Genomic DNA, 70,667 nt, shown 5'->3' on the forward strand with positions numbered 1-70,667 from the left:
TAGCTCTGGCCAATCCCAGTGGAGTTTGCTCAGCTGTCAGGGGAGAATCAGCATGTGAATGTAAAGACGCAGGAGACTGGATACCTTCCAGCCCATCTCGCTCTTTCTGTGTCTGGGCTACTGGGCTGTTTATCCAGCTTTCGGAGTAAACAGCAATTACGGGTCCTTCCCAAAAGGAAATGAAAATTCTCGGGCTCTAGGAATGAGTCAGAGAGGAAGTGGCTGCTCTGTGCAGTTGCCCATATTTAAAAATTGCAGTAGATTAGGAATAAAATGTATTGATCTCTGTAAGGCAGGACACCCTGGAAATGCATAGGAGGGCTAGGTAGCTAGTAGACAGGTGGTGTTACCTGTCAATCTAAACCTCTTGGTAACATTTACTCTCTGTGTGGGTGTGTCTACACTTGCCCCCTACTTTGGGGTCAGGAAGAAATTTTCCTCCAGGGTAGATTGGCAGAGGCCCTGGAGGTTTTTCGCCTTCCTCTGTAGCATGGGGCACAGATCACAGCTGGAGGATTCTCCGCATCTTGGGGTCTTCAAAGTATTTGAAGGCTTCAATATCTGAGGGTATGTCTACACTACAGAGTTAGTTCGAACTAACGGACGTTAGTTCAAACTAACTTTAATAGGCGCTACACTAGCGCTCCGCTAGTTCGAATTTGAATCGAACTAGCGGAGCGCCTAGTTCGAACTAGGTAAACCTCATTTTACGAGGATTAAGCCTAATTCGAACTGCCTAGTTCGAATGAAGGGGTGTGTAGCCCCTTAATTCGAACTAGTGGGAGGCTAGCCCTCCCCAGGTTTCCCTGGTGGCCACTCTGGCCAACACCAGGGAAACTCTATTGCCCCCCTCCCGGCCCTGGAGCCCTTAAAGGGGCACGGGCTGGCTACGGTGCCCGTGCCAGGTGCAAGCCTGCCAGCACCCAGCTAGCAGACCCTGCACCTGGCACGGCACAGAGCCACCCACCCGATGTCCCCCAGCCCACCCCCTCTTCCTGGGACCAGGCTGGCGGCTCCCGGGAGCTTGCCCTGGACCGCAAGAGGCGGGCACCTTCCTGGGCTAGTGCGGACATCGTGGACCTCGTCCATGACCTCCGCACTAGGCACAGGAAAGTGGCCGTCTAGGGCAGGAGAGCTGCCAGCCTGGCCACCCAGGAGCAGGTGTGCATGAAAATCAAGGGGGTCCACTGAGACCCCCGACCCTGAGCCCTGAGCTTACAATGGCCGTCCTGGGTCAGACCAAAGGTCCATCTAGCCCAGTAGCCTGTCTGCCGACAGCGGCCAACTCTAGGGACCCTGGAGGGGATGGACCGAAGACAGTGACCAAGCCATTTGTCTCGTGCCATCCCTCTCCAGCCTTCCACAAACTTTGGGCAGGGACACCACTCCTACCTCCTGGCTAAGACTACTCCATGGACCCAACCTCCATGACTTGATCTCACTTCCCTTTTAACTCTGTTCTAGTTGTAGCCTTCACAGCCTCCTGCAGCAAGGAGTTCCGCAGGTTAACTATTTGCTTTGTGAAGAAGAACAACTTTCTCTTACTAGTTTCAAGCCTGCTACCCATTCCTTTCCTTTGGTGTCTTCTAGTCCTTCTTTATGGGAACTCAGGAAGAACTTTTCTGAATGCACCCTCTCCACCCAACCCCTGCTTTTAGAGACCTCTATCCAGTCCCCCCTCCGTCTCCTCTTTTCTAAGCTGAACAGTCCCAGTCTCTGTAGCCTCTCTTCATATGGGACCTGTTCCCAACCCCTGATCATGCTAGTTGCCCTCCCCTCTCCCAGCCTTTCTCTTCCCCTCTCCCACCTCCTTTTCCCAGTCTCCCCCAGTTTTGTTCAATAAAGACAGAGTCAATGTTGGAAGAAACGTTATCTTTATTTTGTACATCAATAAGAAGGGGGGCTAGGGAAGGGTAAGTGGAAGGAGGTGAGGGAGGAATGGGGCACGAGCCCCCGATGGGGAGGACTGGGCTGGCTCTGCGGGCTTCTGGGGGTGGAAGCTCTCCTGCAGCCCCCCAATTACCCCCTCTCCCCAGATGGCAGCCTGCGGCAAGTGCAGCCGGGCTGATGGCCGAGTGGTGTGATGTGCCCAGTGTGGGTACTCCGGGCACTCCAAGCCAGGACTGCTTTGTAAGCGGGGCACCCCTGAGAACTGTCTGTCCGGGGTGGGGGTCGGGACCCTTTAAGCGCAGCTCACGGCTAGCCTGAGACAGCATCTCCACGCTCTAAGTCCTCCTCTGATGCCCTGCCGGCACTGCTTCCGGCCATCCTTAAGCCCTGTTCAGAGTCCACTCAATATGGACTTGCTAGTTCGAATTAGCAAAACGCTAATTCGAACTAGTTTTTAGTTCTAGACGCATTAGTTCGAATTAGCTTAGTTCGAATTAACTAATTCGAACTAAGTTAGTTCGAACTAGCGCTGTAGTGTAGACGTACCCTGAGATATAGGTGAGAGGATTATTCTAGAAGGGGGAGGGTAAGATTTTGTGGCCTGCACTGTGCAGGGGGTCAGACTAAATGATCATAATGGTCCCTTCTGACCTTAAAGTCTATGAGTCTATGAAGTAGGGAGGCAAAGGAAACATACCGAAGTTGCAAATCAAGCCCGGGATTTAAATATCCTGTGCTTGATTTGCATATTCCTGGCCAATCACCATTTTAGAAATTCACTAGCCTAGAGTAACTGCCCACAGCTACACGTGGCAGTGAAATGGGAGTCCGATTTAACGCCCCTAATTCGAATTAGCTGGTAAACCTCATTGCAGGAGAAATGCCAGCTAATTTTAGTTAGGGCTTTAAATCAGACTCCCGTTTCACTGCTACGTGTAGACATGGACAGTTACTCAGGGCTAGTGAATTTCTGAAATGGCAACCGGCCGGGAACATGCAAATCAAGCGCGGGATATTTAAATACCGGGCTTGATTTGCAACTTCGGTATGCTTCATTTGCCTCCCTACTTTGAAGTAGGGGGCAAGTGCAAATATACCCTGAGGTGGTATCAGGCAATACAGTAATTCCTCATTTAACACTATAGATGCATTTCTGAAAATGTTCGTACTAAGCCAAAACATGCTATGTGGGGTCAATTTTCCCATTAAAAATAATGGAAAAGGTGGGGGTTGCGTTTCAGGTGGTGGTGGCAAAATCAATTTTTTATTGGTGCTGAGTTGTCATCATCAACATTAGATATCTAGCAACACAAGATAACTAGCAACACAAATCCCCACGGTTTGTTAAAACACAACGATAAACATGAGTGAGTGGAGGAGCGCTGTGACCACGCGTATTCATCGGCTCATGCATATTACCACTGTTTTCACCAACTTACACTGCCACGCAAAGTAGTTCACCACTTGATTATTTTTGTGTTATTTCGGGGACGGTTGTGTTATTCGAAAAACGTTCCCTAAAAATAAAATCGTGCTATTGCGAAAACATGTTAAGTGGGCACGTGTTAAACGAGTAATTACTGTAATTCAGGAGAGACACAGTCGCTAGACTAATAAATAGATGGTACAAACAGGACAACACAAAAGTGATTTCACTTAAAGCTAAACTTTACTTAGTCTCAAACACTTACCACACATCTACAACAGGTTAGTAAAACACCCCCACACTCGATAATTACCGAAGTTGAGTGTGGCTCGCGAGTAACACCGGGCAGGCTTCCGATGGCCAGTTTTCTGTCTTCCCGTGGAGATGGAGATATGTCCAGACGTGAAGAGACCTCAAGAAGTCCTCAAGACGTCCCTCCAACTGTTCCCAAAATCGTCCCACTAATTCAAACTTTCCTTCCCTATTTATCCATTAGTATTACAATAACATGTCACTCAAACACTTGTTAGGAAAGCACTTTTTAAAGGTTAGGCAAGAGGTTTTCTTCTGATCATCACTTTCACCAGAGTGTTTTTTTCTTTTTCAGAGTCTCCGTGCTTGGTGGCCTTGCTAGATCTATGTTTTAGGGCATTTAGTTGGGCTTCCTGTTTTTCTAAATGTGTATCTCAGCAATTTCACTAGAGATTTGGGCCTCAGGTAGGATGCAAGGTCAAGCTGCCTTCTCTGTGGCACTCAAACCCCCTTTCATTCTCTCCCCCCCCCCCAAACTGTGGTCATGCGGAAGCTGCTGTCTAGGTCTCTTTTGGGCTTGTTAGCTTGGTTGCTAAAGTTAAAGCAGTAAGCAGTAGTGGTTAAGGCACATTACTGGATTTGCCGAAATCTCCTGGTACAGTAGATCTGAAGACAGATGACGGAAGAGGCACACTAGTCCTTTCGGAGGACACGTTGGGCTTTCAAGAAGGGATCAGAGCTCAGTCATTCTCATCGATAACTAACATCAGACTGGGCAGCACCTTTCATTGAGGGAACTTCAAGGGCACGTCTAGACTACCGCGTTTTGTCGACGGAAGTTTTGTCGACAGATACTGTCGACAAAACTTCTGTCGACAAAGAGCGTCCAGACACATTGAGTTCTGTCGACAAAGCAAGCTGCTTTGTCGACAGAACTCCGTAGTCTGGATGCAATGTTACAGGCAATAACACCTTCTGTCGACAGAGTTCTGTCGACAGAAGGCGTTATGCCTCGTAAGATGAGGTATACCAGCGTCGACAAAACTGCTGAGTTCTGTCGACGTTATGTCGACAGAACTCAGCGGTAGTGTAGACGCTGGTATAGTTTTGTCGACAAAAGTCCACTTTTGTTGACAAAACTGGGTAGTCTAGACACACCCCAAAAGACCTATGAAAGTGACTATGAAACTATTCCCATGAAACAGATAACTAAACTGAGGCACAGAGAGACATGAATTGGCCAAGGTCACACAGAGAATGATGGACAGAATCCAGGATCTCTGACTTCGATGCTATAACTATGGTCTTTCCATCACACTCATATACAGACACGGGCATAGCCAGCTGAGTCATAGTAGCCAGATCCCCCACACACCAGCTCTCCAGTGGTGGATTACAATCCCCTTAGCCAGTGGCCACAGGATGGCAGCCAGTGGCAGCCAGCTCTCCCCCGCCCAGTCCCCCAGCATCCAGGGCCCAGCCAAGGGCCGTAGACGGCGCACGCCCTCATGAATTAGTGTGGAGATCATGGACCTCATTGAGGTTTGGGGGAGGCCCCCAACTTCCATGATCTCCACACTAGGTGGAGGAACATGGCCGCCTACAGCCGCATGGCAGCCACCATAGCCAGGAAAGGCCACAGGCGCACCCAAGAGCAGGTGCACCTGAAGGTGAAAGAGCTGCGGCAGGAGTACACCAGGGGTGCCACCGCAGCAGGGGCTGATACCTGCCCCTACTTCCCCACCCTCGACCGACTCCTGGGGGGTGGGGCGGACCATGCCAGCCCGGAGGCAGTGAGCCAGGACTGGAGGGCCTTGACCCGGGCACACCAGAGGGCCCACCACCAGGTGTTCCGGAACCAGAGTCAGCAGGGTCGGCCGGGGGGGGCGGGGGGAGGCGGAGAGGGAGACCAGGGACCGCACGCATGGGCCATGCCTCCCATGGATCACGCAGCCACCTGTGCACGTATGAGCACGTGCCATGCCACCCTTGGGCAGGTGGCTCCAGCTGCGTGACACCCAGGGACTATGGCCCAATAGGTACATGCTTGAGTGAAGAGACCTGACACACTCCTGACCCCGGGGCATGACCCAGCAGGACCCCTTCCCTTCACACGCCCCCTCTACACAGAGGCAGGGGACATCTCCCCCCCCCCCCGCCACCCCTGCCACACTATACATGGCACAGGGACATGGGTGCAGTCTTGGGGCAGCTCCCAGTCCCGGGGAGAGCCAGACATGCTGACCATGGCCTCTGTGCAAGCACAGCAGCTCTGACGGTGCAGGGCACAGTTGCCCTCACGTCGCGGGGTGGGAGGGGGCTGGGCATCATCCACTGTGTCCCCAGGGAGAACTGACCACTTCTCTTCTTTCTCTACAGCTGCACTAGCTGCTCGTGCAGGGCGCACCACCCCGCCCGGGACATGCTCCCGCACCCACGGCCTGCTCTGGACCATCACCATGCAGCAGGAGTACCGGGACCAGCACCTGCGACCTCTGCACTGCACCATCCAGGCCTGGATGCAGGAGGACCTGCAGCTCCGCCGGGAGCAGCTTGCTGAGGACCGAGCCATGAACTCTAACCTGCAGGCCCTGCTGCAGAGCATGCTGCTCCGTGTCGGTCCTGTGCCTGCTCCCCCGCAACTACTGTTCCTCCTCCCACTCCTGCCCCCTCCCACCTCTTCTTCCTCAACCTCCACACCCTCCTCCTCAATGTCCACACTCCCCACCTCAACCTCCACAACCTCCTCCCCATCCCCCCAGGGATGCCGAGGCTCCCTCCCCCACCATGCTGGGAGGTGGTTGACCCGGCGAGACCCCCAGCCCTGAGTGCTGAGCTTCCCTTCCCCCTTTTTCCCCCTTCCAGCTCCTTCCTCCCAGGTTCCCCCTCCCCTCTCCCACCCTCTCTCCTGCCCTCTCCTGCGTCCTTTCCCCAGTCTCCCCGGAGTTTCATTCCCCTTCCCCAGCTGTGTTAAATAAAGACAGTTTCTAGTTTTGAAAATACGTGTATTTTATTTGACATCAGGGAGGGGGGGCTAGTGGAAGGAGAGGGAGGAATGGGGCACAAGCCCCCAGTGGGGCAGACTGGGGAGACTGTTAGAGCTCCTCAGAGTGCAAGCTCTCCCACTGAGCCCCCTGGATCCTGACGTCCCCTCAATGATCCTCCTGGATGGCAGCCTGCAGACAGTGCAGCCAGGCTGCCGGCAACGTGTCCATGAGATGCAGCAGAGTCCCCGGGGACAGGTCTGGTTCCATGTTGCAGAGTGCCATGGTACCCGGGTGAGGGCAAACAGAGCACTCCAAGACACAAATGCTTTGCTGTCCTTCAACAAGGTAGACCAGCAATCAGAGAAACCTGAGAACTGTCTGTCCAGGATGGGGGGTCGGGTCCCTTTAAGCACAGACCTCAGCTAGCCTGAGGCAGCAGCCCCGCACACTATGTCCGATCCTGATGCCCTTTTGGCCCTGGTTCCGGCCAGCCTTACCTTCGATTTAGGGTCCACTCAATGTGGATGTGCTATTTCAAATTAGAAAAATGCTATTTTGAATTAGTTTTTGTGTCCAGATGAGTTATTTCGATTTAGCGTATTTCGAATTAACTAATTCAAAATAAGTTAATTTGAAAAAGTGCTGTAGACATACCCTTAGTTTACTGCAGGAGTATGAGGGTATGTCTACACTAGTCTCCAAGTTCGAACTAGGGAGGTTAATGAGGGCGACCTAAATTGCATATGAAGCGCGGGATTTAAATATCCCGCGCTTCATTAGCATGTTCCCGGTAGGTCGCCATTTTGGAAACTGACTAGCCCAGAATAACTGCCCGCGTCTACACGCGGCAGAGAAGCGCGATTCCGAGATTAAACCCCTTAGTTTGAATTAACAGTTAAACCTCAGGTTTGAACTAGGGGGCTAGTGTAGATGTACCCTGAGTCTCTGAGTTAAGAGGAGACAGTTATGTCTTTAGAGTTTGACCATACAGCTCCCAAGTGTTGCAAACTGTTGTGTTACTCTAAGGTGTTCTTGCAAAGTGCTTTCTGTACCTCTGAATGGTTTGTAGGTCAGTCTGGTAATCTCCAAAGACAGGAAGTTGCCATCCCAGGGTCGCTTGCAAACTTCTCTTTGCATCATGGTGGCATTTTTAACACTTGTGCTTCTCCAGCTGTTGATAACTCAGTGCAGGTATCGATAAACGTACTAAAGCCAGTGCCTCATTTTCCTCTTCCACATGCAGCAGACCAGATGTCTTATGGTTTCCATGCTGGGATAAGTGGTGCGTCAGCCTACAGGGGTCAGGTAACTAATGACTGGTTTGAAATAATTAAACAAGGAAATGTTAGTTACCCCTTCACATCACACAAGCAGTAGGGGTCAGCCAATGAAATGAACAGACAGATTTAAATCAAACACAAGAAGTGATTTCTTTGCGGGAACGCCATGGAGCTCTTTGCCAGGGAATGTTGCGAAAGCCGCATTCCATAATCGAGTCGCAACAGGAACTCAGTAAGTTCACAGAAAACAGGTCCATCAATGGCCGTTGGCTAGGGTGAGCAGGGATCCCAAACCATGTTTGGCATTGTTCCTCACCTCTGTTTGGCAGACACTGGGACTGGACAACAAGGGAGGGATCACTCAGCTGTCGCAATTCTTTTTATTCCCTCTGAAGCACCTGGCATTGGGCAGTTAGAAAACAGGCTGGCCTTGGATCCTAGCCACTATGTCCATTCTGATGTCACTACAGAGACCCCAAATGTATTTGCCCCTTGACCCCACTCCTCTCCCAGAGCTAAGGGTGAGCCCAGGAGGACTGACGGGGGAAGGAGGGGTGTCTCTCTTTTTACAGAGTTGGTAACAAAGGAGGAATATACAGTTGCCTTTCAAACCTACCAATGTTCCCGTGAGAAGTCAGAGGATGTCCGACCATGGTAATATTACCGCAGAGTGGTTCTAATATTTATGATCTCAGTGGTTCTAATAGTTAGGGTGACCAGACTTGCCTCTGCCCAACATAGGACACCAAGGGGGGAGGGCTGCCAGTGCTCAGGGCTTTAGCGCCCCAGTGGGGTGGGGGGGAGGAAATGGGATGGGGGCCACCTAGGAATGGGGCTTCAGTCCTGAAGCAAGGGCCAGCCAGGAACATGGCAGAGTGCCAGAGCCAGAGCTGCCCTGGAACGGGGCTTCAGCCCCACGGTGAAGGCTGCCTGGGAAGAGGGCTGAGCCCTGTGGTGGTGGGGGACTGCCCAGGCACCGGGCTGCACCCCACATTGAGTTGAGGGGCCACTGGAAAACTAGGCTGTGCCCCACGGTAGGTGGGGGCCACCAGAGAACAGGGCTGAGCGCCACGGTGTGTGGGGGCTGCAAGGGAACCAGGCTGAGCCCCATGGCATGTGGGAGCCACCTTGGGACTGGCCGTGAGCCCCACGGCAGGTGGGAGCCATCGGGGAATAGGGCTGAGCCCCAGGGTGGGTGGGGGCTGCTGAGGAACTGGGCTGACCTCTGCGGCAGGAAGGGGCCACCAAGGAACCAAATTGAGGCGGGAAGCAGGTGGGGGCCACCAGGAAACTGGGCTGAGCCCCACGGTGGGGGAATGCCCAGCAATCGGGATTCGAGTCCTGTGGCAGGTGGGGGCTGCTGGGGAACTGGGCTTCAGCCCCACAGCACATGTGGCAGAGCCCCTGTGGTAGCAAAAACTTTCAGCCGTGCGGCAGGTGGCCGCGGCTGAGGAATGGGGCTGCAGCCAGCAGTGCTGACACTCCGACCTGGTTCCTTCCTTGGCTCCCTGCCTGAGAGCCTCATGCTGCTGCCTGCCGTACTGCCAGCCACAAATAGGAGGCTGCTGCAGCGGCAATGACCAGGGAACTCAAGTGCCATCAGGGGGCCTGCAAATATAAGATATTTTGCCCCTTATTAAAAAAAGTCAGGATGCAGACAGCTTAAATACGGGGCAGTCCCAATAACAAAGGCACGGATGTCACCTTTCTAATAGCTATTCATTTATTTTATAGATAGATAGATAGGGTCTGTCTACACTACCCCGCTAGTTCGAACTAGGAGGGTAATGTAGGCATACTGCACTTGCAAATGAAGCCCGGGATTTGAATTTCCCGGGCTTCATTTGCATAAACTGGGCGCCGCCATTTTTAAATCCCTGCTCGTTCAAACCCCCTACTCCTCATGGAATGAGGAGTAATGGTAGTTTGGAGTAGGAAGCCTAGTCCGAACTACCTAGTTCGTGTTGCATGGAGCAGCGCGGCACGGGGTTCGAACGAGCAGGGATTTAAAAACGGCGGCGCCCAGTTTATGCAAATGAAGCCCGGGAAATTCAAATCCCGGGCTTCATTTGCAAGTGCGGTATGCCTACATTACCCTCCTAGTTCGAACTAGCGGGGTAGTGTAGACATACCCATAGATAGATAGATATTTAGCAATTTGACGCATCGCTCCTGTTAGCTAATTGCTACATTATCTGTCAAAAGGAAAACCCATATAACTTTCTCATGTTGAAGCAGCCCCTGGAATACAGATAATATTCCCCTCCCCAAACAGCTTTCAGATGCTGAAGTAGCCTTTGGAATTACAGTTACTATCCCTCCTCCACCGAGCCACCAGACCAAAATCCAAAATGGCTTCCTTCCAGCTGTCTGTGCTGAGGTGGGGGAGAAGTCGTGATGATCCAGTGAGGCATTGAAGGAAAGGAGAAAAATGAGGAGTAGGGTCTTTGGGGACCAGGCACAAGAGATGGGCAGTGGGAATGACACCAAAGCCCTGTTCCACCAATTAGGAATGAGTTCTCCACGGACTGGTTGCACAGTGTGTCACCCTGAAAGAGTGCTGTAAGGTGGCAATGTGTATAATGTCCGCTTGACGGTCCAGTAAGTGAAAGGTCCCACAGTCCAGTAAGGCCCAACAGCCAGACCCTAGACGTCTTTGAATAGAGCTCAGTGGAAGAGCCAGAGAACCAGGAGAAAACCTCAAGTCTCTTTCTTACTAAACAGATGGAGCAGCTTGTTCCTGATCTGCCTGGTCCTCACCCCATAGATGATGGGGTTTAGCATGGCAGGCCCCAGGAGGTAGACGCTGGCAATGAGAACATGAAAATGTGGGGCCACGTTTTGGCCAAATCGATGCGTGAGGTAGGTGAAGAGACCTGGCATGTAGAAAGCTAAAATGGCAGAAAAGTGAGCACTACATGTCCCCAAAGACTTGAGCCAGGCATCTTTGGTGGGGAGGCTGAAGACAGCCCTGAGGATCTGGGTATAGGACACGATGATAAAAAGCACATCCAGACCTGTCACAAAAAATAACACAAAGAGGCCGTAGGAAGTACTGATGCGTGTGTCAGCACAGGCCAGCTTCAGCACAGACAAGTGCTCACAGTACGTGTGGGGGATGATGTTAGTTCTGCAGTACGGCCACTGCCTGGCCAGGAAGAAATTGGGAAGTATGGATAGGCTGCTGCGCAGCACCACGGCCAGGCTAATTTTGGCCACTACAGGGTTGGTCAGGATGGTGGAATGTCTCAGGGGATGGCAGATGGCCACGTAGCGATCCAACGCCATGGCCACAAAGATCCCAGACTCTACTGAAAAAAAGCAGTGAATGAAGAACATCTGGATGAGGCAGGCACTGAAATCGATCTCCCTGGAACCGAACCAGAAGATGCTCAGCATTTTGGGTTGAATGGAGGTGGACAGCACCAGGTCGGTGACAGCCAGCATGCAGAGGAAATAGTACATGGGCTCATGGAGACTGGGCTCCTTCTTCACAATGAACAGGATGGTGAAGTTCCCCAAGAGGGCTATGGCGTACATGACACAGAAGGGGATGGCGATCCAGACGTGGGCTGTCTCCAGGCCAGGAATGCCCAACAGGATGAAGGTGGAGGGGTTGGTGAAGTGGGTGGTGTTGGAATCTGACATGGAGGAGAGGAGAAGGTGGATTCGTCTGAGGCAGTTCCAGCTTCCTGTCTGCTATCTCCTATAAGTGCCGTTCGTTCTCCTGACTTCCTCTGTCTGTCCAGGGTCTCGGATGGTGCTCGATGCATAAATACCTGGAGTGAGAGACAATGTTAGTACTCGACTCAACATGCACTACTGGAAGCTGCTCTCCATGAAGCAGGTTAGTCACTCCTCACACACTTAAATACGCCATTCCCACTCTTCCAAAAAATCAGTTATGAACAACTGCCCCTATTAATGTGAATTCCATCTATGAGGGTGCTCTCGGTGTCTATGATTCCTAAAGTGACACGGTGTGGGAATCAAGGGCCTGACCAAAGTGATTCTATAGCCACCATGAACAGGTTGGATTATGAATTGGAGGGTTGCTAGGCAACTCTCCAACCCCACAACCCACAGGCCATTATACTCTCATCCCACTGAGGAGAGCCAAAAGAAATGACACCCTTTCCTCAAGTCTCTCCCTGGAGAAGCACAGGAACATATTTACACAGCCACATCCCTAGATTCTTGAGAAGGGTTATTCTTTCTGATGGCCAAGATCCATCAGTCTGGGAATCCTGGGCGGTGCCTCACTTCAGGCATTGGAATTTTTTCAGCAGAGTTGTCTGGCTATATAGACTCTCTCTTCAGGCTCTATGCCACCAGCACTCCCAGCTGTCTTTGAGACACCCTGGACATCCTGAGAAAATGACAATCCATTGGTAATGTCCTGAAAAACACCATCCTGGCCACTACAGCTGTAGAAGCTCACGGCACCTACATTCCACACAGAGATGGACTACATGCCGGCGGGAACAGTATCCCTGATGATGTCACCACTTGGTTGCTGAGATTGGCGACTTTGTCTTCATCCAAAACCATTGCAGACTTGTGGATGACGTACACCCGCGTGGCCCTCCAGAATGCCAACGTTGCTGTGGCTGACTTAGAACAATGCTGCTTCAGCTCTCATAGCATCATAGAATCATAGAGCTGGAAAAAGCCTCAGGATGTCATCAAGTCCAGCCTCGTGCCCAAAGCAGGACCAACCCCTACTCAATCATCCCAGCCAGGGCTTTGCTGAGTCGAGACTTAAAGATCTCTAGGGATGGAGATTCCACCACCTCACTAGGGAACCCATCATTTTGGTTGCCCTCCACTGGACCCTCTCCAATGCATCCACATTCTTTCTATAGTGGGGCAGAACTGGGCACAATACTCCAGATGTGGCCTCACCAAAGCCGAATAAAGGGGAATAATCACTTCTCTGGATCTGCTGGCAATGCTCCTCCCAATGAAACATAATATGCCATTAGCCTTCTTGGCTACAAGGGCACACTGTTGACTCATATCCAGCTTCTCATCCACTGTAATTCCCAGGTCCTTTTCTGCAGAACTGCTACTTATTCAGTCGGTCCATAGCCGTAACAATGCTTGGGATTTTTCTGTCCCAAGTGCAGGTCTCTACGTTTTTCCTTGTTGAACCTCATCAGATTTCTTTTGGTCCAATCCTCTAATCTGCTAGGTCACTCTGGACCCTATCCCTGCCCTCCAACATATCTACCCCTCCCCCTAGGTTAGTGTCATCTGGAAACTTGCTGAGGGTGCAATCCATCCCCTTATCCAGGTCATTAATAAAGATGTTGAACAAAACGGCCCTAGAATCTATCCTTGGGGAACTCTGCTAGAAACCAACCACCAACCTGACATTGAGCAGTTGATCACTACCCATTGGGCCTGACATTCTAGCCAGCTTTCTATCCATCTTACAGTCCATTTATCCAATCCATATTCCCTTTTAATTTACTGGCCAAAATATTTTGGGAGACTATCAAAAGCGTTGCTAAAATCAAGGAATTGGCAACATACAAAAACCTGTAGGGGAACACTTCAATCTCCCAGGAGCCATCCTACAGCAAAAAAACTTCAGGACCAGACTTCAAAGAGAAACTGCTGAGCTACAGTTCATCTTCAAGTTTGACACAATCAACTCTGGATTAAACAAAGACTGTGAATGGCTCGCTAACTACAAAAGCAGCTTCTCCTCTCTTGGAATTCACACCTCCAGATCAGCTGCTAGAAGTGGGCCTCATTCTCCTTGATTGGATCCACCTCATCATCTCCAGCCTGATCCTGGCCTGCATATTTATTCCTGCCTCTGGATATTTCCACTACATGCATCTGACGAAGTGGGTCTTTGCCCACGGAAGCTTACGCTCCTACACTTCAGTTAGTCTATACGGTGCCACAGGACTCCTCACTGCTTTTGCTAAAATCAAGGTATATCACATCCTCTGACTTTCCCACGTCCACAGAGCCAGTTTCCTCATCATAGAAGCTAATCAGATTGGTGAGGTATGCCCTTGGTGAATCCATGTTGACTTTTTGTTATCACTTTCCCCTCTTCCAAGTGCTTCAAAATGGATTCCTTGAGGATCGCCTCCATGATTTTTCTGGGGATTGAGGTAAGGCTGAGGGATCTGTAGTTCCCTGGATCGTCCTTCTTCCCTTTTTTGAAGATGGGCACTACATTTGCCTTTTTCCAATCATCTAAGAGCTCTCACAATCTCCACGAGTTTTCAAAGATAATGGCCAAAGGCCCTGCAGTGACATTTGCCAACTCCCTCAGTACCCTTGGATGCATTAAATCCGGACCTATGGATTTGTGTATGTTTAAATAGTTTTCTAAATAGTTCCTAATCTGTTCTTTCCCCACCAAGGACTGCCCACCTCCTTCCCATACAGTGTTGCCTAGTGCATTAGTTTGGGACCTGACCTTGTCTGTGAAGATAGAGGCAAAGAAAGCATTGTGTACAAATTGCACCTCTTTTACTTGTGCTACATTGGTGACATCTTTGTCATCTGGACCCATGGGAAGGAGGCACTTGAAGAATGCCACAGGGATTTCAACAACTTCCATCCCACCATCAAACTCAGCCTGGACCAGTCCACTCAAAAGATCTACGACCTGGACACTTCAGTTCAAATAAGTAATGATCACACAAACACCACCCTATACCAGAAACCCACTCTACTTACTTACATGCTTTCAGCTTTCTTCGAGAAGGTATCAAGATCCATTTTCTACAGCCAGACCCTAAGATACAACCACATTTGCTCCAATCCCTCGGACAGAAACAAACACCAATAGAATCTCTATCAAGCTTTCTTAAATCTAAGGCTATATCCCCACTGCTCCTTTGTTTTGGCAAAAGCTATGCAAAATGAGGAACGCATTTTGCATAGCTTTTTCCAATTTTATTTTTTTGGTCTACACCTGGCCAAATTTTGGAAAAGCCTCCTCTTTCAAAGGAGCCCTTATTCCTCACAGAACAAGGAATACAGGGCTCCGCAAAAGAGCACGTTTGCTCTTTTGCAAAAAAAAAAATATAAAAAAAAATAGAAAGAAACCCCTCAGTGTAGACATAGAGTAAATATATACTTCTAGGCTACGTCTAGACTGGCATGTTTTTCCAGAAATGCCTGCCTGGTATAGTGTAGACCAGACCGAAGAGAGGTAGACGGGTTACTCTGTAACTTCAAGAAAATGAGTAGTCCTGCTGTAAGTGAACTTGATCAGATACCTCAATACACTTGGGCTGTGTCTAGACTGGCCAGTTTTTCTGGAAAATCAGCCACTTTTCCGGAAAAACTTTCCAGCTGTCTACACTGGCCACTTGAATTTCTGCAAAAGCACTGACTTCCTACTGTAAGAAATCAGTGCTTTTTGCGGAAATACTATGCTGCTCCCATTTGGGCAAAAGTCCCTTTTGCGCAAAACTTTTGCACAAAAGGGCCAGTGTAGACAGCTGAGATTTGTTTTTCGCAAAAAAGCCCCGATCACGAAAATGGTGATTGGGGCTTTTTTTTGCGCAAATGCGCATCTAGATTGGCATGGACGCTTTTCCGCAAAAAGTGCTTTTGTGGAAAAGCGTCTATGCCAATCTAGACACTCTGTTCCGAAAATGCTTTTAACGGAAAACTTTTCCGTTAAAAGCATTTGCGGAAAATCATGCCAGTCTAGACGTAGCCTTGGTTCCCTAATGAAGAAAAAGTGAATCTTTGGCTTAAACCTGGTTCAGTCCCAGCAGCAATATGGGGAGGGAGCAGCAGTATATAATAAATAGTATAAAGCAAAGCAAAGATAGCAAGCCACACAAATTGAAAGCTATGAAAACTGATGTGTCGTTAAAGACATCAGGGAAAATCTTTGCTTTCCAGGGCCAAATATAAGGAAAAAGAGAAGTTATTAAGTACATTAAGAACAAAAGAAATCCTAGAAAAGGTTTAGAATAAATCATAGAGGTTGAAAGGAAATTTGTCAATTACATATGAATAAAATTACTGCTAGTGAACAACAGGGGCTTACAAAAAAAACCAACTATTTCATCCTTTTTCAGTAGGGCTATGTCTAGACTGCAGGCTTCTTTCAAAAGAGGCTCTTTCAAAAGCATCTTTCGAAAGAGCCTCTTTTGAAAGATCGCGTCTAGACTGCAGGCGGATCTTTTGAAAGAGCAATCCGCTTTTTCGAAAGAGAGCACTCAGCGAGTCTGGATGCTCTCTTTCGAGGAAGCCCTATTTACATTGAAGAACGCCTTCTTTCGAAAGAGGAACTTTCGAAAGAAGGCGTTCTTCCTCGTGAAATGAGGTTTAACGCCATCGAAAGAAAAGCCGCGTTCTTTTGAAATAATTTCGAAAGAACGCGGCTTGAGTCTGGACGCAGGGGAAGTTTTTTCGGGAAAAGGCTACTTTTCCCGAAAAAACCCCTGAGTCTGGACACAGCCTAGGGGAACACATTTCACTAAAAATTAACACTCTACAGTACATCTCAGAGGGGTAGCCCTGTTAGTCTGTTACTTTAAAAAACAACAAGTAATCCTGTGGCATCCTAAAAACAAACCAAAATATATAGAATCATGAGTTTTCATGGGCAAAATCTACATCATCAGATGAATTGGAGTGGGAACAACAGAAACCAAGAGATATATAGAAGAGCAGAAGAAGTACCGGTCAATGTTAGGATGCTAATTAAATGGGCTGTCTGTGTCCCCTGCATAGCATTTCATGTGGAAATGCAGATGCAAATGTCAGAATAAACTGTCTTTGTAATGCACAAACCGGTTAACGCATTTGTTCAAGCCCAGGGTAAGGGTATCAAATCGGTAGGTGAGAACATTTCCACACACTCTCTGGAACTGGCTGGTGAAATTCCTTTGGAGATGAATGGCTACTTTGCAATCCATGCTTGAATTCCCAGGCTTGTTAAAACGTTCCCCTGCAGATCTCTCTGTGTTACTATTTCTGAGGTCTGATTTCTGTCCATTTACCTTTCGTCGCAGAGACTGTTTGGCCAAGATACCTGGCAGAGGGGCCTTGCTGGAAAAGTACATGTAAAAGGGACTAAAACCTGGCTGACAGATCTAAGCAAGCAGTTTCTGTAGGCCATTGTCTGTGAAAGGACTCACTGACTCCGGAGGTCTTGTCCAGTCCTGTGATTCTATGATCCTATGGTGTCAGTACTAGGTGTAAGGCTATTCAATATTTTGATAATTAAGTGGAAGAAAATAGAAAATCACTGCAGAGAAAATCTGCGAATTACTCAAAGATCTGGAGAAAGATTCAATGAGTTGAACGGGGCAGGCACATTCACCGAGCTGGAGAGTTTTAATAATACAATGAAAATGTATCGTATCGGAACAGGGAACGCCAGCCCAAGCCACAGACTAGGGCACTGCATTATGGACCACAGGGACCTTGAAAAGGGTTTAGAGGTCACCATGGACACCCAACTCATCCTGACTGCTCAGTGTGATACTGTTGATGAATAATGTGGATGAGATTCTTGGATATACAAACCTGGGAGTGGGGAGCTGGAACAGGGAAGGATTTTCCCTCTGCACAGGACAATTGTGAAACTGACTCTCTCTAGTTCTGGGGTCCACATTTCAAAAAGGATGTTGAAATATTGGGAAGGGGGCAAAAAAGAGCCATCAAAATGATTGGAGGCTTGAAAAATACCGCACAGAATGAGACTTAAAGAGCTTCACCTACTTATCCAATAGACAGTCAAGTGAGAAGTTTATGGGGAGAGAACCATGGGTAAGAACGGGCTCTTTGATCTCGCAGAGAAAGGCAGAACAAGACCCATAGTCTGGAAGCAGATGCCAGACAAATTCCAGTTGGCTCTAAGGGACAAATATTTAGCACTGCAACATGTAACAGCCTAACCCCCTCAGCTCCAGTTACCGACCAAAGCCCTGAGAGGCCAAGGGAGCAGGTGACGGGCACTGTGCATTTACACACAGCTGGCTCTTCAGGCGTTTCCTCAGCTCTTTCTCCAAGGGACGTTTTGCCTCAGTGACGCCTGAGCTATGCACAGGCTACGGCCTCAGAGTCTGACCTGGTATCACACATTTACTAACCCCTTTCATCCTGAGGGATCCTGCATGCCTCTGAAATGCAGCCCCCTTGGGAACGGAGGGTGCAGAAAAGTGAGTTTTCACGAGTGATGCTGGAGCAAACTCATCATCACCACAGGATGTTTGATGTTTGCGAGGGGTGGGGAGGACGCCAGACTGACTCTACCTCATCCTGCTTACCTGGCACTGGGTCTGCGGAGCAGGCGAGTCATCAGCAAGAGCTGGTCCCTGGGAGTGCTGAGAGGGAAGCGTGTTCCCTGGGACTCCCCCTCAGGCAGCTGCATCCCACACCTCTCTCAGCCCAGCAGCAGCTGAAATATCCTACGCCACCAGCGGTCAGAGGGGTATTTATAACATAGCTCCGTGCAGTCGTAGTGGGGTTCGCTCTGCCTCTGGTGCAAAACCAGCATCTGAATGTAAACAGGTTGGAGCTCAGCCCCTGTGCTTCTGGGCTCTTTATCCAGCTGTGGGAGTAAACAGCAATTAAGGGCTCTTCCCAACAGGCAAGGAGAACTCCTGGGCTCAGGGCTGAGTCAGGGAGGAATTGGCTGCTATGTGTGTTTGTGTGTATTTCACAGTTATAGCTGGTTAGGAAGAAAAACTACTTCCCCATAGGGTCTCATATCTGCCTACCTATCTATTGACCTTTCTTTCTCCCTACACTCCATCTACCTGTCTATCTATCCCCTGCTCCCCCTCCATATATTCGAACTAGGACCTGCAACTAACGCCACCAGGCCTGAGGGCACTGCGGATGGGTGGTCCCACAGGCAGCTAAGTAGGCGTGAGACAGCTCCAATGCATCGCCCAGCTCTGTCTGTCGGAAGGATGCTCTGGGCCTTGATGACAAGACGCAGCTCAGGAGTGCAGCACCCGAGAAAGGGGGCATGCGGGTGTCTCCTGGGGCTTTACGAGGAGAGCGTGTGACTGGAGGAATAGGATATTGGGGTTCACCTGGATAAGCTATTGAGAGGTGGCTGCAGCAGACACTCAGCGGGTCACGCCCAGCTCTCCTTTCGCTTTGGTACCGCTGTGCCCCTCACCCTGCTCCTGGCCCCAGGCCGTGTGTCTTAACTGCAGCTCCCGCACCTGGAGCTCAGCTCTGACCAGTCCCAAATACAGGAGGCCGGCTGCAAGAACGACACTGGGAACACTCCTCCCAGCCCTGAGTGTAGGTCCCGATGGCAGGGCCTGTGCTGGACTCTACTCCCACCCCCAGCCTCAGCCCCCTTTCCCCTGTCTGACCCTCCTCCCACCTTCTGGAGCCACAGTGCTGTCCCGGAGGCAGGACTGGATACAGAGGCACAGCTGGAGTAAGGAGGGATGTGCCATATACAGTTCCAGCACCACTGGCTTTTAGCACCTCTGTGGTTAGAGCTGCTCAGAGTAGTCTTGTGTCACCTCAGAGCAGGGGTGGGGAACCTAAGGCCCAGAGACCGGATATGGCCCCCGGGGCCTGGATCTGGCCCCCAAAGTTTAGGGCCTTCTCCAGCATTGGGGAGCGCACGGTGGTACTCCCACTTCTCCTCCCGACCATCTTCCCACAACCTCCAACCCCAGACTGATTTTTCTATAAGAACATAAGAACGGCCGTTCTGGGTCAGACCAAAGGTCCATCTAGCCCAGTTTCTTTATCGGCCCTCTCCACACCACTCATGATTTTATAGACCTCTATCATATCCCCCCTCCTTCTCCTCTTTTCTAAACTGAAAAGTCCCAGTCGCTTTAACCTCTCTTCATATGGGACCTGTTCCAAACCCCTAATCATTTTAGTTGCCCTTTTCTGAACCCTTTCCAAGGCCAAAATATCTTTTTTGAGGTGAGGAGACCACATCTGTACACAGTATTCAAGATGTGGGCGTACCATAGTTTTATACAGGAGCAGTAAGATATTCTGGGTCTTATTTTCTATCCCTTTCCTAATAATTCCTAGCATCCTATTTGCCTTTTTGACCGCCGCTGCATACTATGGGTTAGGGGCCCCCAAAACAAAAAAGATTCCCCAGCCCTGTCCTAGAGACTAACAGAAATAAATAGTGCAAAACCCACTTCCGCAGATGAGTTGATCTTGGGCTCCAAAAAAAGGGGGGTCGACTCAGAATAAGAAGGGAGGGAGTAAAGGAAAAGAACCCCTCTATTGTAGTCCTGGGGCTAATGAGGCTGAGTGAGCTGGATGGGTCCCCAAATGTAGCTTTTTATGCTAAGGGGGTGTTGAATATAAGGAAAACTGGTGTACAATGGGTTAATCAGATCAAGTCCACATTCAGACCAAGTGAGGCAGTGCCACATTTGCATAGGAAGGTCCATTCCCCACTTGCACTCTGTAACTGACTGGTGACATTCCTTTGTAGAAAGTTGGCTGCTTTTCAATCCATTCACGAGTGATCAGGCAGGTTAAAACATCCCCTTGAGGGTTTCTGGGTGTTACCATTTCTGAGGTCGGACTTGTAACCAGTTCTCCTTCAGCGACGAGGAGTCCTGTGGCACCTTATAGACTAACTGAAGTGTAGGAGCATAAGCTTTCGTGGGCAAAGACCCACTTCGTCAGATGCAGCACTCCTGTGTTGACCTGCATCTGACGAAGTGGGTCTTTGCCCACGAAAGCTTATGCTCCAACACTTCAGTTAGTCTATAAGGTGCCACAGGACTCCTCGTCGCTTTTGCAGATTCAGACTAACACGGCTACCCCTCTGATACTTGACAGTTCTCCTTCGGCGCAGAGACTGTCCGGTTTGACCAATGCCCACGGCACAGGGGCATTGCTGGCATCTGACGGTGTACATCACATTAGGGGATGGGCAGTTGTATGAACATCTGGTGTGGTGGCTGATGTGCTTAGGGCCTGTGATGGTCTGGGATTCATAGATGTGGGGAGCGATTGTCGGTGGTGTTTGTGCATAGAACCATAGAAACTCAGATAGGGTCGGCGGGGAAACGGTCTTCAGCCCCACAGAACGTGTGAGATGCACAGGATGGAGGCGGGGCTGCTGGAGAACTGGTCTGAGCCCTGCAGCAGGTGGGGACCACCCGGGAACAGCGTTTCAGCCCTGCCGCAGCAAAAGGTTTCAGTTATGTGGTGGGTAGGGGTAGCCCAGGAATGGGGCTGCAGCCAGGTTTGCTGACACTCCTACCTGGTTTCTTCCTCGACACCCTGCCTGATAAACATGCGCTGGTGCCTGTTGTACTGCCAGCCATAACTAGGAGGTGGCAGTGGCTGCACTGACCAGGGAACTCTGGTGCCAGGAAGGGGCCCGCAATTATGGGATATTTTGCCCCTTCTTAAAAAAAAGTGAAAAATGCGAAAATACGGGGCAGTCCCAGTGACAACAGCACAGATACTCACCTGACTAATAGCTATTCATTTCATTTTATATACATATATATATTTATCAATTTGACGCAACACTCCTTTTAGCTAACTGCTACTATATGTGTCCAAAAAAAACCCATAACTTTCAAATTTTGAAGTAGCAGTTGGAATTACAGTTACTATTTCTCTCCCCACCCAGCCCCCAGAAAGAAATCCAAAATGGCTTCCTTCCAGTTGTGTGGGCTGAGGCAGGGGAGAAGTGGCGATGATCCAATAAGGTGCTGAGGTGCAGGAGAGAAACGAGGAGTAGGAGTTGGAATTTTGGGGACCAGACACAAAAATGGGCAGTGGATAGGGCACCAAAGCCCAGTTCCATCAATTAGGAATGAGTTCTCCACAGACTGGTTACACAGTGTGTCACCCTGAAAGAGCACCGTAAGGCGGGAATGTGTTTAATGTCTGCTTGACCGTCCAGTAAGTCAGTCAGGGATAAGGCCCAACAGCCAGACCCTAAACGTCTTTGAATGGAGCTCAGTGGAAGACCCGGAGAACCAGAAGGAAAACTCAGGTCTCTTTCTTAATAAATAAACAGAGTAGTCTGTCCCGGATCTGCCTGGTCCTCACCCCATAGATGATGGGGTTCAACATGGGAGGTACCAGGAGATAGATGCTGCCAATGAGAACGTGAAAGTGCAGGGCCACGTTGTGGCCAAACCGGTGCGTGAGAAATGAAAAGAGACCTGGGATGTAGAAAGCTAAAATGGCAGAAAAGTGAGCACTACATGTCCCAAAAGTCTTGAGCCAAGCATCTTTGGTGGGGAGGCTGAAGACGGCCCTGAGGATCTGGGTGTAGGACACGATGATAAAAAGCACATCCAGACCTGTCACAAAGAATACCACAAAAAGGCCGTAGGAACTACTGATGCTGATGTCGGCACAGGCCAGCTTCACCACTGCCATGTGCTCACAGTACGTGTGGGGGATGATGTTGGTTCTGCAGTATGGCCACTGCCTGGCCAGGAAGAAATTGGGCAGTATGAATATGCTGCTGCGCAGCACCACAGCCAGGCTAATTTTGGTCACGACAGGGTTTGTGAGGATGGTGGAATGTCTCAGGGGATGGCAAATGGCCACGTAGCGATCAAAGGCCATGGCCACGAAGATCCCAGACTCTATTGAAAAGAAACAGTGAATGAAGAACATCTGGGTGAGGCAGGCACTGAAATCGATCTCCCCGGAATTGAACCAGAAGATGCTCAGCATTTTGGGCAGGATGGAGGTGGTCAGGACCAGGTCGGTGACGGCCAGCATGCAGAGGAAATAATACATGGGCTCATGGAGACTGGACTCCTTCTTCACAATGAACAGGATGGTGGAGTTCCCCAAGAGGGCTATGGTGTACATGGCGCAGAAAGGGATGGAGATCCAGACGTGGGCCGTCTCCAGGCCAGGAATGCCCACCAGGATGAAGGTGGAGGGGTTGGTGAAGTGGGTGGCGTTGGTATCTGCCATGGAGGAAAGGCGAAGGTGGATTAGTCTGAGGCAGTTCCAGCTTCCTGTCTGCTATCTCCTGTAAGCGCCGTTTGTTCTCCTGACTTCTTCTATCTGTCCTTGGTGTAGGATGGTGCTCGATGCATAAATACCTGGAGTGAGAGACATTTATTTACACAACCTCTTTATTTAATATGTTGGAGGCGGCTTAACATTTTTTTTTAAAACACCATTTTAGTACTCAACACGATATGCACTACTGGAGGCAGCTCTCTTGAGCGAAGCAGGTTGGTCACTCCTCACGCATTTAAATACACCATTCCTGCTCTTCAAAGAAATGAGTTATGAACAACTGCCCCTATTAATGTGAATTCCATCTGTGAGGGTGCTCCCAGTGCCAATAATTCCTAAAATGACATGGTATGGGAATCAAAGAGACTGACAAAGGAGATTTGGTAGCCACCCAGAAAACGTTGGATTATGAATTGGAGGGTTGCAATGAGTTGGACCAGGCAGACACACTGACCAAGCTGGAAAATTATAATGAAGTCCATTGAAAATGTATCGTATCAGAAGAGGGAACGCTGGACCAAGCCACAGACTAGGTCACTGCGTTATGGAAAACAGGGACCTTGAAAAGGGCTTAGGGGTTGCCATGGACACCCAACTCATCCTGACTGCTCAGTGTGATACTGTTGATGAATAATGTGGATAAGATTCTTGGATATGCAAACCTGGGAGTGGGGAGCTAGAACAGGGAAGGATTTTCCCTCTGCACAGGACAATTGTGAAACTGACTCTCTCTAGTTCTGGGGTCCACATTTCAAAAAGGATGTTGAAATATTGGCAAGGGGGCAAAAAAGAGCCACCAAGATGATTGGAGGCTAGAAAAATACAGCACAGAATGAGACTTAAAGAGCTTCACCTACTTATTCAAAAGACAGTCAAGTGAGAAGTTCACGGGGAGGGAACCATGGGTAAGAACGGGCTCTTTGATCTCGCAGAGAAAGGCAGAACAAGACCCATAGTCTGGAAGCAGATACCAGACAAATTCCAGTTGGCTCTAAGGGCCAAATATTTAGCACTGAGGGGGATTAGCCATTGTGACACACTGCAAAGGGAAATGGTGGATCCTCCAACTCCCCATGTCTGTTGACCCAGTCTGGATGGTTTTCTGGGAGATCTGGTGAGAGATTGCCTGCAATTCAAACTTGAAAGCAGCCCGGCTAAACAGCGTTCCTGTAGATACTACCTACACCCCGTATAGCGGTCCTCCATCGGCCTAGTAGTCCTCTTACCTGAGAGCTGAGAGCCAGGTCAATGGATGGATTCATGTATTGGCCTCATGCCATCTATGCCATGGTTAGGTTGCTATAGTTACATCATCTAGGGCCATGGATTTTTTTATTTCTTGAAAAAAAAATACAATGCAATTTTGGGCTGCATTAACTGAGGCCTACCATGCACGTCATGGGAGGGGATCGAATGCCTCTCTCTCCACAGGCTAGGCCTCCACAGGGTATGGTGTCCAGTTTTGGTTGCCAATGTATTGAACAGAGGTAGAAACACTGGAAAGGATCCAGAGATGAGAGACAAAGATGATCCAAGGGATGGAACAAAAACCAGGTGGGGGAAAAAAAGGCTGAGGGAACTGTACAAATGTAATTTGAAAGAAGAAGAAACTGAGGGACGTCACTGCGGTTTTCAGATACTCACAAGATGAACATAAAAAGGTGGAGAATGGCCGTTGTCCACAACAGGCCGGAGAAGAGGCAAAACATTTAAGTGGCTCCAGTGAGGAGCCCTTCCATATCTATGCTTGTCAGTAGAAGTGAGTCGTGTAACAGCCTAATACCCCCTAAACTCCAATTACCAGCCAGAGCTCTGAGATGCCAGGGGAGCAGGTGACGGGCACCGTACAATAACACACAGCTGGCTCCTCAGCTCTTTCCTCAGCTCTTTCTCCAAGGGTGTGTCTAGACTGCAGGCTTCTTTCGAAAGAGCCTCTTTCGAAAGCATCTTTCGAAATAGCCTCTTTCGAAAGATCGCGTCTAGACTGCAGGCAGATCTTTCGATAGCGGAAATCCGCTTTTTCGAAAGAGAGCACCCAGCGAGTCTGGATGCTCTCTTTCGAAGACAGCCTCTTTACATTGAAGAACGCCTTCCTTCGAAAGAAGAACTTTCGAAGGAAGGCGTTCTTCCTTGTGAAACGAGGTTTACCGCCATCGAAAGAAAAGCCGCGTTCTTTCGAAATAATTTCGAAAGAACGCGGCTTGAGTCTGGATGCAGGGGAAGTTCTTTCAAAAAAGGCTACTTTTTTCGAAAGAACCCCTGAGTGTGGACACAGCCCAAGAGACGTTTTGCCTCAGTGACTCCTGAGCTATGCACAGGACACGGCCTCAGAGTCTGACCTGGTATCACACGTCTACTAACCCCTTTCATCCTGAGGGATCCTGCGTGCCACTGAAATGCAGCCCCCTTGGGAACGGAGGGTGCAGAAAAGTGAGTTTTCACGAGTGATGCTGGAGCAAACTCATCATCACCACAGGATGTTTGATGTCTGTGAGGGGTAAGGAGGATGCCAGATTGACTCTACCCCATCCCACTCACCTGGCACTGGATCTGTAGAGCAGGCAAGTCATCAGCAAGAGCTGGTCCCTGGGAGTGCTGAGAGGGAAACGTGTTCCCTGGGACTCCCCCTCAGGCAGCCGCGTCCCGCACCTCTCTCAGCCCAGCAGCTGCTGAAATATCCTACGCCACCAGCGGTCAGAGGGGTATTTATAACATAGCTCCGTGCAGTCGCCGTGGGGTTCGCTCTGCCTCTGGTGCAAAACCAGCATCTGGATGTAAACAGGTTGGAGCTCAGCCCCTGTGCTTCTGGGATCTTTATTCAGCTATGGGAGTAAACAGCAATTAAGGGCCCTTCCCAAGGGGAAGAGGAGAATTCCTGGGCTCTGGGCTGTGTCAGGGAGGAATTGGCTGCTCCCGGCCTTTGTTTGTATTTCACAATTATAGCTGGTTAGGAAGGAAAAATGAGTTCTCCATGGGGTCTGAAATCTGCCTATTTGTCTAATTATCTTTATGTCTGTCTTCATCCACTATGTCTCTCTGTCTTTGTGAATCTATCTAGCTCCATCTACTCTATCTATCTATTTATCTATCCCCATATATCCTCTCTCTCTCTCTCTCGCTCACTCTCTATCCTTATACACCTCTTCTATCTATCTCTCTGTTTATCTATCTATCTATCACCTCTCCAGCTCCATATATTTGAACTTAGCCCTACAACTAACCATGCCAGGCCTGACAGCACTGAGGATGGGTGGTCCCAGAGGCAGCTTGGTAGGTGTGAGACAGCTCCAATGTACCACCCTGACCTGGCTTTGAGAAGGAAGCCCTGGACCTTTAAGAGAAAACGCAGCTCAGGGTTGGAGCAGACGAGAAAGGGGTCATGTGGGTGTCTCCTGGGGCTTTACGAGGAGAGCGTGTATCGGGGGAATAAGATATCGGGGTTCACCTGGCTAAGCTATTGAGGGGTGGCTGCAGCAGACACTCAGCGGGTCACGCCCAGCTCTCCTTTCGCTTTGGTACCGCTGTGCCCCTGACTCTGCTCCTGGCCCCAGGCCGTGTGTCTTAACTGCAGCTCCCACACCTGGAGCTCAGCTCTGACCAGTCCCAAATACAGGAGGCCGGCTGCAAGAACTACGCTGGCAACACTCCTCCCAGCCCTGAGTGTAGGTCCTGACTGCAGGGCCTGGCCAGGACTCTGCTCCCACCCCCAGCCACAGCCCGCTTGGCCCTGTCTGCACCTCCTCTCACCTCCGTAGAGCTATGGAGATGTGCCGCAGCCAGGACTGGAGATAGAGGCACAGCTGGAGTAAGGAGGGATGTGCCATACACAGGTCCAGGACCATTGGCTTTTAGCATACCCTCGGTTAGAGCTGCTCAGAGTAGTCCTGTGTCACCTCAGAACAGGGGTGGGGAACCTAAGGCCCAGGGGCCGGATGTGGCCCCTGAGTGGCCTGGACCTGGCCATCAAAGCTTAGGGCTTCCTCCAGCATTGGGGACCCCAAGATCCAGAGAATCTGTGGGTATGTCTACACTACAGCACTAATTCGAACTAACTTAATTCGAATTAGTTAATTCGAACTAAGCTAATTTGAACTAGCGCATCTACACCAAAAAACTAGTTCGATTTAGCATTTTGTTAATTCGAACTACCATGTCCACATTGAGTGGACCCTGAACTGAGGTTAAGGCTGGCCGGAAGCAGAGCCGGCAGGGCATCAGAATAGGACTTAGAGCGTGGAGCTCCTGCCTCAGTCTAGCCGAGGGCTGTGCTTAAAGGGACCCGACCCCCACCCTGACCCCCACCCCGGACAGACAGTTCTCAGAGGTTCCCCATTCGCTTGTCTAACTCGATGAAGGACAGCAAAGCAGTCCTGTCTTGGGGTATGTCTACACTACCCTCCTAGTTCGAACTAGGAGGGTAATGTATGCATACCGCACTTGCTAATGAAGCCCGGGATTTGAATTTCCCGGGCTTCATTAGCATAAGCGGGGAGCCGCCATTTTTAAATCCCCGCTGCTTGGAACCCCGTGTAGCGCGGCTACACGGGGCTCGAACTAGGTAGTTCGGACTAGGGTGCCTATTCCGAACTACCGGTACACCTCGTTTCACGAGGAGTAACGGTAGTTCGGAATAGGACCCTAGTCCGAACTACCTAGTTCGAGCCCCGTGTAGCCGCGCTACACGGGGTTCGAAGCAGCGGGGATTTAAAAATGGCGGCTCCCCGCTTATGCTAATGAAGCCCGGGAAATTCAAATCCCGGGCTTCATTAGCAAGTGCGGTATGCATACATTACCCCGCTAGTTCGAACTAGCGGAGTAGGGTAGACATACCCTTGGAGTGCCCAGAATGCCCACACTCGGCACATCACAGCACTCGGCCATCAGCCCGGCTGCACTTGCCACAGGCTGCCATCCCAGGTGGGGGGGAGTCATTCGGGGGCCTGCAGGAGAGCTTCCACCCCGAGGAGCCCACAGAGCCAGCCCAGTCCTCTCCATCGGGGGCTCGTACCCCATTCCTCCCTCACCTCCTTCCACTTACCCCTCCCTAGCCCCCCTTCCTGATGTAAAAAATAAAGGACATGTGTGTTCAAAAATAGAAACTCTCTTTATTGAACAAAACTCGGGGAGACTGGGAAAAGGAGGTGGGATAGGGGAAGAGAGAGGGTGGGAGAGGGGAGGAGGAAACCTGGGAGGAGGGAGCTGGAAGGGGGAAGTCGGGGGAAGAAGGACGAGGGGTAGTATCAAACTATGGTACACATATCTTCAGTACTGTGTACACATGTGGTCTCCTCACCCCATAAAAGATATTTTGGCCTTGGAAAAGGTTCAGAAAAGGGCAACAAAAATGATCAGGGATTTGGAACAGGTCCCATATGAAGAGAGGCTAAAGAGACTGGGACTTTTCAGCTTAGAAAAGAGGAGACTGAGGGGGGATATGATAGAGGTCTATAGAAGCATGAGTGGTGTGGAGAGGGTGCATAAAGAAAAGTTCTTCATTAGTTCCCATAATAGAAGGACTAGAGGACACCAAATGAAATGAATGGGTAGCATGTTTAAAACTAATAAGCGAAAGTTCTTCTTCACACAGCACATAGTCAACCTGTGGAACTCCTTGCCTCAGGAGGCTGTGAAGGCTAGAACTATAACAGAGTTTAAAGAGAAGTTAGATACATTCATGGAGTTTGGGTCCATGGTGTACTATTAGCCAGGGGGTAGGAACGGTGTCCCTGGCCTCTGTTTGTGGAAGGCTGGAGAGGGATGGCACGAGACAAATGGCTTGGTCATTGTCATCGGTCCATACCCTCCAGGGTCCCTAGTGTTGGCCACTGTCGGCAGACAGGCTACTGGACTAGATGGACCTTTGGTCTGACCCAGTACGGCCATTCTTATGTTTTTATGTTCTAAGCTCAGGGCTCAGGATCGGGGGTCTCAGTGGACCACCTTGATTTTCATGCAAACCTGCTCCTGGGTGGCCAGGCTGGCAGCTATCCTGCCCTAGAGGGCCACTTTCCTGTGCCTAGTGCGGAGGTCGTGGATGAGGTCCTGGGAGCCGCCAGCTTGGTCCCGGGAAGAGGCGGAGGGCTGGGTGGCAGCCGGTGGATGGCTCGTGTAGTGCCAGTTGCAGGGTCTGCTGGCTGGGTGCTGGCAGGCTTGCACCTGGCACGGGCACTGTAGCCAGCCCGTGCCCCTTTAAGGGCTCCGGAGCCGGGAGGAGGGCAGACAAATTTCCCTGGTGGTGCCCTAACTCCTCCCTCCCCCCACCCCAATTATGTAAAATAAAAAGAGCTTTTGGTTGTTCAAATAGGTGTCTTTATTTGACATTAGGAAGGGGGGTTAAAAAGGGGAAGGGGGGGAGGGTGGAAGAAGACCCCAGTGGGGCATGCAGGGAGAGTTCAGTCCTCCTCCACCTGGAAGCTCTCCCTCAGGGCTTCCCGGATCCGGACGGCCCCCTGCTGGGCTTCCCGGACGGCGGCGGTGTGGGGCTGAGCGTAGTGGTCAGCGTAGTGGTCAGCCATGCGATCAGCCTCAGCCATCCAGGCTGGCAGGAAAGCCTCCCCTTTCGCTCACACAAATTGTGCAGCACGCAACATGCTGCCACCACGGGAGGGATATTGTGCTCGGCAAGGTCGAGGCGAGTGAGGAGGGACCTAAATCTGGCTTTCAGTTGGCCGAAGGCCCCCTCAATCATGATGCAGCCCCTGGTCAGCTTGGCATTAAAGGCCTGGCGGGAGCGGTTGAGGTGACCCGTGTACGGCATCATGAGCCAGGGCTGTAGGGGGTAGGCCTCATCCCCCACCAGGCTCACGGGCATGTCCATGTCCCTGATCCTGATGTGGCGGTCAGGGAAGAAAGTCCCGGCCTGCAGCCTCTGGCACATGGAGGAGTTCCAGTACACCCGTGCGTCGTGTGCCTTGCCGGACCAGCCCACATTAATGTCCGTGAACTGGCCCCAGTGGTCACACAAGGCCTGCAGGACGGAGAAGTACCCCTTTCAGTTGACGTACTGGGAGGCCTGGTGTTCCGGGGCATGGATGGGGATGTGCGTCCCGTCGATGCCTCCTCCCCGCAGTTGGGGAAGCCGAGGGCGCCGAACCCCCGGATGATGGCGTCCGGGTCGGCAAGGTGGACCACCCTGCAGAGCAGCACCCCTGGGCGGCGTGTAGTACGGCCGGGACAGACTGAACCCTCAGGTGCAGGGCACTTTCGCCTCCTCCCACCCCCCATTTTCCCTGGGGTGGCCTATCCCCTCCTTGCAGCCACCCTCCCCACCCCGGCCCAGTGGCCAGTGAGTGCCGTACCTGCATGAGCACAGCTCCGATGGTGGATCTCCTCATGCCGAACTGGTTCCCGACGGATCGGTAGCTGTCTGGCATGGAGAGCTTCCAGAAGGCGATGGCCACACGCTTCTGGAGGGGGATGGTGGGGCTCATGCGAGTGTCCTGTCACCGCAGAGCAGGGGTGAGCCACTCGCAGAGCTCCAGGAAGGTGTCCTTCTTCATCCTGAAGTTCTGGGTCCCCTGTCTGTCTCCCCAGCGCTCCAGGACGATGCGGTCCCACCAGTCGCTGCTCTTGTCCAGACGCCAGATGCGGCAGGGCACGCTGGCATCCGGGCACTGCTGCGGCTCCTCCACGGCCCCCAGGGAGGGCAGGCGGAGAGGTAGGGGGCTGACGTGTACCAGGTGGTGCCAGGCAGCCTCCAGCCATTGCTGGCAGGCTTGCAGCAGCAAGTCCAAAAACTGCAGCAGAAAGCCCAGGGCGAGCTCTGGCTCCATGTTGCCAGCTGCGGCGGCATCCCCAAAGGGAAGCACCGACACAGACAGGCGCAGAGAAAAATGCTTTGCTGTCCCTCGGCGAGGTAGGCAAGCAAGTGGAAAAGCTGAGAACCGGCTGTCCAGCGGGGTCCCTTTAAGCATGAGCCTCAGATAGCCTCAGACAGCAGCCACACAAAGCAACTTCTGACCTGATGCCCTGCTGGAACTGGTTTCAGCTGCCCTTAAATGCCCCCCTGCGTCCAATCAGTGTGGACATGCTAGTTCAAATTAGCAAGGAACTCCTTGCCTGAGGAGGCTGTGAAGGCTAGGACTATAACAGGGTTTAAAAGAGAACTAGATACATTCATGGTGGTTAAGTCCATCACTGGCTATTAACCACGATGGGTAGGAATGGTGTCCCTAGCCGCTGTTTGTCTGGAAATGAGTGACAGGGGAGATTACCCGTTGTGTTCCCTCCCTCTGGGGCATCTGGCATTGGCCACTGATGACAGACAGGACACTGGGCTGAATGGACCTTTGGTCTGACCCAGTCTGGCCATTTTATGTTCTTCTTATGTTCTCATGTTCTCCTGCCCCAGCTTCTCCTGACTCCTCCAGCTGCTGTGGTTTGGCAGGGCTGGAACAAACTCCTCCCGCTGGTTCCTCTTCTGGGGAGGTTCATAGAATCATAGAACCATAGAGCTGGAAGAGACCTCAGATGGTCATCAAGTCCAGCCCCCTGCTCTAGGCAGGACCAATTCCATTCCTTCCACGCCCACCACTCTGCAGAGACTGTATCCTTAGCTGCTGATAGTCTTTAATGACCAACCTATTAATACAGCAATGACTCCACCCCAGCCTCCTCCATCCAAGCTCAAGGAGCATGAGTGAAGAGAACAGGCAAAGCCCCAAAAGCCAAGGAAGCAGCTGGTTTACACAAGAACACGTGAACGAAGGCGGTCCCCCCAGTCTGGATTTTACCACACTGTCCGATTTTGATTTGTGTCCGAGTGCCATTTTGTATTCCCAAGGGGATCCGGCAGTACAGAGAGCGGGGGGAAGGCCCAGGTCACTAACCCACACCAGCCCCTGCTAAGCTGGGGCCATTTCCGACCAGCAGGCAGGATCCTTGTGACGCTGCAGTGGCTCCCGTCCCAGCCATGAGCAGGACACAGATGACGTGGGGAGGGAGGTGGAGACAACTCAGGGATTAGTTGGGGTAAGGAAGGAGAGGAGTGAGTAACAGGGATAAGGGAGCGGGGGGAGATGTGGAAACAGAGCCTGGCCATGGACAGATTAAAGGGTCATGGGGAGGAGCTTTGATGGAAGGGTTGGGGCAGAAGCGGGGGACGCAGAGTTCCAGATACCAGCAACTAGAACTGGGGCAAACCTGTGAATTGTACATAGCTGGAAAACCCAAACTGTCGCATTGACACCACATTGTAAAGTCAATGAAGAGATTTTGTCTCTTTCATTGGCCAGCCAGTGATTCAGGGAACAGGGCTGAGCACCATGTTAGCAGCCAGCTCCGCACAGAGCTCAGTCCGAGAGTGAGGGTATGTCTTCACTGAAAAGTTAGTTCGAACTAACGAACTAACTAACTAACACACCAGGGAAACTCTATTGCCCCCCTCCCGGCCCCGGAGCCCTTATAGGGCCACAGGCTGGCTACTCACTTTGTGCCAGTTGCAAGGCTGCAAGCACCCGTGCCTGCACAGCCTGCACCTGCCACAGGATGAGCCAGCCATCCGAGGGCTCCCAGCCCTCCACTGCTCCCCACGACCAGCCTGGCGGCTCCCAGGACTAGTGGGAGGCTAGCCCTCCCCAGCTTGCCCTGGTGGCCACTCTGGCCAACACCAGGGAAACTCTACTGCCCCCCTCCCGGCCCCGGAGCCCTTAAAGGGCCATGGGCTAGCTACACAGTTTGTGCCAGTTGCAAGAATGCCAGCACCCAGCCACCAGACCCTGCACCTGGCACGTCATGAGCCAGCCACCCGCTGCCACCCAGCCCTCCCCCTCTTCCCGGGACCAGGCTGGCGGCTCTCAGGAGCCTGCCTGGGGCCGCAAGAGGCGGGCGCCCGCTTGGTCTAGTGCAGAGATCATGGACCTCATCGAGGTTTGGGGGGAAGCCTCCAATGTCCACGATCTCCGCACTAACCACTGGAACGCGGCCGTCTACGGACGCATGGCTGCCAGCCTGGCCACCAGTGCAGCCGGGAGCAGGTGCGCTGCAAAATAAAGGACTTGCGGCAGTCCTTCTCCCGGGCCTGCCTGCCAGGGGCCGACCCGGAGGCCTGCCCCCACTTCCATGCCCTGGACCGCATCCTGGGGCCTCATGCCGTCCCTGCTCCCCGGGACGTGATTGACCCCGGGGCAGAGGGACCGCTCCTGGACACGGAGGAGGAGGAAGAGGGCTCTGAGAGCCAGGAGCCTGCCGCCAGCCTGCCCAGGACCCGGGACCCCCGAGGCACGCCACAGAGCCGCTCGCCTGCGTCGTCTGAGGCCGGGGAGGCGTCCACCTGTGAGTACCCTCGTGTTCCCCTTATGTGTATGGGGGGCTGGGGCGAGAGGGAGCCCCGGGACCATGCGCCTGGGCCTTGCCCACCACGGAGCAGCAGCTGGGGATCCTGCAGGGGCCCTGGCCTTGCAGAGGGGAGCTGGGTTTCACACACCTGGGCCCCTGGGGAAATTGACCGCTGGTCTTCTTGCACCACAGCTGCAGCACCTGGGCCTGCAGGGCGCACCACCCCGCCTGCAGCAGCCGCCCGCGCCCGGGCAAGCAGGACAGCCAGGAACCAGGAGGACTACCAGAGGCGGCACCTCCGGTTTCTGGATCGACAGCTCCGTGTCCAGGACCACTGGGTCCAGGAGGACCTCAGGCTGCGCCGGAGGAGTCTGGAGGCCCTGGAGGAGCAGGGCCATGCTCTGCGAGGCCACCTCCAGAGCCTGCTGGACCGCTTCCCAATTCCTCCTCCCCCTGCTCCCCCTCTTGCTCCCCCTGCTCCCCCTGCTCCTCCTGCTTCCACTCCTGCTTCCTCCACACCCCCCGTCCCTCCTGCCCCACCCTCCACAACCATTCCCCACCAACGCCCCCGGACCCGCAGTGTGGCGAGACGGGAGAGGCAGCCGGACTCCCACCCCTGAGCTTTCCTTTCCCTTCCTCCCTTCCCTCCCCTTCCAGCTCCCTCGTCCCAGGTTTCCCCCTCCCTTCTCCCACCTTCATTCCTCCCTCCCCCCACCCCAGTTCTGTGAAATAAACAGACGTTTTGTTTAAAAAACAGGTGTCTTTATTTGACAGTAGGTAGGGAGGGGAAAGGGGAAGGAGGCGGGGTAGGGTGGAAGAAGGCCCCAGTGGGGCATGCAAGGGAGAGGTCAGTCCTCCTCCTCCTCCACCTGGAAGCTCTCCCGCAGGGCTTCCCGGATCCGGACGGCCCCCCGCTGGGCTTCCCGGACGGCGGCAGTGCGGGGCTGACCGTAGTGTCCAGCCATGCGGTCAGCCTCAGCCATCCAGGCTGGCAGGAAAGCCTCTCCCTTTCGCTCTCATACATTGTGGAGCACACAACAGGCCGCCACCACGGGAGGGATGTTGTGCTCGGCCAGGTCCAGACGGGTGAGTAGGCATCGAAAGCGGGCTTTCAGTCGTCCGAAGGCCCCCTCTACCACGATGCGGGCCCTGGTCTGCCTGGCATTGAAGGCCTGGCGGGAGGGATTGAGGTGCCCCATGTAGGGCTTCATGAACCGGGGCTGCAGTGGGTAGGCGGCATCCCCCACCAGGCACACAGGCATGTCCACGTCCCCGACCCTGATATGGCGGTCGGGGAAGAAGGTCCCATCCTGCAGCCGCTGGCACACGGAGGAGTTGCGGTACACCCGTGCGTCGTGTGCTTTGCCAGACCAGCCCACATTAATGTCCGTGAACTGGCCCCGGTGGTCACACACGGCCTGCAGGATCACAGAGAAGTACCCCTTTCTGTTGACGTACTGGGACGCCTGGTGTTCCGGGGCACGGATGGGGATGTGCGTCCCGTCGATGGCCCCCCCGCAGTTGGGGAAGCCGAGGGCGCCGAATCCCCGGATGACGGCGTCCGGGTCGGCGAGGCGGACCACCGTGCGGAGCAGCACCCGGTTGATGGCCTTGACCACCTGCGGAGAGAGACACAGCAAAGCGCCAATCAGTGGGGCGCCCGGGTGGCTGGGAGCGTGCGTGTCCTGGCAGTGCCGCGCGCCCCACTCCCGGAAGCAAGCCCCCCGGCGGCGTGTAGTACGGCCGGGACAGCCCGACCCCTCAGGTGTGGGGCGCTTTCGCCTCCTCCCGCCCCCCCCTTTGTCCCTGGAGCGGCCCATCCCCTCCTCGCAGCCCCCCTCCCACCCGGCTTGGTGGCCGACGAGCGCCTTACCTGCATGAGCACCGCTCCGACGGTGGATCTCCCCACGCCGAACTGGTTCCCGACGGATCGGTAGCTGTCCGGCGGGGAGAGCTTCCAGAGGGTGATGGCCACCCACTTCTGGAGGGGGATGGCGGGCCTCATGCGAGTGTCCCTTCTTTGCAGGGCAGGGGCGAGCCACTTGCAGAGCTCCAGGAAGGTGTCCCTCCTCATCCTAAAGTTCTGGGTCCACTGTCGGTCGTCCCAGCGCTCCAGGACGATGCGGTCCCACCAGTCGCTGCTGGTGTCCAGACGCCAGACGCGGCGGGGCACGCCGGTGCCGGGACGCCGCCGTGGCTCCTCCACGGCCCCCAGGGCGGCCAGGCGGAGAGGCAGGGGGCTGACGTTCCCCAGGTGGTGCCAGGCAGCCTCGAGCCATTGCTGGCAGGCTTGCAGCAGCAAGTCCAGAACGTGCACCAGAAGGTGCAGGGCGAGCCGTGGCTCCATGTTGCCACCTGCGGCGGCCCCCCCCGAAGGGAAGCACCGACACAGACGGGCACAGAGACCAACGCTTTGCTGTCCCTCGGCGAGGTTGGCAAGCAAGCAGGAAAAGCTGAGAACCGGCTGTCCAGGGGGGTCCCTTTAAGCACGAGTCTCAGATAGCCTCAGACAGCAGCCACACAAAGCAACTACTGACCTGATGCCCTGCCAGAACCGGTTTCAGCTGCCCTTAAATGCCCCCCTGTGTCCAATCAGTGTGGACGCGCTAGTTCGAATTAGCAAAACGCTAATTCGAACTAATTTTTAGTTCTAGATGCGTTAGTTCGAATTAGCTTAGTTCGAATTAACTAATTCGAACTAAGTTAGTTCGAACTAGAGCTGTAGTGTAGACATACCCTCAGAGAATTGGGAGAAACGATCAGTCCGCAGGAGTCATGTGCCGAAGTAGCCTGTCCCGGATCTGTTTGGTCCTCACCCCGTAGATGATGGGATTTAGCATGGAGGGCACGAGAAGATACATGCTAGCAATGAGAACATGGAAATGCAGGGGCACATTCTGGCCAAATCGGTAGGTGAGGAAGGAGAAGAGAGCTGGGGTGTAGGACGCTAAAATGACAAAGAGATGGGAGCTGCAGGTCCCAAAAGTTTTGAGCCGGGCATCCTTGGTGGGGAGGCGGAAGATGGCCCTGAGGATCTGGGTGTAGGACACAGCGATACAAAACAGATCCAGACTGGTCACAAAGATTGCCACAATGAGTCCATAGTAGTTATTTACACGGATGTCGGCGCAGGCCAGCTTCACCACGGCGATGTGCTCACAGTATGCATGGGGGATGATGTTGGTTCTGCAATATGGCCACTGCCTCGCCAGCAGGAGATAGGGGAGTGAGAGTACAACACCACGCCCCACCACGGCCAGGCCAATCTTGGCCACCACCGCGTTTGTCAAAATGGTGGAATGTCTCAGGGGATGGCAGATGGCCACGTAGCGATCCACAGCCATGGCCACGAAGATCCCAGTCCCTATTGTTAAGAAGCTGTGAATGACGTACATCTGGGTGAGGCAGGCACTGAAATCGATCTCCCTGGAATTGAACCAGAATATGCCCAGCATTTTGGGCAGGGTGGATGTAGACAGCACCAGGTCGGTGACAGCCAGCATGCAGAGGAAATAGTACATGGGCTCGTGGAGACTCGGCTCCCTCTTCACAATGAACAGGATGGTGAAGTTCCCCAAGATGGCTATGGCATAAGTGATGCAGAAGGGGATGGAGATCCAGACGTGGGCCATCTCCAGGCCAGGAATGCCCAGCAGGATGAAGGTGGAGGGGTTGGTGAAGTGGGTTGTGTTGGAATCTGACATGGAACAGGGGAGAAGGCATCCAACTCTGAGGCACAACCGTGTTTCCTGCACCCGCCCAGAGTCTAGGGTGATGGTCACAGTACAAATGCCTGGAAGGAGAGATGATGTTCATATGAGAAAACACATGCACTGCTGGAGGCTGTTCTAATGGGTGAACCAAATTGGATACTTAGAAGGTCCTTATTCTGGGTACAGCTAGACTATGCTCTTCTTTTAAAAGGAGACATGTAAATTCAGTGCTAATTTGCATATCCTCTTCTGATTGCTTTTTCGAAAGTGTTTTTTTTTTCGAATAAGAAAGCAATTTAGATGTGGTTCTTCCAAAAAAATCCCCTTTTTGGATAGAACCTTGCACACCTCGTTTCTTGCCATTTTAACCAGAAAGGACACTCTCTCAATGACTTAACGACCTGCATTCTGCTACAAAGACCTTTTACATCTGCACTTGAAAGGGAATCCTCTGAACTGTCATTCATGGTAAAATTCGACACTTTCCAAAAAGGAATCAACAAACATTTGAACTATCTCACCCATTACCAAGATAGTTTCCCCAATTATCACCTCTAATACCATTAACTCACAAACATCCCACTCTCCCCACCTCTAATATCATCAATTCACAGACACTTACCTTCCTTCCTTCCCCCCGCCCTGCATCCTCCTCCTGTTCTGCAATGTGATTTGTCCTTTTCATATGTGTTCATTTTTTTAATTGTATCCTTTGGTATATATGGTTGTGACTATTTTCTTCCACTATTTGATCTGAGGAAGTGGGTCTGGCCCACGAAAGCTCATCACCTAATAAACCATCTTGTTAGTCTTTAAAGTGCTACATTGTCCTGCATTTTGCTTCAGCTACCCCAGACTAACACGGCTACATCTCTATCACTATTCTACATGGAGAGACGGTGTCTGTCTCATGCTGGAAAATTCTTATAACTGTCCCAGTGAGGAGACCTAGGACCTCCTTGTTTTCCTGTAGTTTCACGTCACACCACGGCTCCCCCAATCCACCAACCTGCCTACCACCGGAGCCCTGAGATGCAAAACCAGGAGGGGACAGTCTCTGGGCATTTACAGCCTCAGAATTCCCCCTTTTTCTGCAGCTACCAACCCCTTTCATCCCAAAAGGCATCTCTGCCATGGACATCTCCTCAGTGGTGGAGCCCATCAGCCGGCCTGGGGGCCAGTGGTACCTAAGGAACAGTCCCTGGGATATTTAATAGCTTTGCAAAGCAGAAAGGACAACAGAACGACTCTCCGTGCCCACATCGCACTAGACTTGTCCTGCAGGTGAGCTCCTCAGCAACAGACAGATACCTGTGAACTCCCTGGGACTCCCCCTCAGGTAGCCATGGCCCGCGCCTCTCTCCCCCAGAGTCTGCAGCCACAGGCATTGGTGCTGCCTATAACACAGCTCTGGACAGGCCCAGGGGGGGTCCCTCAGCCTCTAGGGGAGCTGGGGTATCTGGATGTAAATAGGTTGGAGACCAGAGTTGCCCCAGCCATGCTCTCTATATCCGTGTCTCTGCTTCTGGTCTCTTATCCAGATTTAGAAGAAAACAGCAATTAGAGGCCCTTCCCAAAGGGAGAGGAAAACTCCTGGGCACTGGGCTGACTAAGTGTAATTGGCTGCTCTGTGTGTTTGTGTGTATTTAGAGTTTATTGATAAGAAACTAGAGATAACGGCTAGTTCTCCAGGGGGTCTAAGGCCCTGGTAAGTCCCAGGAGGGATGGGCAGAGAGCAGACAGACCGTTGTGGAGAATGATGACTGAAGGGAAACACAGACACTTTCTGTAGGCACATGGGCCTGATGCTTTGGGATCAGAGATCGGGACATTCTCCACAGTAAAAGCCATCATAGCACGTAGCAGCTTCCATTGGAGGAGCCACCAACTGCCCAGCGAATGGAAGTCTCTAGTGATGTCTCCATGTTGTACAGATGGGTAAAGTGAGGCCCAGGGAGATGACAGAGACAACCTAGCAGTCCTGATGACTCCTACTGTCACTGTCACTTGGCAAGGCATGAAAAGAGGGAGGTTGCATCTGGCAGGGTCTGTTTGGGGGTGTGTGTGATGTGCTGCCTTGCTGTGTGTGTCCCAGAACTGAGGTACTGCTGAGCCCTCTCAGGAGGCTGGGCCCCAAACTGCACTCTCCTTGGACCCGAAGTGGTTCAGTGTCTTTACTGCTTCTCGGTGGGGGCAGGGACTGCAGCTCGGGGGCCTTGTCTGGGGGAGATCAGTGGAGCTGGCCCAACAAGACTGGGCGGTGAGGAACCCCAGAGAATGGGAAGGCGAGTGGCAGTGGCCGGGTCAGCACCCCAGGAGGCATCTTTGAGGGGTCGTCTCTGACCTCACCCCATCACAAAACCCTCCTCACTAGATTAGCAAGCCTGCCTGTAAAGATACTCGTGTCTTTCTTCGTTAGGTAGTTCCCATCCCCTCCTAGCAAGCCGTATACCTAGTACAGCATCCCATGGTCAAGAACTCTCTGACATGCCACAATTCAGTGATTCCTCTCCAGGCCTTTTCCGTCACCAGAGGGGAGGGATAAGAACATAACTGGCACCTCAAATTCCCTTATCTTTCTCCCCAGAGCCACATAGTCTGCAGTGACCCACTCAAGGTCATTTTTGAGAGTAGCATTGGAGAAGTGGAAATGTTATAGGCCTGAAGGTTTGATCCGTCTCCACAGATACTGTCTCATCCTGAATTCTAGCTCTAGACGAGCAGCGTGCTTCTCAAATTTCCTGGTCCAGGCTGCCATGGAAAGAGCCTGACCCGGAAGTACTACTCTTCCACCAGAGCATGGCAGCAACCTCCAGAGTGGTTGCGGCCAGTGTCGTGGCAAAGGCCGAGGCCCCTTTCGGCAAAACTGAGCTGAAGAGACTCTGGAAGGCTGAGAGAAAAGTAGCTGAGAAGGCGGCAAAGCAAAAAGAGCAAAGTGAGAAGCATGTGAGCACATCGGCCTTGCTTCTGACATCTGAGGACGGCAGTGGACCTGACGAGGAAAGCTGGGACCCTAACAAAATACAAGAGCCGCAGTCAGGCAATTCACCAGCTGAAAAGCACCAAGGAAGGGCCCTACCCACAGAGTTTCCATGTAGATCTTTCCCTCACAGACTTCACAGACAGGCACAGCCACTCGCAGGCAGGAGATCACTGAGGGTCTGTCTACACGACAGCACTAATTGGAACTAACTTAATTCGAATTAGTTAATTCAAACTAAGCTAATTCGAACTAGTGCATCTAGACTTAAAAACGAATGCGAACTAGCATGTCCACACTGAGTGGACCCTGAACCGGGGTTAAGGCTGGCCGGAAGCAGTGCCAGCAGGGCATCAGGTTAGGACTTAGAGCGTGGAGCTGCTGCCTCAGGCTAGCCAAGGGCTGTGCTTAAAGGGACCCAACCCCCACCCCGAACAGACAGTTCTCAGGGTTCCCCGCTCGCTTGTCTAACTCGATGAGGGACAGCAAAGCAGTCCTGTCTTGAAGTGCCCTGAGTGCCCACAATCGGCACATCACAGCATTCAGCCATCAGCCCGACTGCACTTGCCACAGACTGCCATCCAGGAGGGGTCAATCGCGGGGGGGGATGTCACGATCCAAGAGGCCCTACAGGAGAGCTTCCACCCCGAGGAGCCCACAGAGCCACCCCAGTACTCCCCATCGGGGGTTCGTACCCCATTCTTCCCTCACCTCCTTCCACTTACCCCTCCCTAGCCCCACTTCCTGATGTAAAAAATAAAGGAGACGTGTGCTCAAAAATAGGAACTCTCTTTATTTAACAAAACTGAGGGTGGGGAGGGATAAACCCCTGGGGAGACTGGGGAAAGGAGATGGGAGAGGGGAAGAGAGAGGGTTGGAGAGGGGAGGGAGAAATCTGGGAAGAGGGAGCTGGAAGGGGGAAGCCAGGGAAAGAAGGAGGAGGGGAAGTATAAAACTATGGTACACCATATCTTCAGTACTGTGTACAGATATGGGCTCCTCAGCTCAAAAAAGATGTTTTGGCCTTGGAAAGGGTTCAGAAAAGGGCAACTAAAATGATTAGGGGTTTGGAACAGGTCCCATATGAAGAGGCTAAAGAGACTGGGACTTTTCAGCTTAGAAAAGAGGAGACTGAAGGGGGATATGATAGAGGTCTATAAAAGCAAGAGTGGTGTGGAGAGGGTGAATAAAGAAAAATTCTTCATTAGTTCCCATAATAGAAGGGCTAGAGGACACCAGATGAAATGAATGGGTAGCAGGCTTCAAACTAATAACAGAAAGTTCTTCTTCACAAAGCAAATAGTCAACCTGTGGAACTCCTTGCCACAGGAGGCTGTGAAGGCTAGAACTAGAACAGAGTTTAAAGAGAAGTTAGATACATTCATGGAGGTTGGGTCCATGGAGTACTATTAGCCAGAGGGTAGGAATGGTGTCCCTGGCCTCTGTTTGTGGAAGGCTGGAGATGGATGGCACGAGACAAATGGCTTGATCATTGTCTTTGGTCCATCCCCTGCGGGGTACCTGGTGTTGGCCACTGTCGGCAGACAGGCTACTGGTCTACATGGACCTTTGATCTAACCCAGTACTGCCATTCATATATTCTTATGTTCTAAGCTCAGGGCTCAAGGTGGGGGTCTCACTGGACCACCTTGAATTTCATGCAAACCTGGTCCTGGGTTCGCATGTGGCCTTTGGTGGCCAGACTGGCAGATCTCCTGCCCTAGACGGTCACTTTCCTGTGCCTAGTGCAGAGATCGTGGACGCTGGAGGCCTTCCCCTAAACCTGGATTAGATCCTAGATCTCCGCACTAAACCAGGCGGGCGCCCGCCTCTTGTGGCCCTGGGAAAGCTCCTGGGAGCCACCAGCCAGGTCCTGGGAAGAGGCGGAGGGCTGGGTGACAACAGGTGGCTGGCTCATGCCGTGCCAGGTGCAGGGTCTGCTGGCTGGGTGCTGGGAGGCTTGCACCTGGCACGGGCACCATAGCCAGGCTGTGCCCCTTTAAGGGCTCCGGGGCCAAGAGGGGGGCAGAAGAGTTTCCCTGGTTTGGCCCAGAGTGGCCACCAGGGCAAGCTGGGGAGGGCTAGCCTCCCACTAGTTCGAATTAAGTGGCTACACAGCCCTTAATTCGAACTACTTAATTCGAACTAGGTGTTAGTCCTCGTGGAATGAGGTTTGCCTAGTTCGAATTAAGCGCTCGGCTAGTTCGAATTAAGTTCGAACTAGGGGTTTGTATGTGTAGCGACTATTAAAGTTAATTCGAACTAACGTCTGTTAGTTTGAATTAATTTTGTAGTGTAGACATACCCTATGAGAGCAAGACCCCAAGATGCAGAGAATCTGTGATCTGTGCCCCATGCTACAGAGGAAGGTGAAAAACCTCCAGGGCCTCTGCCAATCTACCAGGTGCGACCAGGGGAGCAAAGCGGACAGGGGACTGCAGACAGGGGAGTTGAAGAGGGATAGCAAAGCGACCCCACCGCCGAAGAGGCTACCCGGTGAGAGTACAAGCTGTGGTGTGAGTGTGTGCCTGTGCCTGACTGTTTGAATTTTACAGTTTGAAGTGTGAATTGAGAGTCTGATTCCAGGTGAGTGCTAGCAGTTTCAGTTTCAGCTTCTGTGGCAGTTGGGACTGAGAGCCTGCCATTGTTCCCTTGATTGCCTCTGATTAGCCTCAGGCTCAGCCTTCCCCTGTGTGACTCAGAAGGGGGCAGGCCTGACCTAGGCAAGCAGGCTTTAAAAAGCCAGAGCAGTGCGACCAGGGGAACGAAGCGGACAGGGGACTGCAGACAGGGGAGTTGAGCAGAGGGAGTGACTGATGGTGATGAAGACCCGAAGCGCTTGTGCCAGTACTTCTCCTGTCTCCTCCACCTGTGCCTGTATCCAGACAGAGAACCTGAGCATGGATGCCTCTACCCAGGTCCTGGTGTGGTCTTGCTGTATTTGTGGCTTGTAATTCCCACTGAGTGATCTCCAGGCTGGGGGAGACAACCATTGTGAAAGGTGCCTGCTGGTGGAATCTCTCAGGCAGCAGGTGGGAGAGCTACAGGAGGAGGTGGCCAGGCTGAGAAGCATTCGAAGCCATGAGGAATTCCTGGACAGTATTCCTGTGGAGTCCACGGAGGTCACTGTCCTAGGATGTGGGACTGTTGACCAGCCACTTATGGAGGAGGCAGTGGTACAGGGTGAGCACTGGCAGCTGGTTACTTCCGGCAGCAGGCAGTGTTCCACCCCTGCTCCTAACCCTCCCACTGTGTTGTTACATAACCATTACACTTTACTTTCAGCAGGAGACAAGGAGTCACCCCCCACAGTGGAGGAGACCAGGCCTTGCACCACCAAGGTTGAGCAGTCTCCTGCCACCACTGCGAGGAGGAAACGTAGGGTAGTGGTGGTTGGAGACTCTCTTCTGAGGGGAACGGAGGCACCCATCTGTCACCCTGACAGTTCATCTCGAGAGGTATGCTGTCTGCCAGGGGCCCGTATCCGAGATGTTACGGAGGCATTGTCGAGGATTATCCGGTCCTCTGACTACTTCCCCATGCTACTCATCCACGTGGGCACAAATGATACTGCCAGGTGTGACACTGAGCGGATCAAGTGTGACTACAGGGCTTTGGGAGTACGGGTGAAGGAGTTTGTAGCGCAGGTGGTATTCTCTTCGATCCTTCCTGTCAAAGGTAAGGGCCCGGGCAGAGAGAGGTGCATCCTGGAGGTGAATGCCTGGCTGCGACGATGGTGTCACCAGGAGGGATTCGGCTTCCTTGATCACGGGGTGCTCTTCCAGGAAGGACTGCTTGGCGGAGATGGAGTTCACCTTTCCAGGAGCGGGAAGGCCTTGTTTGGACACAGACTGGCTAACCTTGTGAGGAGGGCTTTAAACTAGGTTTGTCGGGGGCAGGTGAGCAAAGCCCTCAGGTAAGTGCTGAATGTGCGGGACTGGGAGATGGGTTGGAAATGGGGGGGACTACGGCCTATAATGGCAAGGAGAAAGGAGGGTCAGGGCACAACAGGGAGGCAAGATCAAATCAGTATCTTAGATGCCTATATACAAATGCGAGAAGTATGGGTAATAAGCAGGAAGAACTGGAATTGCTAACCAATAAATACAACTATGATATCATTGGTATTACAGAAACCTGGTGGGATGGGACGCATGATTGGAATATTGGTATGGAAGGGTACGACTTGCTCAGGAAGGACAGACAGGGAAAAAAGGGAGGAGGGGTTGCCTTGTATATTAAAAATGTACACACTTGGACTGAAGTGGAGATGAACGTAGGAGATAGCTGTGTAGAGAGTCTCTGGGTTAAGCTAAAAGGGGTAAAAAACGAGTGTGATATCATGCTAGGAGTCTACTACAGGCCACCTAGCCAGGTGGAAGAGGTGGATGAGGCCTTTTTTAAACAATTAACAAAACTATCCAAAGCCCAAGATTTGGTGGTGATGGGGGACTTCAACTATCCAGACATATTTTGGGAAACTAACACAGCGAGGCACAGGCTATCCAATAAGTTTCTGGACTGCATTGGAGACAACTTTCTGTTTCAGAAGGTTGAAAAAGCTACCAGAGGAGAAGCTGTTCTGGATTTGGTTTTAACAAATAGGGAGGAACTAGTTGAGAACTTGAAAGTGGAAGAGAGTATAGGGGACAGTGATCACGAAATAATAGAGTTCATGATCTTAAGGAAAGGTAGAAGGGAGACCAGCACAATTGAGGTAATGGATTTCAGGAAGGCAGATTTTGATAAGCTCAGAGAACTTGTAGGTAAGGTCCCATGGGAAGCAAGACTGAAGGGAAAAACAACTGAGGAGAGTTGGAAGTATTTCAAAGGGACGTTGTTAAGGGCCCAAAAGCAAACAATTCCGCTGTGTAGGAAAGATAGAAAATATGGCAAAAGACCAGCTTGGCTTAACAAGGAGATCTTGCACGATCTCAAAATAAAAAAGGAGTCATATAAAAAATGGAAACTAGGACAACTAACAAAGGAGGAATATAGGCAAGCAACACGGGAATGCAGGGGCAAGATTAGAAAGGCAAAGGCACAAAATGAGATCAAACTAGCTACAGGCATAAAGGGAAACAAGAAGACCTTTTATAAATACATTAAAAGCAAGAGGAAAACCAAGGACAGGGTAGGCCCACTGCTTAGTGAGGAGGGAGAAGCAGTAACAGGGAACTTGGAAATGGCGGAGATGCTCAATGACTTCTTTGTTTCGGTCTTCACCGAGAAGTCTGGAGGTGTGCCTAACGTAGTGAATACAAGCAGAGAGAGGGTAAGTTTAGAAGATAGGATACACAAAGAACAAGTTAAAAATCACTTAGGAAAGTTAGATGTCAGCAAGTCACCAGGTCCTGATGAAATGCATCCCAGGATACTCAAGGAGCTGATAGAGGAGGTATCTGAGCATATAGCTATGATTTTTGAAAAATCATGGCAGACAGGGGAGATTCCAGAAGACTGGAAAAGGGCAAATATTGTGCCCATCTATAAAAAGGGGAATAAGAACAACCCAGGAAACTATAGACCGGTCAGTTTAACATCTGTCCCAGGGAAGATAATGGAGCAGGTAATTAAGGAAATCCTATGCAAACACTTGGAAGGTAATAAAGTGATAGGGAATAGCCAGCATGGGTTTGTGAAGAACAAGTCATGCCAAACTAATCTGATAGCTTTCTTTGATAAGATAACGAGCCTTGTGGATAAGGGAGAAGCGGTGGATGTCATATACCTAGACTTTAGTAAGGCATTTGATACGGTCTCGCATGATATTCTTATTGATAAACTAGGCAAATATAACTTAGATAGGGCCACGAGAAAGTGGGTGCATAATTGGCTGGATAACCGTAGTCAGAGAGTTGTTGTTAACGGTTCTAAATCCTGCTGGAAAGGGATAACAAGTGGAGTTCCTCAAGGGTCTGTTTTGGGACCCGTACTGTTCAATATCTTCATCAATGATGTAGATATTGGGATAGAGAGTACGCTTATTAAGTTTGCAGATGATACCAAACTGGGTGGGGTTGCAACTTCTTTGGAGGATAGGGACATAATTCAAAATGGCCTTAGCAAGTTAGAGAAATGGTCAGAGGTAAACAGGATGAGGTGTAATAAAGAGAAATGCAAAGTGCTCCACTTAGGAAGGAACAATCAGATCCATACATACAAGATGGGAAGCGACTGTCTAGGAAGGAGCATGGCGGAAAGGGATCTAGGGGTCATAGTGGACCACAAGTTGAATATGAGTCAACAGTGTGATGCTGTTGCAAAAAAAGCAAATATGATTCTAGGTTGTATCAACAGGTGTGTTGTAAGCAAAACTCGTGAAGTCATTCTGCCGCTCTACTCTGCACTAGTTAGGCCTCAGCTGGAGTACTGTGTCCAGTTCTGGGCGCCACATTTCAAGAAAGATGTGGAGAAATTGGAAAGGGTACAGAGAAGAGCGACAAGAATGATTAAAGGTCTAGAGAACATGACCTATGAAGCCAGGCTTCATGAACTGGGCTTGTTTAGTTTGGAAAAAAGAAGATTAAGGGGGGACATGATAGCGGTTTTCAAATATCTAAAAGGGTGTCACTAGGAGGAAGGAGAAAATTTGTTCCTCTTGGTTTCTGAGGACAGGACAAGGAGTAATGGGCTTAAAGTGCAGCAGGGGAGGTTTAGATTGGACATTAGGAAAAAATTCCTAACTGTCAGGGTGGTCAAATATTGGAATAAATTGCCAAGGGAGGTGGTGGAATCTCCCTCTCTGGAGATATTTAAGAACAGGTTAGATAGACATCTGTCAGGGATGGTGTAGACGGAGCTTGGTCCTGCCTTGAGGGCGGGGGGCTGGACTCAATGACCTCTCGAGGTCCCTTCCAGTCCTATTATTCTATGATTCTATGATTCTACCCTGAAGGAAAATTCCTTCCCGACCCCAAAGTAGCGGGCAAGTGTAGACACACCCTCACAGAGAGTAAAAGTTACCAAGAGGTTTAGATTGAAAGGTGACACCACGTGTCTACTAGTAACCCAGCCCTCCTATGCATTTCCAGGGTGTCCTGCCTTACATTAGGGAACCAAAGCTATGTCTAGACTGGCATGATTTTCCGCAAATGCTTTTAACGGAAAAGTTTTCCATTATAAGCATTTTCGGAACAGAGCGTCTAGATTGGCATAGACATTATTCCACAAAAGCACTTTTTGCGGAAAAGCGTCCATGTCAATCTAGATGCGCATTTGCGCAAAAAAAAGCCCCAATCGCCATTTTCGCTGTCTACACTGGCCCTTTTGTGCAAAAGTTTTGCGCAAAAGGGACTTTTGCCCAAACGGGAGCAGCATAGTATTTCCGCAAAATGCACTGATTTCTTACAGTAGGAAGTCAGTGCTCTTGCAGAAATTCAAGTGGCCAGTGTAGACAGCTGGCAAGTTTTTCCGGAAAAGTGGCTGATTTTCCGGAAAAACTAGCTAGTCTAGACACAGCCCAAGTGTATTGAGGTATCTGATCAAGTTCACTTACAGCAGGACTACTCATTTTCTTGAAGTTACAGAGTAACCCGTCTACCTCTCTTCGGTCTGGTCTACACTATACCAGGCAGGCATTTCCGGAAAAACATGCCAGTCTAGACATAGCCTAGAAGTATATATTTACTCTATGTCTACACTGAGGGGTTTTTCCAGGGAATGCGTTTGCTCTTTCTATTTTTTTTTATATATTTTTTTTTGCAGAAGAGCAAACGTGCTCTATTGCGGAGCCCTGTATTCCTTGTTCTGTGAGGAATAAGGGCTCCTTTGAAAGAGGAGGCTTTTCCAAAATTTGGCAAGGTGTAGACCAAAAAAATAAAATTGGAAAAAGCTATGCAAAATGAGGAATGCGTTTTGCATAGCTTTTGCCAAAACAAAGGAGCAGTGGGGATATAGCCTTAGATTTAAGAAAGCTTGATAGAGATTCTATTGGTGTTTGTTTCTGTCTGAGGGATTGGAGCAAATGTGGTTGTATCTTAGGGTCTGGCTGTAGAAAATGGATCTTGATACCTTCTCGAAGAAAGCTGAAAGCATGTAAGTAAGTAGAGTGGGTTTCTGGTATAGGGTGGTGTTTGTGTGATCATTAGTTATTTGAACTGAAGTGTCCAGGTTGTAGATCTTTTGAGTGGACTGGTCCAGGCTGAGTTTGATGGTGGGATGGAAGTTGTTGAAATCCCTGTGGCATTCTTCAAGTGCCTCCTTCCCATGGGTCCAGATGACAAAGATGTCACCAATGTAGCACAAGTAAAAGAGGTGCAATTTGTACACAATGCTTTCTTTGCCTCTATCTTCACAGACAAGGTCAGGTCCCAAACTAATGCACTAGGCAACACTGTATGGGAAGGAGGTGGGCAGTCCTTGGTGGGGAAAGAACAGATTAGGAACTATTTAGAAAACTATTTAAACATACACAAATCCATAGGTCCGGATTTAATGCATCAAGGGTACTGAGGGAGTTGGCAAATGTCACTGCAGGGCCTTTGGCCATTATCTTTGAAAACTCGTGGAGATTGTGAGAGCTCTTAGATGACTGGAAAAAGGCAAATGTAGTGCCCATCTTCAAAAAAGGGAAGAAGGACGATCCAGGGAACTACAGATCCCTCAGCCTTACCTCAATCCCCAGAAAAATCATGGAGGAGATCCTCAAGGAATCCATTTTGAAGCACTTGGAAGAGGGGAAAGTGATCACAAAAAGTCAACATGGATTCACCAAGGGCATACCTCACCAATCTGATTAGCTTCTATGATGAGGAAACTGGCTCTGTGGATATGGGAAAGTCAGAGGATGTGATATGCCTTGATTTTAGCAAAAGCAGCGAGGAGTCCTGTGGCACCGTATAGACTAACTGAAGTGTCGGAGCATAAGCTTCCGTGGGCAAAGACCCACTTCGTCAGATGCATGTAGTGGAAATTTCCAGAGGCAGGAATAAATATGCAGGCCGGGATCAGGCTGGAGATGACGAGGTGGATCCAATCAAGGAGGGTGAGGCCCACTTCTAGCAGCTGATCTGGAGGTGTGAATTCCAAGAGAGGAGAAGCTGCTATTGTAGTTAGCGAGCCATTCACAGTTTTTGTTTCATCCTGAATTGATTGTGTCAAACTTGAAGATGAACTGTAGCTCAGCAGTTTCTCTTTGAAGTCTGGTCCCGAAGTTTTTTTGCTGTAGGATGGCTCCCTTTAGATCTGCAATTGTGTTTTCCAGGGAGATTGAAGTGTTCCCCTACAGGTTTTTGTATGTTGCCAATTCCTTGATTTTAGCAACGCTTTTGATAGTCTCCCAAAATATTGTGGCCAGTAAATTAAGGGAATATGGATTGGATAAATGGACTGTAAGATGGATAGAAAGCTGGCTAGAATGTCAGGCCCAATGGGTAGTGATCAACGGCTCAATGTCAGGTTGGTGGTTGGTTTCTAGCAGAGTTCCCCAAGGATAGATTCTAGGGCCGTTTTGTTCAACATCTTTATTAATGACCTGGCTGAGGGAATGGATTGCACCCTCAGCACGTTTCCAGATGACACTAACCTAGGGGGAGGGGTAGATATGTTGGAGGGCAGGGATAGGGTCCAGAGTGACCTAGCAGATTAGAGGATTGGACCAAAAGAAATCTGATGAGGTTCAACAAGGAAAAATGTAGAGACCTGCACTTGGGACAGAAAAATCCCAAGCATTGTTACGGCTATGGACCGACTGAATAAGTAGCAGTTCTGCAGAAAAGGACCTGGGAATTACAGTGGATGAGAAGCTGGATATGAGTCAACAGTGTGCCCTTGTAGCCAAGAAGGCTAATGGCATATTATGTTGCATTAGGAGGAGCATTGCCAGCAGATTCAGAGAAGTGATTATTCCCCTTTATTCGGCTTTGGTGAGGCCACGTCTGGAGTATTGTGCCCAGTTCTGCCCCACTATAGAAAGAATGTGGATGCATTGGAGAGGGTCCAGTGGAGGGCAACCAAAATGATGGGTTCCCTAGTGAGGTGGTGGAATCTCCATCCCTAGAGATCTTTAAGTCTCGACTCAGCAAAGCCCTGGCTTAGATGATTGAGTAGGGGTTGGTCCTGCTTTGGGCAGGAGGCTGGACTTGATGACATCCTGAGGCTTTTTCCAGCTCTGTGATTCTATGATGCTATGAGAGCTGAAGCAGCATTGTTCTAAGTCAGCCACAGCAACGTTGGCATTCTGGAGGGCCATGCGGGTGTACGTCATCCACAAGTCTGCAATGGTTTTGGATGAAGACAAAGTCGCCAATCTCAGCAACCAAGTGGTGACATCATCAGGGATACTGTTCCCGCCGGCATGTAGTCCATCTCTGTGTGGAATGTAGGTGCCGTGAGCTTCTACAGCTGTAGTGGCCAGGATGGTGTTTTTCAGGACATTACCAATGGATTGTCATTTTCTCAGGATGTCCAGGGTGTCTCAAAGACAGCTGGGAGTGCTGGTGGCATAGAGCCTGAAGAGAGAGTCTATATAGCCAGACAACTCTGCTGAAAGAATTCCAATGCCTGAAGTGAGGCACCGCCCAGGATTCCCAGACTGATGGATCTTGGCCATCAGAAAGAATAACCCTTCTCAAGAATCTAGGGATGTGACTGTGTAAATTTGTTCCTGTGCTTCTCCAGGGAGAGACTTGAGGAAAGGGTGTCATTTCTTTTGGCTCTCCTCAGTGGGATGAGAATATAATGGCCTGTGCATTGTGGGGTTGGAGAGTTGCCTAGCAACCCTCCAATTCATAATCCAACCTGTTCATGGTGGCTATAGAATCTCTTTGGTCAGGTCCTTGATTCCCACACCGTGTCACTTTAGGAATCATTGACACCGAGAGCACCCTCATAGATGGAATTCACATTAATAGGGGCAGTTGTTCATAACTGATTTTTTGGAAGAGTGGGAATGGCGTATTTAAGTGTGTGAGGAGTGACTAACCTGCTTCATGGAGAGCAGCTTCCAGTAGTGCATGTTGAGTCGAGTACTAACATTGTCTCTCACTCCAGGTATTTATGCATCGAGCACCATCCGAGACCCTGGACAGACAGAGGAAGTCAGGAGAACGAACGGCACTTATAGGAGATAGCAGACAGGAAGCTGGAACTGCCTCAGACGAATCCACCTTCTCGTCTCCTCCATGTCAGATTCCAACACCACCCACTTCACCAACCCCTCCACCTTCATCCTGTTGGGCATTCCTGGCCTGGAGACAGCCCACGTCTGGATCGCCATCCCCTTCTGTGTCATGTACGCCACAGCCCTCTTGGGGAACTTCACCATCCTGTTCATTGTGAAGAAGGAGCCCAGTCTCCATGAGCCCATGTACTATTTCCTCTGCATGCTGGCTGTCACCGACCTGGTGCTGTCCACCTCCATTCAACCCAAAATGCTGAGCATCTTCTGGTTCGGCTCCAGGGAGATCGATTTCAGTTCCTGCCTCATCCAGATGTTCTTCATTCACTGCTTTTTTTCAGTAGAGTCTGGGATCTTTGTGGCCATGGCGTTGGATCGCTACGTGGCCATCTGCCATCCCCTGAGACATTCCACCATCCTGACCAACCCTGTAGTGGCCAAAATTAGCCTGGCCGTGGTGCTGCGCAGCAGCCTATCCATACTTCCCAATTTCTTCCTGGCCAGGCAGTGGCCGTACTGCAGAACCAACATCATCCCCCACACGTACTGTGAGCACATGGCTGTGCTGAAGCTGGCCTGTGCTGACACACGCATCAGTACTTCCTACGGCCTCTTTGTGTTATTTTTTGTGACAGGTCTGGATGTGCTTTTTATCATCGTGTCCTATACCCAGATCCTCAGGGCCGTCTTCAGCCTCCCCACCAAAGATGCCTGGCTCAAGTCTTTGGGGACGTGTAGTGCTCACTTTTCTGCCATTTTAGCTTTCTACATGCCAGGTCTCTTCACCTACCTCACGCATCGATTTGGCCAAAACGTGGCCCCACATTTTCATGTTCTCATTGCCAGCGTCTACCTCCTGGGGCCTGCCATGCTAAACCCCATCATCTATGGGGTGAGGACCAGGCAGATCAGGGACAAGCTGCTCCATCTGTTTACTAAGAAAAAGACCTGAGGTTTTCTCCTGGTTCTCTGGCTCTTCCACTGAGCTCTATTCAAAGACGTCTAGGGTCTGGCTATTGGGCCTTACTGGACTGTGGGACCTTTCACTTACTGGACCGTCAAGTGGACATTATACACATTGCCACCTTACAGCACTCTTTCAGGGTGACACACTGTGCAACCAGTCCGTGGAGAACTCATTCCTAATTGGTGGAACAGGGCGTTGGTGTCGTTCCCACTGCTCATCTCTTGTGCCTGGTCCCCAAAGACCCTACTCCTCATTTCTCTCCTTTCCTTCAATGCCTCAATGGATCATCACAACTTCTCCCCCGCCTCAGCACAGACAGCTGGAAGGAAGCCATTTTGGATTTTGGTCTGGTGGCTCGGTGGAGGAGGAATAGTAACTGTAATTCCAAAGGCTACTTCAGCATTTGAAAGCTGTTTGGGGAGGGGAATATTATCTGTATTCCAGGGGCTGCTTCAACATGAGAAAGTTATATGGGTTTTCCTTTTGACAGATAATGTAGCAATTAGCTAACAGGAGCGATGCGTCAAATTGCTATCTATCTATCTATCTATCTATCTATCTATCTATCTATCTATCTATCTATCTATCTATCTATCTATCTATCTATCTATCTATCCCCACACACCCCATCTATCTATCTATCTATCTATCTATCTATCTATCTATCTATCTATCTATCTATCTATCTATCTATCTATCCCCACACACCCCATCTATCTATCTATCTATCTATCTATCTATCTATCTATCTATCTATCTATCTATCTATCTATCTATCTATCTATCTATCTATCCCCACACACCCCATCTATCTATCTATCTATCTATCTATCTATCTATCTATCTATCTATCTATCTATCTATCTATCTATCTATCTATCTATCTATCTATCTATAAAATAAATGAATAGCTATTAGTCAGGTGACATCCATGCCTTTGTTATTGGGACTGCCCCGTATTAAAGCTGTCTGCATCCTGACTTTTTTTAAGAAGGGGCAAAATTTCTTATACTTGCAGGCTCCCTGATGGCACTTGAGTTCCCCGGTCATTGCCGCTGCAGCAGCCTCCTATTTGTGGCTGGCGGTACGGCAGGCAGCAGCATGTGGCTCTCAGGCAGGGAGCCAAGGAAGGAGCCAGGTCGGAGTGTCAGCACTGCTGGCTGCAGCCCCATTCCTCAGCCGCGGCCACCTGCCGCACGGCTGAAAGTTTTTGCTACCACAGGGGCTCTGCCACGTGCTGTGGGGCTGAAGCCCAGTTCCCCAGCAGCCCCCACCTGCCACAGGACTCGAATCCCGATTGCTGGGCATTCCCCCACCGTGGGGCTCAGCCCAATTCCCTGGCAGCCCCCACTTGCCACGGGACTCGAATTCCGATTGCTGGGCATTCCCCCACCGTGGGGCTCAGCCCAATTCCCTGGCAGCCCCCACCTGCCACAGAACTCGAATCCCGATTGCTGGGCATTCCCCCACCGTGGGGCTCAGCCCAGTTTCCTGGTGGCCCCCACCTGCTTCCCGCCTCAATTTGGTTCCTTGGTGGCCCCTTCCTGCCGCAGAGGTCAGCCCAGTTCCTCAGCAGCCCCCACCCACCCTGGGGCTCAGCCCTATTCCCCGATGGCTCCCACCTGCCATGGGGCTCACAGCCAGTCCCACGGTGGCTCCCACATGCCATGGGGCTCAGCCTGGTTCCCTTGCGGCCCCCACACACCGTGGTGCTCAGCCCTGTTCTCTGGTGGCCCCCACATACCGTGGGACTCAGCCTAGTTTTCCAGTGGCCCCTCAATTCAATGTGGGGTGCAGCCCGGTGCCTGGGCAGTCCCCCACCACCACAGGGCTCAGCCCTCTTCCCAGGCAGCCTTCACTGTGGGGCTGAAGCCCCGTTCCAGGGCAGCTCTGGCTCTGGCACTCTGCCATGTTCCTGGCTGGCCCTTGCTTCAGGACTGAAGCCCCATTCCTAGGTGGCCCCCATCCCATTTCCTCCCCCCCACCCCACTGGGGCGCTAAAGCCCTGAGCACTGGCAGCCCTCCCCCCTTAGTGTCCCATGTTGGGCAGAGGCAAGTCTGGTCACCCTAACTATTAGAACCACTGAGATCATAAATATTAGAACCACTCTGCGGTAATATTACCATGGTCTGACATCCTCTGACTTCTCACGGGAACATTGGTAGGTTTGAAAGGCAACTGTATATTCCTCCTTTGTTACCAACTCTGTAAAAAGAGAGACACCCCTCCTTCCCCCGTCAGGCCTCCTGGGCTCACCCTTAGCTCTGGGAGAGGAGTGCGGTCAAGGGGCAAATACATCTGGGGTCTCTGTAGTGACATCAGAATGGACATAGTGGCTAGGATCCAAGGCCAGCCTGTTTTCTAACTGCCCAATGCCAGGTGCTTCAGAGGGAATGAACAGAATTGCGACAGCTGAGTGATCCCTCCCCTGTTGTCCAGTCCCAGTGTCTGCCAAACAGAGGTGAGGAACAATGCCAAACATGGTTTGGGATCCCTGCTCACCCTAGCCAACGGCCATTGATGGACCTGTCTTCTGTGAACTTACTGAGTTCCTGTTGCGACTCGATTATGGAATGTGGCTTTCGCAACATTCCCTGGCAAAGAGCTCCGTGGCGTTCCCGCAAAGAAATCACTTCTTGTGTTTGATTTAAATCTGTCTGTTCATTTCATTGGCTGGCCCCTACTGCTTGTGTGATGTGAAGGAGTAACTAACATTTCCTTGTTTAATTGTTTCAAACCAGTCATTAGTTACCTGACCCCTGTAGGCTGACGCACCACTTATCCCAGCATGGAAACCATAAGACATCTGGTCTGCTGCATGTGGAAGAGGAAAATGAGGCACTGGCTTTAGTACGTTTATCGATACCTGCACTGAGTTATCAACAGCTGGAGAAGCACAAGTGTTAAAAATGCCACCATGATGCGAAGAGAAGTTCGCAAGCGACCCTGGGACGGCAACTTCCTGTCTTTGGAGATTACCAGACTGACCTACAAACCATTCAGAGGTACAGAGAGCACTTTGCAAGAACACCTTAGAGTAACACAACAGTTTGCAACACTTGGGAGCTGTATGGTCAAACTCTAAAGACATAACTGTCTCCTCTTAACTCAGAGACTCAGGGTACATCTACACTAGCCCCCTAGTTCGAACCTGAGGTTTAACTGTTAATTCAAACTAAGGGGTTTATCTCGGAATCGCGCTTCTCTGCCACGTGTAAACGCGGGCAGTTATTCTGGGCTAGTCAGTTTCCAAAATGGCGACCTACCGGGAACATGCTAATGAAGCGCGGGATATTTAAATCCCGCGCTTCATATGCAATTTAGGTCGCCCTCATTAACCTCCCTAGTTCAAACTTGGAGACTAGTGTAGACATACCCTCACACTCCTGCAGTAAACTAAGGGTATGTCTACAGCACTTTTTCAAATTAACTTATTTTGAATTAGTTAATTCGAAATACGCTAAATCGAAATAACTCATCTGGACACAAAAACTAATTCAAAATAGCATTTTTCTAATTTGAAATAGCGCATCCACATTGAGTGGACCCTAAATAGAAGGTAAGGCTGGCCGGAACCAGAGCCAAAAGGGCATCAGGATCGGACATAGTGTGCGGGGCTGCTGGCTCAGGCAAGCTTAGGTCTATGCTTAAAGGGACCCGACCTCCCATCCGGGACACACAGTTCTCAGGTTTCTCTGAGTGCTGGTCTACCTTGTTGAGGAACAGCAAAGCATTTGTGTCTTGGAGTGCTCTGCTTGCCCTCACCCGGGTACCATGGCAATCTGCAACATGGAACCAGACCTGTCCCTGGGGACTCTGCTGCATCTCATGGACACGTTGTCTGCAGGCTGCCATCCAGGAGGACCATTGAGGGGACGTCAGGATCCAGGGGGCTCAGTGGGAGAGCTTCCACCCTGAGGAGCTCTAACAGTCTCCCCAGTCTGCCCCACTGGGGGCTTGTGCCCCATTCCTCCCTCTCCTTCCACTAGCCCCCCCTTCCTGATGTCAAATAAAATACACGTATTTTCAAAACTAGAAACTGTCTTTATTTAACACAGTTGGGGAAGGGGAATGAAACTCTGGGGAGACTGGGGAAAGGAGGCAGGAGAGGGCAGGAGAGAGGGTGGGAGAGGGGAGGGGAAACCTGGGAGGAAGGAGCTGGAAGGGGGAAAAAGAGGGAAGGGAAGCTCAGCACTCAGGGCTGAGGGTCTCGCCGGGTCAACCGCCTCCCAGCCTGGTGGGGGAGGGGGCCTTGGCGTCCCCGGGGGGATGGGGAGGAGGTTGTGGAGGTTGAGGTGGGGAGTGTGGACATTGAGGAGGAGGGTGTGGAGGTTGAGGAAGAAGAGGAGGGAGGGGGGCAGGAGTGGGAGGAGGAACAGTAGTTGGGGGGGAGCAAGCACAGGACCGACACGCAGCAGCATGCTCTGCAGCAGGGCCTGCAGGTTAGAGTTCATGGCTCGGTCCTCAGCAAGCTGCTCCCGGCGGAGCTGCAGGTCCTCCTGCATCCAGGCCTGGATGGTGCAGTGCAGAGGTCCCAGCTGCTGGTCCCGGTACTCCTGCTGCATGGTGATGGTCCGGAGCAGGCCGCGGGTGCGGGAGCATGTCCCGGGCGGGGTGGTGCGCCCTGCACGAGCAGCTAGTGCAGCTGTAGAGAAAGAAGAGAAGGGGTCAGTTCTCCCTGGGGACACAGAGGATGATGCCCAGCCCCCTCCCACCCCGCGACGTGAGGGCGACTGTGCCCTGCACCATCAGAGCTGCTGTGCTTGCACAGAGGCCATGGTCAGCATGTCTGGCTCTCCCCGGGACTGGGAGCTGCCCCAAGACCGCACCCATGTCCCTGTGCCGTGTATAGTGTGGCAGGGGTGGGGGGGGAGGTGTGTAGAGGGGGCGTGTGAAGGGAAGGGGTCCTGCTGGGTCATGCCCCGGGGTCAGGAGTGTGTCAGGTCTCTTCACTCAAGCGTGTACCTATTGGGCCATGGCCCCTGGGTGTCACGCAGCTGGAGCCACTTGCCCAAGGGTGGCATGGCACGTGCTCATACATGCACAGGTGGCTGCGTGATCCATGGGAGGCATGGCCCATGCGTGCGGTCCCTGGTCTCCCTCTCCACCTCCCCCCCCCGGCCGACCCTGCTGACTCTGGTTCCGGAACACCTGGTGGTGGGCCCTCTGGTGTGCCCGGATCAAGGCCCTCCAGTCCTGGCTCACTGCCTCCGGGCTGGCATGGTCCTCCCCACCCACCCCCCCGGAGTCGGTCGATGGTGGGGAAGTAGGGGCAGGTGTCAGCCCCTGCTGCGGTGGCACCCCTGGTGTACTCCTGCCGCAGCTCTTTCACCTTCAGGTGCACCTGCTCTTGGGTGCGCCTGTGGCCTTTCCTGGCTATGGTGGCTGCCATGCGGCTGTAGGCGGCCATGTTCCTCCACCTAGTGTGGAGATCATGGAAGTTGGGGGCCTCCCCCAAACCTCAATGAGGTCCATGATCTCCACACTAGTTCATGAGGGCGTGCGCCGTCTACGGCCCTTGGCTGGGCCCTGGGTGCTGTGGGACTGGGCGGGGGAGAGCTGGCTGCCACTGGCTGCCATCCTGTGGCCACTGGCTAAGGGGATTGTAATCCACCACTGGAGAGCTGGTGTGTGGGGGATCTGGCTACTATGACTCAGCTGGCTATGCCCGTGTCTGTATATGAGTGCGATGGAAAGACCATAGTTATAGCATCGAAGTCAGAGATCCTGGATTCTGTCCATCATTCTCTGTGTGACCTTGGCCAATTCATGTCTCCCTGTGCCTCAGTTTAGTTATCTGTTTCATGGGAATAGTTTCATAGTCACTTTCCTTTGGTAGGTCTTTTGAAGTTCCCTCAATGAAAGGTGCTGCCCAGTCTGATGTTAGTTATCGATGAGAATGACTGAGCTCTGATCCCTTCTTGAAAGCCCAACGTGTCCTCCGAAAGGACGAGTGTGCCTCTTCCGTCATCTGTCTTCAGATCCACTGTACGGGGAGATTTCGGCAAATCCAGTAATGTGCTTTAACCACTACTGCTTACTGCTTTAACTTTAGCAACCAAGCTAACAAGCCCAAAAGAGACCTAGACAGCAGCTTCCGCATGACCACAGTTTGGGGGGGGAGAGAATGAAAGGGGGTTTGAGTGCCACAGAGAAGGCAGCTTGACCTTGCATCCTACCTGAGGCCCAAATCTCTAGTGAAATTGCTGAGATATACATTTAGAAAAACAGGAAGCCCAACTAAATGCCCTAAGACATAAATCTAGCAAGGCCACCAAGCACGGAGACTCTGAAAAAGAAAAAAACACTCTGGTGAAAGTGATGATCAGAAGAAAACCTCTTACCTAACTTTTAAAAAGTGCTTTCCTAACAAGTGTTTGAGTGACATGTTATTGTAATGCTAATGGATAAATAGGGAAGGAAAGTTTGAATTAGTGGGACGATTTTGGGAACAGTTTGAGGGACGCCTTGAAGACTCCTTGAGGTCTCTTCACATCTGGACATATCTCCATCTCCACGGGAAGACAGAAAACTGGCCATCGGAAGCCTGCCCAGTGTTACTCGCGAGCCACACTCAACTTCGGTAATTATCGAGCGTGGGGGTGTTTTACTAACCTGTTGTAGATGTGTGGTAAGTGTTTGAGACTAAGGAAAGTTTAGCTTTAAGTGAAATCACTTTTGTGTTGTCCTGTTTGTACCATCTATTTATTAGTCTAGCGACTGTGTCTCTCCTGAATTACAGTAATTACTCGTTTAACACGTGCCCACTTAACATGTTTTCGCAATAGCACGATTTTATTTTTAGGGAACGTTTTTCGAATAACACAACCGTCCCCAAAATAACACAAAAATAATCAAGTGGTGAACTACTTTGTGTGGCAGTGTAAGTTGGTGAAAACAGTGGTAATACGCATGAGCGGATGAATACGCGTGGTCACAGCGCTCCTCCACTCACTCATGTTTATCGTTGTGTTTTAACAAACCGTGGTGATTTGTGTTGCTAGTTATCTTGTGTTGCTAGATATCTAATGTTGATGATGACAACTCAGCACCAATAAAAAATTGATTTTGCCACCACCACCTGAAACACAACCCCCACCTTTTCCATTATTTTTAATGGGAAAATTGACCCCGCATAGCATGTTTTGGCTTAGTACGAACATTTTCAGAAATGCATCTATAGTGTTAAATGAGGAATTACTGTATTGCCTGATACCACCTCAGGGTATATCTGCACTTGCCCCCTACTTCGAAGTAGGGAGGCAAATGAAGCATACCGAAGTTGCAAATCAAGCCCGGGATTTAAATATCCCGCGCTTGCTTTGCATGTTCCCGGCCAGTCACCATTTTAGAAATTCACTAGCCCTGAGTAACTGCCCATGTCTACACATGGCAGGGAAACGGGAGTCTGATTTAAAGCCCTAACTAAAATTAGCTGGCATTTCTCCTGCAATGAGGTTTACCAGCTAATTCGAATTAGGGGCTTTAAATCGGACTCCCGTTTCACTGCCACGTGTAGCCGTGGGCAGTTACTCTAGGCTAGTGAATTTCTAAAATGGTGACTGGCCAGGAATATGCAAATCAAGCGTGGGATATTTAAATCCCGGGCTTGATTTGCAACTTCGGTATGCTTCATTTGCCTCCCTACTTCATAGACTCATAGACTTTAAGGTCAGAAGGGACCATTATGATCATCTAGTCTGACCCCCTGCACAGTGCAGGCCACAAAATCTTACCCTCCCCCTTCTAGAATAATCCTCTCACCTATACCTCAGATATTGAAGCCTTCAAATACTTTGAAGACCCCAAGATGCAGAGAATCCTCCAGCTGTGATCTGTGCCCCATGCTACAGAGGAAGGCGAAAAACCTCCAGGGCCTCTGCCAATCTACCCTGGAGGAAAATTCCTTCCTGACCCCAAAGTAGGGGGAAAGTGTAGACACACCCTCACAGAGAGTAAAAGTTACCAAGAGGTTTAGATTGACAGGTAACACCACCTGTCTACTAGCTACCCAGCCCTCCTATGCATTTACAGGGTGTCCTGCTTTACAGAGATCAATACATTTTATTCCTCATCTACTGTAATTTTTAAATATGGGCAACTGCACAGAGCAGCCACTTCCTCTCTGGCTCATTCCTAGAGCCCGAGAGTTTTCATTTCCTTTTGGGAAGGGCCCCTAATTGCTGTTTACTCCGAAAGCTGGATAAACAGCCCAGTAGCCCAGACACAGAAAGAGCGAGATGGGCTGGAAGGTATCCAGTCTCCTGCGTCTTTACATTCACATGCTGATTCTCCCCTGACAGCTGAGCAAACTCCACTGGGATTGGCCAGAGCTATATTACCAGCTGCACGCTGCTCTCTCGGCCCTCGATGAGAGAGGCTGCTGCAGACGCTGGGCTGAGAGAGGTGAGGGACGTGGCTGGCTAAGGGGGATTCCCAGGGAAGACCCTTTGGTCTCAAGATTCACAAGCGCCCATCTCTTGCTGAGGGGCTCCCCTGCTCCACAAACCCAGTGGAACGTGGTCACCATGGGATAGAAAGTAAGTCTATGGGCCTTTCCGCTCTGCACAGCCATTAAACATCCCGGGGCCCTTGCTACAGGGAATGAGTTTGCTCCAGTAACATCAGCTAAACTGATCCTTTTTGCTGCGCCTCCCCAGTTGATGGCGTTACGTGACACAGTGGAGTCTGAAAACAGCCACTCAGTGTACAGCGGCAGTCAAAAAAGCAAACAGAATGTTAGGAATCGTTAAAAAAGGGATAGAGAATAAGACAGAGAATATCCTATTGCCTCTATATAAACCCATGGCCCGTCCACATCTTGAATACTGCATACAGATGTGGCTGCCTCATCTCGAAAAAGATCTATTGGCACTGGGAACAATTCAGAAAAGGGTAACAAAAATGCTTAGGTGTTTGGAACAAGATCCCATGTGAAAATAGATTAAAAAGACTTGGACTTTTCAGCTTAGAAGAGAGGAGACTAAGGGGGGATGTGATACAGGTCTATAAAAACACGACAGGTGTGGAAAAAGCGAATAAGGAAAAGTTATATGCTTATTCCCACAAATAAAAGAACGAGGGGTCACCAAATGAAATTAATAGGCAGCAGGGTCAAAACAAAGAAAAGGAAGTTTTTCTTCAATCAGCGTACTGTCAACCTGTGGAACTCCTTGCCAGAGGAAAAGGTGAAGATAGACTGGGACTTTAACATTGTTCAAAAAGTGCTAGATAGATTCATGGAGGTTAGGTCCATCAATGGCTATTAACCATGATGAGTAGTAATGGTTTCGCTAGCCTCTGTTTCTCTGGAGGTGGGTGACAGGGGAGGGATCACGTTGGGATTACCTGTTGTGTTCCCTCCCTCTGGGTATTGGCCACTGACGGCAGACAGGACACTGGGTTAGATGGACCTTTGGTCTGACCCAGTCTGGCTGTTTTTATATTCTTCTGTTCTTCCATCAGTTGATGTGTCATACAAGACCAAATTCTGCCACCCTGGACCATGAATCATCCATGTCTCACTGAAGTAGAAAGAAACAAAAAAACAGGACTATGTAGCACTTTAAAGACTAACAAGATGGTTTATTAGGTGATGAGCTTTCGTGGGACAGACCCACTTCCTCAGATCAAATAGTGGAAGAAAATTGCCACAACCATATAAACCAAAGGATACAATTTAAAAAAATGAACACATATGAAAAGGACAAATCACATTTCAGAACAGAAGGAGGATGGAGGGGGCGGAAGGGGGGAAGGTAAATGTCTGTGAGCTAATGATATTAGAGGTGATAATTAGGGAAGCTATCTTTGTAATGGGTAAGGTAATTAGAGTCTTTATTCAAACTTAAGTGTAAAGCGTCAAATTTAAGCATGAATGACAGTTCAGAGGATAATCAAGTCATTGAGACAACGTCCTTTCTGGTTGTTTTTTCTTTGTGATCCTGTCTAATATCTGTTTTGTGGGCATTGATCCTTTGGCGAAGTGTCTGAGATGTTTGTCCAATGTACATAGCAGTCGGATACTTTCGGCACATGATAGCATAAATTATATTTCTGGATGCGCAGGAATATGTGTTTTTGATCTTATAACTCACTTGGTTAGGTCCAATAATGGTATCAGCAGAGTGAATATGTGGACAAAGCTGGCAACAGGGTTTGTTGCAAGGGGAGGTTCCAGGGTTGGTATTAGTGTGGTATGTCCTGTGGTTGTTGGTAAGCCCGTTGGTCTAAGAACTGAGTAAGGGCCTCAGGACATAACTATGTATTAATGCACAGATCCTGTCACCTCTTCCTCTTTGCTGTACTTAAAACACAGTTAAAACAGTTGGTAGCTTTGTGCCACCTCAGAGTATTATGCGCTTGGGTGGACAAAACCCATTTCTTCAGTAGGAGAGGAATAAATTAAACCGATTATTTTATAACGGGAAATGAAAGTACCCGTCAATTGTAGGACCGGTGCTAATGAGGCTAATTAAGTGGGATGAAAAACACAAACCCGCTGCTGTTTGAAATGCCAAAGAGGGTGTAAATGTGAGGAGGGTTGGTTGTTTTATCTGCTGAAAACATGGAGGGTCTAGGACTCCGCACTGGACCAATTATAAGAATTTTTCAACAAATGCAAGAAATCTTCTCTCCTTTCTTCATTCAAGAAGGCATCTGAATGCGTATGCCTCACACTTTGGAAAAAAAAATAATTCAGCTGGAAACAGACACCCTCTGAGAGATATTTTAGTCCAAACTCTTAGGCTATGTCTACACTGCAATGCTGTTTCGGGGTATCAGAGTATCTCCAAATAGCTATCTCTTGTCTTCATAGCAGGCTTGCTATTCTGATGACCCTGTAAACCTCCTTCTACGAGGAGTAAGGGACGTTTTGGAATAGCACTTTATTTTGAAATTTGGCACTACATATTAATTTATTAATTTATTTAAACATTTTTACCCCGCCTTTCTATTTAAAATATTCAAGGTGGCTTACAAAAAAACCACAATACAAATATATATAAAATTTTAAAATATGAGACACCAGAGGGACATAAAACCAGCTAAACGTATAGAGAGGAGGGACACACACATACAAACTCAAACATTAATAAAAGCATGAATAAAAAGATCAACATGTAGACAGCACCAAATGACAAAATAAGCTATTCTGAAGTAGTCATAATAAGACACATAAATTGCATAGCTCAAATTGCGTTTCTTATTTTGAGTTACGGTGCAGCGTAGACACCTCCTTATAGCTTAGCCAACTTGAAAACAACTGAAAATGTGTTCTAATTGACGGTTTCAGACAGCCTTAAGTAAGAGTGGAGACAGTAGCACCAACTAGAATGGCCAGTTCATTTGTGAATTCCATTCAGCTACGGTTCTTTCCACCAATAAAGTCAGTGGCAAGGAGTTTCACAGGGTAAATACGTACATGTCTGCAGTTTATTCTCATTGAGTTATATGTTCAGACTTTAAATGTATCTGGATGTTGCTTTCTTTGAGTGTTCTGAGACTGAGTAAATATCAATCTCTCATCTACTACTTTTAGTGACAGATTTATGGGGTTCAAGACCAGTCTTAATTTGTTATAGCACAGGCAATATGATTTCATCCAATTACCATGTCCATAAGAACACCAGAATGGCCCTATTGCGACAGACCAAAGGTCCATCTAGCCCAGTGTCCTGTCTGCCAACAGTGGACAATGCCAGGTGCCCTGAGAGGGAATGAACAGAAAAAGGGAATTATCAAACAATTCCTTTTCTCTCACCCATTTTCAGCCTCTAACAAACAGAGGATAGGGGGCCACCATTCCTACTCATCCTGGCTAATATGTATCGATGGACCTATTCTTCAAGCCCTGTTAAAGTCCTGGTATTCACAATATCCTCTGGCAAGGAGTTCCACAGGTTGACAGTGTGTTGAGTGAAGAAAAACTTTCCTTAGTTTGTTTTTAACCTGCTACCTGTTGATTTCATTTGGTGACAGTCATGAATTTATAGACCTCTATCATATTCCCCATTAGTCTCCACTTTTCTAAGCTGAAAAGTCCCAGTCTTTTTAATCTTTCTTCATCAGCCCTCTAAACTTCTGATTGTATATCTTGCTATCTATTTTCCCTTTTCCCCATTTGTTATATGTTCTTGTCACAACTCAGGGTTGTGACCTCCAGTTTGCCACTGAACACAGTTTTTAGCTAAACTTCTCCACTTCTTTTACTGTGTAATCATGGCTTTTTAGCTTTTTAGCTATAAACTCTTCTTAAAACTCTCCCATGTTGCATTCCCATTTTTATGGTTAATTGTTTCCTCCCAATCAACTTTGCTAATAATCTTCCTCAAGTTTGGGGAATTGACCCTTTTATAGCACCAACGGTATGTTTAAACTTCATGATAAGTAGAATTAAGCTATATAACTTCAGCTACATTAATTGTGTCATCGAAGTCGAAGTTGCTTAACTCGGATTTTGTTGCTGTCCACACTGCAGGAAGTTGAAGGCAGAACACTCTCCCTTCTTCTTCTCTTACTCTTCGTGGAAGCAGAACTACTGACATCGACCGGAGCCCCCTTCTCACTTCAAATTAGTGTGTCTTCATTAGATCCGCTCGTTTGAACAGTGGCAGATCAACATCGGAAGCTTCGTTCTTCTCTGTAGTGCAGCTGCTTTTGTGGAAAAACTTGCCAGCTGTCTACACTGGCTGCTTGAATTTCCACAAGAACACTGAATTCCTACTGTCTGAAATCAGTGCTTCTTGCAGAAATACTATGCTGCTCCCTTTCGGACAAAAGTCCCTCTTGCGCAAAGCTTTTGCACAAAAGGGCCAGTGTAGACAGCTTAGATTTGTTTTGTGCAAAAAAGCCCCGATGGCGAAAATGGCAATCGGGGATTTTTTGCGCAAAAGCGCGTCTAGATTGGCATGGATGCTTTTCTGCAAAAAGTGCTTTTGCAGAAAATTATCCGTGCCAATCTAGGAGCTCTTTTCCACAAATGCTTTTAACAGAAAACTTTTCCGTTAAAAGCATTTGCGGAAAATCATGCCAGTCTAGACATAGCCTAAGTGTTTATAAATGTTACCAGTTGGGACTTGCTCTCTGTCCATTTGAATGTAATCAGTTCAGCCATGTGTAGACTGGAGTGCTTTGCTGTGCCATTAAAACAGGAAGGATAGCTCAGTAGTTTGAGCAATGGCCTGCTAAACTTAGGGTTGTGGGTTCAATCTTTGTGAAGGCCATTTGGAGCAAAAATTTGTCAGGGATTGTACTTGGTTCTGCTGTGAAGGCAGGAGACTGGACTCAATGACATTTCAAGGTCCCTTTCAGTTCTAGCAGATAGGCAAGCTCCAGAAATTTAAAAGCAAGGCTGCGTCCAAAGAAAGTGACTGCCTTTTCCTAAAATGTTTCAAAAAAGCAGACGCACTCTTTCATCTTCCTTTTACACGAAAGAAGGGATGTCTTGAAAGAGCACTTTTTGCCAAAATTTGGTGCCGTGTAAACACACCAAATTTCAGAAAAGCCTCTTTTGACAGTAAAGCGGCAAAAGATACGCAATTTGCAAATTATGTTTCTTGTTACAACTTACCTCTGCAGTGTAGACCTAGCATTCTTTATTTTCCATTCCTTTGTCACATGCCACTTTCTTTGTCTTTCCTTTACACTAACATACTCCACTTTTCATGCTGCACTTCTATGGCAGCGTCTCTCTTTCTCATGACCTGTCTCAAAAATCCTCTTCCTAGCCTTTATAGGCACTGGATGACCAAGCCTGCTCAAAGGTCCATTGCAGGTCATTCTCCATGTCTACACTGGCAGCTTCTTGCACAAGAACTCTTTTGCGGAAGAGTTCTTGTGCAAAAAATCTTCCACAAGACAGCGTCTACACTACCATTTGCTTTTGCACAAGAGCATCCATGGCAGTGTAGGCGCTCTCTTATACAAGAAAGCTCTGATGGGCATTTTAACCAAGGGGTTTCTTGCGCAAGAAATTCATAGTGACTCTCTACACTGCCCTTTTGTGGAAGAGCTCTTGCTCAAGAGGGCTTATTCCTCACGGAGATAGGAATAACTCTTCCAGAAGAAGCCTTGTTTTCCAACACTATGCTGTAAATTTACTTGCGGAAGAACGCGTGTGCAGTGTAGACAGCAGACAAGTTTTGGTGGAAGAACGGCCGTTTTTGTGGAAGAAGCTGCCAGGGTAGACATTGGGTGTTTCCCACAAGCTGCTCTCTGAGACATCCAAGTCTTTACCTGGAGATGTGTTATAGTTGGGATGTCTCCCCTGGAACATATTGGCTATGTCTACACTCGCGGCTTCTTCCACAAATACTGCCATTCTTGCACAAGAATCCGCAGAGCGTCCACACTGCTCTCCCGCTCTTGCACAAGTAAATTAGTGTAGTAAGAGAGGGCTTCTTACACAAGAACTACACTCCTTTTTAAAAGGTGTAAGCACTCTTGCACCGGAGTTCTTGCTCAAGAGGGCAGTGTGGACGCTCGGCAGGGATTTCTTGCGTAAGAAAGCCCTCTGGCTAAAATGGCCATCAGAGCTTTCTTGCACAAGAAAGCGTCCACACTGCTATGGGCGCTCTTGTGGAAAAGCACAGCTCGCACATGGCAGTGTGGACGTTTTCCTGCTCAAGACTTCTTGCACAAGAACTCTTGCCCAAGATGTTCTTGCGCAAGAAGACGCCAGTGTAGACATAGCCATTGTGTGCAATGTTGGTGTTTTTTGTAGTCTGAGATCGTGGGCAACCAGGAAATAAGGGAACTCCCTAATGGCTCTCAAATCTGTACCATTGCGTTCACGAACAATGCTCTAGAACCAGTATCCTCCCTTGAGTTTCCTGCTGGTGCCTGTTAAGGTTTCCCTAAACATGTGCTGCAGGAATTATTACTGCATGGAGCAACAACAGATATGGACTTAGGGTTAGTAGGGTTGGTTGGTCTTCCTTCCTTTTCTCTGAACATTGAAAATGTCATTGGTCCGTGTGTGAGTTGTGACCATTTTGCTACAGTGAGGAGACCAGCTTCCAGTAGAACATGTTGTGCGTCAGAGTAACATTGTCTCTCTATCCAGGCATTTCTGCTGCAACCATCACCCTAGACCGTGGGCATCACAGGAAGTTGGGGGAACGTACGGTTCCTGCTGGAAACACCGTTCTGCCTCAGAGCTACTCATCTTCTCACCTGCTCCATGTCAGATTCCAACACAACCCACTTCACCAACCCCTCCTCCTTCATCCTGCTGGGAATTCCTGGCCTGGAGGCGGCTCATGTCTGGATCTCCATCCCCTTCTGCACCATGTACATCATAGCCCTCTTGGGGAACTTCATCATCATGTTGATCGTGAAGACAGAGCTGAGCCTCCATGAGCCCATGTACTATTTCCTCTGCCTGCTGGCCGTCACCGACCTGGTCCTGTGTACGTCCATCCTGCCCAAAACACTGAGCATCTTCTGGTTCAATTCCAGGGAGATCGATTTCAATGCCTGCATCACCCAGATGTACTTTATTCACTGCTTTTCAGTGATGGAGTCGGGGATCTTCATGGCCATGGCATTTGACCGCTACGTGGCCATCTGCCACCCGCTCAGACATTCCACCATCCTGACATATATTGTGGTGGCCAAGATTGGCCTGGCCATGGTGCTTCGAAGTGCCGTGTTAATACTGCCCTTTGCCTTCCTGGCCAGGCAGTGGCCATATTGCAGGACCAACATCATCCCCCACACGCACTGTGAGCACATGGCCGTGGTGAAACTGGCCTGCGCCGACACCCGCATCAGCAATTATTATGGGCTCTTTGTGCTTTTCTGTGTGAAGGGGCTGGACATCGTGTTTATTGTCGTGTCCTATATCCAGATCCTCAGGGCCATCTTCCGACTCCCCACAAGGGACGCCCGGCTCAAGACGTTTGGGACCTGCTGGTCCCACCTCTCTGCCATTTTCGTCTTTTTCATCTCATCCATCTTCTCCTCTCTCACACACCGGTATGGCCAAAATGTGCCCCTATATTTCCACATTATCATTGCCAACGTGTACCTCCTAGTGCCCCCCGTGCTGAACCCCATCATCTACGGGGTGAGGACCAGGCAGATCCGGGACAGGCTGTTCCGTCTCCTTATTGTTCAAAGGACCTAATTTTTTCTCTCCTTGTACTCTGGCTGTCAGAGCAATCCCTGCACAGAGCCATGTGGTGTTCTGGTGCTGGGCCCTGTTCCCTAAGTCACCTACTGGGCAGACCAAGACAATGAAAACTCTCCTGACATTACTGGGCAGTGTCAGTCTGACAGCACGGGGAACCCGCCTAGGTAGAACTCACTGGGTTGCCAGTGTTCTAATGCTGATAAATGGGCCCCTAAAACCATAAGAAGTGCTATACTGGGTCAGACTGAAGGTCCATCTAGCCCAGTATCCTGTCTGTCGACAGTGGCCAGTGCCAGATGCCCTTGAAGGAATAAACAGAACAGGGAATCATCAAGGGATCCATCCCAGATCACCCTTCCCAGCTTCTGGCAGACACAGGCTAAGGACTCGATCCTAGCCATCGATAGAGCTATCTTCCATGTATTCATCTAGTTCTTTTTTGAACCCTATTATAGTGATGACCTTTACAGCATCCTCTGGCACAGAGTTCCACAGATGGATCCCGCATGTTGTCAAGAAATGCTTCATTTGTTTGGTTTAAAACAACTTCCTATTTATTTCATTCGTCGACGGTTTTCTTACAATCGGAGAAGCAATAAATAATACTTCCTTCTTTGCTTTTTGTACACATGATTTGGCAGACCTCTATTTTATTCCCCCTTAGTCCTCTCTTTTCCAAACTGAAATGTCCCAAAGTTATTTATCTCTTCATGGGAAGCATTTGCTTACCCTACGTCATTTTCAATGCTCAATTCTGCTGAATTTCAGATATTAGATAGATAGATAGATAGATAGATAGATAGATAGATAGATAGATAGATAGATAGATAGATAGATAGATAGATAGATAGATAGATATGTCTACACTACAAAGTTAATTTGAACTAACAGCCGTTAGTTCGAATTAACTTTGATTGGCGCTACACATGCAAACCGCTAGTTTGAACTTAATTCGAACTAGCCGAGTGCTTAATTCGAACTAGGTAAACCTCATTCTACGAGGACTAACGCCTACTTCGAATTAAGTAGTTCGAATTAAGGGCTGTGTAGCCACTTAATTCGAACTAGTGGGAGGCTAGCCCTCCCCAGCTTGCCCTGGTGGCCACTCTGGGCCAAACCAGGAAAACTCTTCTGCCCCCCTCCCGGCCCCGGAGCCCTTAAAGTGCCACAGGCTGGCTACCGTGCCCATGCCACTTGCAAGCCTGCCAGCACCCAGCCAGCAGACCCTGCACCTGGCACGGGATGAGCCAGCCACCCGCTGCCACCCAGCCCTCTGCCTCTTCCCAGGACCAGGCTGGCGGCTCCCAGGAGCCTGCCCAGGGCCGCAAGAGTTGGGCGCCGGCCTGGTCAAGTGCGGAGATCGTGGACCTCATTGAGGTTTGGGGGAGGCCTCCAACGTCCACGATCTCCACACTAGCCACAGGAACGCGGCCGTCTACAGCCGCATGGGTGACAGCCTGGCCGCCAGAGGCCACATGCGGACTCGGGAGCAGGTCTGCTGCAAAATAAAGGACCTGCAGCAGTCCTACTCCAGGGCCTGCCAGCCAGGGGCCGACCCAGAGATCTGCCCCCACTTTGAGGCCCTGGACTGCGTTCTGGGGTCTCACGCCGTCCATGCCCCCCGAGTGGTGATTGACCCTGGGGCAGAGGGCCCCGTCCCTGACACTGAGGAGGAGGACGCCGAGAGCCAGGAGCCTGCAGGGAGCCTGCCAAGGACCCAGGACCCCCGAGGCACCCCACAGAGCACATCGACTGTGTCGTCCGAATCCGAGGAGGGCTCCGCTTGTGAGTGCCATCATGCTCCACTTACGTGTACGGGTGGATGGGGGGAGAAGGATCCCAGGGACCATGCGCCTGGGCCTTGCCCACCATGGAGCTGCAGCTGGGTGTCATGGCCCTGGCCTTGCAGAGGGGGGCTGGGTTTCACCCACCGTGTCTCCAGGGAGAACTGACCACTGCTCTTGTTTCACCTCAGCCGCAGCACCTGGGACTGCAGGGTGCACCACCCCGCCTGCAACAGCCACCCACACCCGGGCAAGCAGGCGCACCAGGAACCGGGAGGGGTACCAGCGGTGGCACCTGCGGTTCCTGGAGCACCAGCTCCGCAACCTTTAAGCACAAGCCTCAGATAGCCTCAGACAGCAGCCACACAACGCAACTACTGACCTGATGCCCTGCCGGAACCGGTTTCAGCTGCCCTTAAATGCTCCCCAACGTCCAATTGGTGTGGACGTGCTAGTTCGAATTAGCAAAATGCTAATTCGAGCTTGTTTTTAAGTCTAGATGCGCTAATTTGAATTAGCTTAGTTCGGATTAACTAAGTTAGTTCGAATTAGCACGTAGTGTAGACATACCCTCTCTGTTTATCTCTTTATCTATCTACCGCCTCTCCAGCTCCATATATTCGAACTAGGCCCTTCAACTAATCATGCTGGGCCTGACAGCACTGACGTTGGGTGGTCCCACAGGCAGCTGGGTAGGGGTGAGCTCTGGCTGTCGGAAGGATGCCCTGGGCCTTTAAGAGAAAACGCAGCTCAGGCATGGAGCAGAGCTGCTCGGAGTAGTCCTGTGTCACCTCAGAGCAGAGGTGGGGAACCTAAGGCCCAGGGGCCGGATGTGGCCCCTGAGTAGCCTGGACCTGGCCATCAAAGCTTAGGGCTTCCTCCAGCATTGGGGAG

General features: G+C 50.5%; 5 protein-coding genes across 5 annotated transcripts; 2 read left to right on the forward strand and 3 right to left on the reverse strand.

The window, feature by feature from the left end:
* Positions 1-10,535: 10,535 nt before the first annotated feature.
* LOC149526098 (olfactory receptor 52R1-like) lies at positions 10,536-11,522 on the reverse strand. Its single transcript, XM_089777224.1, has one exon. It carries the CDS (start codon positions 11,481-11,483, stop codon positions 10,536-10,538), a length of 948 nt encoding a protein of 315 aa, XP_089633350.1. The 5' UTR covers positions 11,484-11,522.
* Positions 11,523-21,797: 10,275 nt separating this feature from the next.
* LOC102448800 (olfactory receptor 52E8-like) lies at positions 21,798-22,745 on the reverse strand. Its single transcript, XM_025182522.3, has one exon. The coding sequence runs from the start codon at positions 22,743-22,745 to the stop codon at positions 21,798-21,800; it is 948 nt and encodes a 315-aa protein (XP_025038307.3).
* Positions 22,746-35,830: 13,085 nt separating this feature from the next.
* LOC142830579 (olfactory receptor 52E4-like) lies at positions 35,831-37,039 on the reverse strand. Its single transcript, XM_075936521.2, has one exon. The coding sequence runs from the start codon at positions 36,773-36,775 to the stop codon at positions 35,831-35,833; it is 945 nt and encodes a 314-aa protein (XP_075792636.2). The 5' UTR covers positions 36,776-37,039.
* A 13,848-nt stretch (positions 37,040-50,887) lies between these two features.
* LOC102449042 (olfactory receptor 52R1-like) lies at positions 50,888-51,835 on the forward strand. The gene has a single exon (XM_089777227.1). The coding sequence runs from the start codon at positions 50,888-50,890 to the stop codon at positions 51,833-51,835; it is 948 nt and encodes a 315-aa protein (XP_089633353.1).
* A 15,200-nt stretch (positions 51,836-67,035) lies between these two features.
* LOC142830585 (olfactory receptor 52M1-like) lies at positions 67,036-67,983 on the forward strand. Its single transcript, XM_075936608.2, has one exon. It carries the CDS (start codon positions 67,036-67,038, stop codon positions 67,981-67,983), a length of 948 nt encoding a protein of 315 aa, XP_075792723.2.
* The last annotated feature ends 2,684 nt before the right edge of the window (positions 67,984-70,667 follow it).

This window comes from Pelodiscus sinensis, chromosome 1 (genome assembly GCF_052426305.1).
Source record: "Pelodiscus sinensis isolate ZL-2025 chromosome 1, ASM5242630v1, whole genome shotgun sequence".
Lineage (NCBI taxonomy): Eukaryota > Metazoa > Chordata > Testudines > Trionychidae > Pelodiscus > Pelodiscus sinensis.

Excerpts from the sequence above, each read along its gene's own strand:
- LOC102449042 (XM_089777227.1), top strand. The coding sequence starts at position 50,888 with ATGTCAGATTCCAACACCACCCACTTCACCAACCCCTCCACCTTCATC.
- LOC142830585 (XM_075936608.2), top strand. The coding sequence starts at position 67,036 with ATGTCAGATTCCAACACAACCCACTTCACCAACCCCTCCTCCTTCATC.
- LOC102448800 (XM_025182522.3), bottom strand. The coding sequence starts at position 22,745 with ATGGCAGATACCAACGCCACCCACTTCACCAACCCCTCCACCTTCATC.
- LOC142830579 (XM_075936521.2), bottom strand. The coding sequence starts at position 36,775 with ATGTCAGATTCCAACACAACCCACTTCACCAACCCCTCCACCTTCATC.
- LOC149526098 (XM_089777224.1), bottom strand. The coding sequence starts at position 11,483 with ATGTCAGATTCCAACACCACCCACTTCACCAACCCCTCCACCTTCATC.